The 60,948-nt window shown below is 47.6% G+C and overlaps 1 protein-coding gene across 1 annotated transcript; it reads right to left on the bottom strand.

Moving 5' to 3' along the window:
* Positions 1-340: 340 nt before the first annotated feature.
* C12H8orf74 (chromosome 12 C8orf74 homolog) lies at positions 341-23,145 on the bottom strand. The gene is made up of 4 exons (XM_057785678.1): positions 23,098-23,145; positions 19,996-20,188; positions 2,383-2,798; positions 341-580 (listed from the first exon to the last, which is right to left on the bottom strand). Exons 1-4 carry the CDS (start codon positions 23,143-23,145, stop codon positions 341-343), a joined length of 897 nt encoding a protein of 298 aa, XP_057641661.1.
* Positions 23,146-60,948: the final 37,803 nt, after the last annotated feature.

The following is a 60,948-nucleotide window of genomic DNA, read 5'->3' as shown; positions in this document are numbered from 1 at the left end:
CCAGACCCAGAGCCCTGAGCGCCGGCTCTCCTTTCTTCAGCTCTGTCTCTGGGTGACTGATCTACCTGACCTCGCTCCATCTCTCTCCCGGCATGCTCTGTAAGACCTTACACCACTCGTATGTCCAGGGAAGGAGAAACCCAGGGCATGTTCTGCTCAGGGAACCTCTGTGGTCCCACTGAAAGAAAGGTCTGGCCTAGGCAAGCAGCTACCCTCTCCCATCACACCGTGGTTTCCAAGACAGAGACAGCACGAGAGTGGCTTTGTTTCTTTTAATCACTAGGAGCTTCTGGTCCATGCTGCTTCTCTCATGGGTCCTTGGGCAGTAGTCACCAGCCTCCTACTTCTTAGCTTTGCCTTTCTTTCCTTTATTGGCTTTACTGGCCTTAGGAGAGTCCTCTAGGGTCACTTGGCCAGCAGTGATACAGGGAAGTGGGGGTGGAGGAGCACTGAGGCTCAGTGTCTTCTTCTGCAGCCTCAGGTCCAGGATATCAAAGGCCGCCTGGATCTCGTACTGCAGAAGCTCCTGCAGGCATGCGATCTGGATGTGGATGGCCTCGCTGACCAGACGCTCCAGAGCCTGCAGGACACACACCAGTGAGCGTGCTTGGAGGCCAGCCAAGGCCCATCCTCCCACCGACAGCTGTGGCTCCCCAGAGTGGTGGCCATCCTCTCTGGACGTCACTGCCTACATACACCGCCTCTCTCCCTTTCCCCGTCAAGTCCTGGGTAGCAATTTCCTTGTGTGTGTCATTTGTCCCTACATTGTTCTGGGACCAGAGGCCAGGGCCAAGTCATGCTCCACATGGCCATAGTGAGCTCCTCCCACCTTCCGACTGTCCTTACATCGCACAGTCCTGGTGACTTCATCGGAGGGGACAGGTAGGGCTTTAGAGAATGGGGTTAGCTTTGGACCAGTCCATGACAAGAAGAATATGAGCTCAACTCCCATTTGCCATCCTAGCAGGACACACTGTGACCCCCTTCACATTCCTAATCCTATAGTGTTCTAGAGCTATGACAGAGAAGTTATGCATGATATCTGGGAGTGATGAGGGATAAACATTGGGATATACATTGTTTGTATATACATACTTAAAGTCTGGTATGCAGTTTACTCCAGAATATTTCTTGGGTGTTATTTCAATATAAAATTTATGTTCTTCCCCGGATCTTTAGAGAAGGACTGAACGCTACAAAGATGCTCATTTTCCCTGTGGTGACGGTTGTTGAATGCCTTTCTCGGGCTTACTGCCAGGGATCCCAAGCTTTGCTGGAGAGCCCCATGGAAGATTTAAGGGGAGCTGAGAGGCATGGTGGAACAGGAGCTGGCATTCAGCAGCCCTCTCTTGCCCTAGTCTATGGACTCCACAGTATCCTAGAGCACGGTCCTTAAAGGGCCTGGAGACAAGCTGTCACTGAACTTCCTGGACCCCAATTGAATGTCTGCTATTGTTGTTTTGTGACAGAGTCTCATGTAGTTAAGGGTGGTCTTGAACTCTTGATCCTCCTACCATCACCACAGTAGTAGGATCATAGGTGTACACCACCATGTCTGACTGCCTACTTGAGATGTCTTAATGTACTTAGCATGTCTCGTCCTGTTACTATGTGTAAGGAGCCTTAACCCTGGATGAGTATCATCCAACCTGCTGGGTTATTATTTTGGCAGTTTCTCAAATATCATTTTGAACTTCGGAGGAATACTTTGTTTGGGCCACACATCAGAAGTCAAAATTAACCAAACAGCAACCAGAACCCCTTCAATACAATCTTGCAACTACCTCTCCTGCTGTGTCTCTGCATGTGCTCTTCTCTCTCTCTCTCTCTCTCTCTCTCTCTCTCTCTCTCTCTCCTCTCTTTCTCTCTTTCACACTCACATGTGCATGCACACACACACACTTCCAGTCTTCTCTGAGCTAGCCGCTCACACATTTTCCCTGAGCTGTGTGCACCCTGGGTCTCCATGATGGCTGCTCTGATTGCAGACAAAGGGCACTGGGACATTCCCCAGCAGCTCAAAGATCCATGTTCCCTTTGTGACTCTGTCAGTGGAATCTGTCACCAGTCAATGACACGGAGGGAAGAGCTGTGGCTTCAAGGTCTGCAGGCCTCCACCAACTGTGAACTCTACTTCACAGTACCTTCATGGTGTGAGGCAATGATGTTCTTTAACCTCATTATTGTCATCAGGAAAATGGGGACATGAGTTTCTATTCTGCCGGGATGCTGTTCAAGGATCTGCATGCAAAGTCTGTGGGAGATGCTAGATGCCCATATGACTCTCTGTCCCCACTACCAGGGCAGACAGTGAAGGAGGCCTGTGTGTTAGTCCAGTCTGCTGTGTCTCAGAGATCGTGGGGCTGGCAGACAGAGCCTCACCTCCCTCCTCAAGGTCGGACGGGGCTGCAACTGCGCTGGAGCCTCCTCGACCCCGAAGGCCTTCTGCAGCCTGTGTGCCTGCTTCAGGCTCAGCGTCTCCTTCAGCATTAACATGTTTGAGCGCTTCTGTGCTTCCGCTGTGCTTAGTTCAGCCACCTGCTGCTCATGACTCCACACATCCCGATCTGTGCCATCTGTCAGCGGCAGGGGCTGGGGCGGCGCACACATTTGCACGTGAGCAACTGTCAGGTTGACTTCCTGGTCCTGGCTCAGGACATACTGGTAGAGTCGATAGTGTCGGATGAAGGTGTTGTGGAAGTAGTCACAGAGGGCCAGCAGGTGGGTGACGTTGAACTGCTTCTGATAATCTCGGAGCTTGTTCCCTAGGACTGTCACAGCCTCCGTGATGGAGCAGCCTGGAAGTACAGAGGTACAGGGGACAGGGTATAAATTGAACTGTGACCCCGGGGTTCAACCTCAGAACCTGCATCCTGACTCTGCTTCTCCAGCCACTCATTAGCTCCCAAGAGCTCAGGGGTGCATCTCATTTCCCACTTTATCTTGGTTTCCAGGAAGCCCAGGACCGATCTCCTGAAGTAAGTTGGATTTATGGCATTTTCCCTATAGGACTGTTCCATCCTTCTGTCTTTCAACTCTGTTCCGACTTGCTTCAACTTCAGATTCCTCAGGAAGGGGAAAAGGAAGTACCAAGGGGTTTCTGTTGTTTGTGGGAAAGAAGGTGACTGAAGATGTATCCAGGTAACCTTTATATTGGGGACAAAGTTGGACAAATAGTGTTGACCTCACATAGAAAGTCAGCTATGAGAACAGCACCAAGGATGTCATTGCTCAGAGAGGGACCATTCTCTCCTGTCCCTTCCCATGCCTGAACCCTCTAGGTACCTCAGGGCAATGGATGGAGGCAGACCTCCATCCAGGCTGCCGGGACCTGACACAGGAATTGGTACCCAAAGAGTCAAGGCAGAAGGCTGTGCAGATAGGTGGCAGCAACTATTGGTGGAAAAGTAGGCAGCAAGCAGATGGGAGGGCCCATGGGCTTTGTTTTCAGCACGAGACATTTTGGAGCATCTGAGTAGCAGGCTGGAGGTGAGCAGAAGTGGGTTCTTGGGGTGGGAGCGGGATGGCTGTGAGCAGGAGCAACAGGCCATGATGGAGAGAATGGCGCATTTGGAGGACTGTCTGGGAGCAGGTGCAGATCTGGTTCACCAACCAGAGGTTCTTGGCAGTACCTTGGGAACAGTGATTGTACCAACGCCTAGTGTCCCTTGCAACCCTATTCTTGTCAGAGCTGGGTGTCTGAGTAGGGAAGACTCCTCTAATGCAAGGACAGCTGATGGATAATAGCAGCATCCCCCGGGAACACAATGAAGGGAGAATCTGCACTCTGAGGAGCAGCTTGGCCCCTCATCTGCTACCGGCCTGGGTCCAGAAGCCAACCCAACTCCCTCTTGCTGTGCCCTCTTGGGCTGGTACTTTCCTGAGTGACTCTGCTGTGTCACCTCTGTCCATTATGTTTGGGCTCACAGCTTTAGTTCCTCACAATAGGAAGGGAATGGTGGAGTGGGACAGACAGTGGTGTGTGAGTATTGTCGCCAAGGCTATTACATATGGTGGAGGCTCGGGAAGCAAGCTGAGAATGGACCCAGAGGCAGGTGTCCCCTCAAAGGCTCTCTCCTCATGACCACTTCCACCCAATCTACTCCTCATAGAGGCACCACAGCCTACAAAAGAGGGCCAGACCTGGGACTAAGTACTCAAAATAAAAGCCTGTAGAAGACGCTACATGTTCAAATCCTAACATCATTCAGATTCCCGCCTTGCCATTTTCTTGAGCTCCTTTGACACACACACTTTGTCTTCTTTCCTCTTTCAGTTTAAAAATCTTATTATACTGAGCCACATAAGGCTATTTTCATGCAAGTTCATAATGCACTTTAAATACCCCCCATACTCTATGACCTTCCCCCCTCATCCCTTCCTCTCCATCAGCCCCCTAGTCAGTATTGTTTCCATTTCCTTGTCCTCTACACATGTATGACTTTAACTCTACAATAACCACATGAGACAGAAACAGAACAGATTGAGGACCCAGACAGAAACCCATGCAGCTAGAACAAAAGATTCTAAAAGGATACATTGGAGAAAAGACAACTTCTTCAGCCAACAGTGCTGACAAATCTAGGAATCCACATACAGAATGGGACTAGATTCCTATCTCTTGCACGTTGGTTTATCAAAACTCCCAATGAGTCAGAGAGAAACACTTTTAATGCGACAAAAAGTATCTGAGCTCTGAAGTCCAGCTCTACCAATGGCCCTCATCCTTAACATTAAAATTTCTTTGTCTGGGTTACTTAAGCATCACATACATCCCGGTCAGTGGAAAGGAAGGACTAGGCCCAGTGGGAACCCCTGTCTGTGCCTCTCAGGCCTACACTGTAGAATCCTAGGGAACTTTCTGGAATGCAGATAGCTCCCTCCACACAAAGCCCTGCCCCATCTACATTAGAAGATGAAGACTGGTTCCTAGGGCAGGATTGCTTTTAGCATTTCTTCCTTGTATCAGAGCCATGGGATCCCGGCATGGGCTACCAAGCAGGATGAAGGGCAACCAGCAGGAATACATGCAGAGCCTCCACCCTCTGCATTCACTTCTGGGTGACCTGCCCTCTGCTGGGGTCTTTTCTGCATATGCGTGGGTCTGGGCTGCTCATATTTGTAGGCATGTTGGCAGATTTGCTTCTACTTTTGGAGGGGGTGGTAGTGGTTGAACATGATGTGGGATAGGCAGTCTTGGCCTTGGGAGCAGGTGCGGGCAAAGATGAGGGCACAGGTATGCTACAGATTACCTAAGCAAGAATGGAGGATGCATGGATAAATACCTGCGGTGCATGCGGGGGCCCAGGATGAGAAAGGCGGGGAGTCCAGAGGGGCTGGACAGAGGATGGACGGGTGCTGAAGAAAAGGCAGGAAAGTGTTCCTGTAGCATAGAATGCTTATGTTCCTCCAAGATAACCCCCTCGGGGGTAGGGAAGCAAAACCAAGAAGCAAGAGGTTGAGCAGGCTTCAGATTGAGATGGCAGCCAAGTAGAGGGACCACCAGGAAGACATTGTTTCTGTCCATGAAAGCTGGCCTGCAGGCCTGAGTGAAGCCCTGTGTGTGAACAGTCACAAGGACTCCTCTAAGCTCCTCGCAGTGAACCTACCAGAAAGTTACTTTGTTCTGCATGCAGCCTGACTTGGCCTGGCAGTGCACAGGGTGGGGAACCTGTCCCTCTACGTGGATGGCCATGTCCGCTGCTTTCTCCAAGGCCATCCCATCCTCTGCATCCTCAGCAGCCATACACAACATCTGTGAGGCCCAGTCATGTCCCGATCTTCCTATGATTTGTCATACAGCTTTCTTGACAGGTAGGGAAATACTAGTGCAGCCTTTGCGTGGGTCAGTGGGAAGAATTTGATCCGTCAAATTGGTCAACTGGCTGAATTTGAACTCTACCAGAGATGCTGCCTGGGCTCAGTAGACCTTGTCCCTCGCTGCCGTGAACTGCACACTCTGCTCCCTGCATCCCAGTGACTCAGCACCGAGGGATTAAGCAGGAGAAGTCTCTGGTAGAGGCAGGCAGAGCTGGGCCTGCACATTGCTCTTCAATAACAGGGAGTGGCCTTCATTTGCATTGGCCACTGGGAACTTCCTGAAGTCTGTCCCCAAACCCCTGGAGGCCCACACCTGTGAGGAGGAGCAGCGTGGAGGAGGAGAGGAATGATGGAAGAGGGGTGTGGGGGAGGATCTGCCGATGGCAACACAAGATGCTTGCTTGCTCCAGCACTGGGCAAAAAAGACCTGGAAGGGGAGTGCTGGCATCTCCATAGCAGCACAGGAGATGAGCCCGATCTGAGGGGTGCGGAGGACATGGAAGCGGTGAGGAGGGACTGATCTTTCTGGATGGGCACCCGGTGATTAGGTGTCTCCAACAAGATGGTCTGGTTGCCTTGTTTTGGATCCAAGGCAGAAGAGTCAAGACAGGACACAACCTGACAACATGACTTTCTTAGCACCTGAGCGAGAAGCCAGGCCTGCGGTCTCCATCAAGCTCCCTTCTGTGTTCCCCAGCATCCAGGAACCTCTGTAGTGACTACCAAGGCAGCGTTCACCTCAGGGTTGGAGAATCCTATAGCATCGTGTCACACGCCCCTGTGCCCCTTGGATTCCCAAACCCCTCTCAGCTCAGGGAGGCTCATCCTTATTTATCCACAGGGCACACTGGGTCTCAGAGAGAGGCTGAGAGATTCGCTCAAGGATGCACAGATGGAGAATGGCAGAGTCCGAATACAGCACCGGTCTCTTGCCTCCAAGTGGCTTCAAGCTCTCTTTGAAGATTCTTAGACATAGATGCAGAAAGGACCTCAACTCTCTCAGATTTCTAAAGGCCATTCTGTAGTAGGTACTATATCAGTGATGCATGGTCTGAGCCAAAGACCTTGAAAATAAACCCTTCCAAGGATACCAAGCAGCCCGAATATGCTAATGAGTTCAGCCCTATCATCAACAAGGTGGAGCAAATGCAATGCTTTTCAAATCTCTTAGGGGGTAGATCATCTCTCTAGACCAAAGGTTCTTGTTATTCTAAAAGTGGATAACTGAGGTCCAGAAAAAGGGTGGAACCTGTTCCAGCCAAGGGACCAGGGTCTGGTCCTGGATTTTGTTTCAACTCCTAACTTGGGGAAGAGAGATATTTCTACTTCTTTTCCCTTGATCCTGTGGCTTCTTGTGGTCAGAAGTGTCTCTGAACGTAGCTGGCCACAGTTCCTGAGGAAAGGAAGGTCTAGGCTGGGGCAGGAGACACCGTTCTTCTGTTGCCCTGAGTGTGTGTGCTATGTCTGCCCTGCTGACCAATGGCCAGGGACACACAGCACTTTGAGATGATGGCTGTGAGATTTCTCCACCTTTGCCTGGCACTGTTTCCACGTCACCTGCCTATCCCTGGGTCTCTGGGATGCTGGCTCCTTTTCTCTTTAGAGCAAGATGTCCCCACAGGAAGCCCCCCTTCTGCGGAGGCCAGTGGCACTGCAGACACAGGAGAGTAGGCAGTCTGATTCCAAAACCCCTGGAGAAGGACCGCCAAGATCTTCCCAGACTGCCAGGCTGAAACTTCCCCTCTGCCCTGGGCTTTAAATTGGAGTGACAGCCTTTCACTGATCTCCGCCCCCTTGGCTGGCAATCCCTGTGAGTTCCCCACTGAGCCCAGGCTTTGACACTGGGAGCTGAGCTCAGAGTTTGGCTTCTCCACAGAGTAGCTCAGTGAATCCGTGAGAGCCCAGGCCGAGGACTCACGGAGATATAGTTCACACCTGGTCACAGCATGTTCTCGCTTGTACAGGTGACTCCTTCTAGAAATCAGTGCTTTCATCTGGAAAATGGAGCCAATAAAAATTTTGCCTTGTCAGGTCTGAAGACAGTGACTATCCAGGGCTTCCCATAGGAATAATGTGTTTTTGTGTGTTCACCCTCTCCTTTCTCCTTAGGTCTCTACCAGCACCTCCCTGGGGATAATTTGGAATCTATCTGGCTCTCTAGGGGTGAGGTACCACCTTAGGGCCCTGGGTACTAGATGGTGACCGCCATCCTGTTTCTTGATAGTCACCTACTGTCTGGTGTATGATGTGGGACATGGGTGTCCGAGGATACTAAAATGTGCTCTTGGATGGGTTGGAGGTAGATCAGGTGACCTCCTGTGTCCCTTTTCACTCTAAGAAACTGTGAGGATTTCCACGGAGCTGACAACCCTCAGAGCCATAGTGGGCTACAGTGGGTGCTGGGAGTATACCACAGTTTAGGGAGCTGTGACTCTGCAACCCCATCATTTTAACTGTTCCCCTGCCTGAGATGGAAGCAACCAAATAATCCTCCGACGTCAGGGACCTGACTCTGTACCCAGCCTGCCAATCAGCTACTTTATACAGCACCTTTTCCAGGATGCTAGGGACTCAATTGGCTGAGGAAGGGCAGGAATAAGATGGCAGATGATCACAGTCAATAGATGGAGGACTGACATCCGTCCATAGGTGGTATAGACAGCTGGCAGACACAGGTTACTCTCTTAGTCTGTGCTGAGACAGGAACCCCACTGGAGCCCTCCTGCTGGTGGCTGGGATCAGTCCCCAGGCTCAGGCTGTAACTCAAGGTGACCGAGATAGGAGGGCAGCTTACCTGGCCCTCCTAGGTGCTTCTTCCTGCATGCCAGCTTCCTATCCCACTTGAGGTAGGGGCTTCCCTCAGCTACCTCTCTACCTCTCCAGCCCGCCTACACCCCAGGTGCTCAGGTCCCTGATCAAAATGCAAAGTCACCAAGCCGGGTGTGGATTCTGAGTCAGATAAAGTCCTGGTTTCAAATCCTGAACTCACTTACCCTAGGAGCATTCTTAGGAAAGTTAATCTCCCTGGGTCACAGCATCTCACCTTTGAAACACTTACTCTCGTACCAGACCATAGGGGAGATTATTGATGCCACAGGGAAGGCTAGACTTTTCAGTCACCCTTGGCAAGATCGACAGTCTGGCCAGGGAAGGAGAATGCTTCTGTGGCAGGCTTGTTGACATAGTTAGCTGTGACCTCACTCTGCATGCTGATTGAGTCTACCTCACCCTCACCCACCCCGAACTGCTCTTGTTTTCTTTTATATGGACTCTTGTAGTATAGTACAAGATGGCTTCTGTCTCAATCCCCCAAGTTCTGGGAAGATAGACATATGCCACCACATCTGGCTTCTTCATATTTATGCACTGGACACCTAACCACCCCCAAAGACCTAGCATGGTTTCTTGGGAGGAGGCGATAAGGCCTTTAAAGTAGTTGGGGGGTGGGGTAAATGAAGCCGTGTAGTCTGAGTGGGGTCTTAAGTGAGAAGTAGTGGACATGGACAGAAGGGGACCACGTGAGGACATGGGGGGAGGGTGGTGGCAGCTGGAGGCCAACGAGAGCAGTCTTAGGAACAAGCAGCCTGCCAATAACTCTTCCTGGACTTGCAGCCTCCAGAACGATAAGGAAGCAAGTGTATGTATGTTACCGACTCTTGTTGCCTATGGCACTTTCAGGGGTGGCCCGAAGCATCATATCCACCCAGGGGAAACTCTAAAGTGAGAGTTGCCAGTTTGTCCCAAGAAACTTTCTGTATCTCCACCAACGGCCTTGGAGGAAACTTTGGCAAAGAACCTCGCTCTAACGCCTCCTTCCTGGCCTGGTCTGGGGGTACCTCTTCTCAGTCTGTCACCTGCTCTCTGCTTTGCTGGACTGGGGTGCTGCAGGGGTTGGTGGTGAGGGTACCGAACTTCTCCATGGCCATGAGTACCCTGGGTGGAAGAGCCATGCCGGGTAGCCTGGTGACTCACTGCTTACTCCAGGTCTGGGCTGCTGGGGACAGGCAGGTGGCTGCCTTCCCACCCTGTGGTGGCCTAGTGACATTTCCTGGAGAATCAGGAGTGGCATTGGGTGGAACTACGGATGCCAGGATCATGACACATTCTGCTCTGCTTCTATTAGTTGCTTCTCCGGGCTGCCTTCCTATTAGCGCCGGGATTTTGTGGCCAGGCAATCGGACAGGGGTGTCTTCCAACTTCATGTGTCCATATTGTCATGGCAACAAGATGTGGAAGTAGGGAGCTGGCTGGGAAGAGTCCTCCGGGCAAGCAGAGGCCAAGGGCTGCAGAGTGAAACTGAGGTAGCTCAGGCTGCCTCAACCCCCTTCATCCCTTCCTTCCTGCCCATGGCTTCCTGAGCAACCGCATGTTGGGTTCCCTCTTTTTCTCCCGACTCCCCGATGGCTTGGGTACAGAACATAAAGCCTGCCCTTTCCTGCCATTCTCTCCCAACCAGGATGTGGGAGACTGGAAGAACCCTGCCCTTTGACCCTATGGCTAATGATCTCACCCTAGGCCAGCTGGATGTGAGTTTCCCAGTCTTCCCGGAGGCTGACCCAAGAAAGTGCCAAGTACAGAGCCTGGAATTGAGACCAGAAGATCCTGGGAGCCCTTTTTCCAGGACGAAATCAGCTTATGCTTTTGAATAAAGGGCTGCCATTTCCCTCCCAGTGCTGGGTTCGATTGGGCAAGGAGATAAGCTGAGCTGGCAGCCATCCTGGCAGGGCTCTGAATCACTGTTGTGCAAACACAACCCCTCCTTAAACACTGCCTGCCAATGTCCTCATCTGTCGTGCAAACAAAATACAACCGTCCTTAGCCTAGGTTAGCCACAACAAAGCACCCCAGGGAAGCCACCTGCCAAGAAGAGTGGCAGCCAGCGTGGATATATCAGCCGGAACAGAAACTCTGGTGGTGTTGGCCTGTGGCCCCCACCGACTGCGTCCTATGCCAGTGCCTGTCATAGGTGTGATGTACCTAGGAGGGGCTGGGGCAGGATGCAGGGTAGGTGTGCCCTCATCAGGACAGTGCACAGCTCTGTCACTCATCCAGAGAGGTGCTTGTGTGCATGTGTGCCAGGAGAGGTCACAGCCTAGAGCAGCTGGGTTAGATGGCATGCAGAGATTTCCTGGGCCTCTTTTCTGCTGATCCATAGCCTGAGCTCATCTGCAGATGAAGGGAAGACACACAATGCCTTGTCCTGGCGCCTTATTCTGGACCATTAGCTTTTCACTTAGCCCGATGCACTTGACAGAAGCTCCAGCAGTGTGACTGGCCGAGGGAGTGCAGAGACAAAGCTGGAGTTTACAAACACATCCTCTGTCTACATTGGTGTTCCCTCTGCTGGTGAGACTCCATGAGCTCCTAATAAATGAAGGTGGGTTCGTTTGAAGAAGCTAATGTGCTAACCAACTGCTTCAAGAATAAGTATGTGGAAGAGAGAAAAAAAATGTTTATGCAAGGACATTGCTATTGGACTGCCAGTTCCACCTGATCCAAATTGGAGGGTGCGTAGGGTGATTTCTGTGCCTGAGAAACAACATCAAACCATGGCACTGGAGGGAGGATAATAGGATGGAGAACATTTGTCTGGTTTTCTCAAAACATAGAAAAATTTCAAAAATATTAGCATTGACAATCTCCACCGGGAACAGAAGCCAGGAGCAAATTCAGTCCCTGGAACCAACACAGTTCTGGGACACTGGGGGATCAGGATTGAGCCAGCAACCAGATTCAGAGTCAGTGATGTCCACCAGAACATGTACAGGGGAGTAACCGCTGAGCGAGTGAGCCAAAGCCAGAGACCAGTGAGGGTCTGGTTGTGAATCTGAGACCTTCAAGGGAGTAGGCCTAAACCAGAACCCTGGTGGATCTGGGCATGGGTCTAGGACCTCCCAGGAATTAGGCCTGAGTCGGGACCTCTGCCAGTCTGGGCATGAGAGAACCTGGGACCTTCGAGGAAATAGGCAGGAACCAGAGATCTCAATTGGTCCAGGCATGAGTCTGGGGCCTCAGAGGGAGTAGGCCTGAGCCAGGACCTCTGTGGGTCTGGGCATTGGTCTGGGACATCAAAAGGAATAGGCAGGAACCTGAAACCTCTGCAGGTCCAAGCATGAGTCTGGGACCTCTGAGGGAGTAAGCAGGTCCTCTGTGGGTCCAAGCACACCAGAGCCTGGGACATCCAAGGCAGTAGACCAGAGCTAGAAACCTTTCCAGGTCCAACTCCAACCCAGGGACTTCTGCAGGAGGGGACCTAAACCAGGATTTGCAGAAACAGGGCAAAGCCGGCAACCTAGGCAAAAGTAGGCCTGAGACAGCAAACTCCAAGGGAGCAGAACAAAGCACAGGAGTGTTGAGCTATCTCCAGGAATACAGAGTAACCAATTGGGTAACTAGAACTGTGACACTGACTGTACCACGAGGAACAACCATTTGTGCTTTGGATTCACTGGCATCTAGAAGATTATTCAACAGAATCTCAGATAGCCCCAACCACACCTATTAGAGGAAACGATGAGTAGTAAAGGTAAGAACATACGCAACACCACAAAGAGCAACACAATACCAGTAAAACCTAAAGACCCTACAACAGCAAGACCTGAACAACCAAATATAGATGAAGCAGAAGAAAATGACCTAAAAAATAACTTCAAGAGAATGTTTGAAACTTCTTAATGTTTGAAATTTCTTAATGAGAAATTCCTTTAAAGAAAAAGAGGAAAAGACAAACAAAAATTGAAAGACATCAGCAAATCACTTAAAGAAAACCAAGAAAAAGAAATCAAACATATGAAAGAAACTATTCAGGACTTGAAAACTGAAATAGAGACAATAAAGACACCACAAGTTGAGGGAATTATAGAAACAGAAATCATGAGAAAATGATCAGGAACCACAAATGCAAGCATGAACAGCAGAATAAGCAGAATACAAGAGATGGAAGAGAAAATCTCAAGGGCTGAAGATATGATAGAAGAAATAGACTCATCAGTTAAAGAAAACATTAAATTGAACAAAATCTTAACACAAAATATCCAGGAAATATGGCACACCATGAAAAGGCCAAATCTAAGAATAATAGATATAGAAGAAGGAGAAGTTCAACTCAAAAGTACAGAAAATATATTTAACAAAATTATAGAAGAAAACTTTCCCAACCTAAAGAAAGATATGCCTATGAAGATACAAGAAGCTTACAGAACACCAAATAGACTGGATCCGAATAAAAAGTGCTCTTGTGACATAATAATCAAAACACTAAACATACAAAGTAAAGAAAGAATATTAAGAGCTTCAAAGGAAAAAGGCCAAGTAACATATAAAGGTAGACCTATCAGAATTACACCTGACTTCTCATTGGAGACAATGAAACCCAGAATGTCATGGTCAAGTGTTATGGAGACATTTAGAGACCACAGATGCCAGCCCAGACTACTATCCCCAGCAAAACTGTCAATCACCATAGAAGGACAAAACAAGATATTCCACAACAAATCTAGATTTCACCAATACCTAGCCACAAACCCAGCCCTCCATGAAATACTAGAAGGAAAACTCCAACCCAAGAATTTAGCTACACCAACAAAAACACAGACAATTGATGGTTTCATAGCAGCAAATCTCCAAAAAGGGAAAGATGCACAAACACCACCAACAATGAAAACTAAACTAACAGGCGATAGCAATCACTGGTCATTAGTATTCCTTAATGTAAATGGACTCAACTTACCTATAAAATGGCACAGACTAACAGATTGTATATGAAAACAGAATCCATCTTTCTTCTGCATACAAGAAACACATCTCAATCTCAAAGGCAGACATCATCTCAGAGTAAAGGGTTAGGAAAAAATATACCAATCAAATGGACCTAAGAAACAAGCAGGTATAGATATCCTAATATCTAACAGAATAGACTTCAAATTAAAATCAATCAAAAGAGACAAAGAAGGTCATTTCATATTAGTCACAGAAAAAATCCATCAAGAGGAAATTTCAATACTGAACATCTATGTCCCAAATACAAGGGTACCCTCATATATAAAAGAAACACTTTTAAAGCTTAAATAATACATTAAACCCCATGTGCTAATAGTGGGAGACTTCAACTCACCACTGGGCAGGTCAATCAGACAAAAACTGAACAAAGAAATAAGAAAACTAACAGAAGTTATGACTCAAATGGACTTAACAGACATCTATAGAATATTCAATGCAAACAGAAAAGAATATACCTTCTTCTCAGCACCAAATGGAACCTTCTCAAAAATTGACCACATACTCAGTAACAAAACAAACCTCAACAAATACAAAAAAATTGGAATAACCCAATATACCTTATCAGATCACCATGATTGAAAACTAGAAGTCAACAGCAATACTAATTCCAGAAAACCCACAAACACATGGAAATTAAACAATGCTCACCTGAATCATTGATGGGTCAAAGAAGAAATAAAGGGAGAAATTAAAGACTTTCTAAAATTCAATGAAAATGACCACACAACATACTCAAATTTATGGAATGCAATGAGAGGGGCAAGTGTTAAGAGGCAAGTTTATAGCACTAAACGCCTACATAAAGAAGCTGGAAAAATTTCACACTAGTGAGTTAACAGAACATTTGAAAACTTTAGAACAAAAAGAAGCAAACTTACTTAAGAGAACTAGATGGCAGGAAATAAATTGAGAGTGGATATCAACAAATAGAAACAAAGAAAACAGTACAAAGAATAAATGAGACAAAGAGTTGATTCTTTGAGAAAATCAACAAAACAAACAAACCTTTATCCAAACTAACCAAAAGGCAGAGAGAGAACATCCAAATTAACAAAATCAGAAATGGAAAGGGGGACATAATAAGAGACATGAAGAAATACAGAGAATCATCATGTCATATTTTGAAAACCTGTACTCCACAAAATTGGAAAACCTAAAGGAAATGGACAACTTTCTGGATAAATATTACTTACCAAAATTAAATCAAGACCAGATAAGCAATTAAACAGACCTATAACTGCTGAAGAAATAGAAACAGTCATCAAAAGTCTCCCAACCAATAAAAGACTAGGACCAGATGGTTCCAGCTCAGAATTCTACAAGACTTTAAAAGAAGAACTAATACCAATACTCCTCAAATTATTCCACACAATAGAAACAGAAGGAACATTACCAAACTCTTTTTATAAGGCTACAATTACTCTAACACCCAAACCACAGAAAGACATTATTAAGAAAGAGAATTACAGACCAATCTCACACATGAACATTGATGCAAAAATACTAAACAAAATACTAGCAAATCGAATCCAAGAACACATCAGAACAATTATCCACTGTGATCCCAGAGATGCAGGGATGGTTCAACATACAAAAATCTGTCAATGTAATCCACCATATAAACAAGCTGAAAAATAAAAACCACATGATCATCTCATTAGATGCTGAAAAACCTTTTTTTATTATTAAAATATTTATTTATTATATGTACAATATTCTGTCTCTGTGTGTGTCTGCAGGTCAGAAGAGGGCACCAAACCTCATTACAGATGGTTGTAAGCCACCATGTGGTTGCTGGGAATTGAACTCAGGACCTTTGGAAGAGCAGGCAATGCTCTTAACCACTGAGCCATCTCTCCAGCCCTGAAAAAGCTTTTGACAAAATACAACATCCCTTTATGATAAAGCTCTTGGAGAGAGCAGGGATACATGGAACACACCTAACCATAATAAAGGCAATATACAGCAAGCCAACAGCCAACATCAAACTAAATGGAGAGAAACTCCCAGCAATTCCACTGAAATCAGGAACAAGACAAGGTTGTCCACTCTCTCCATATCTATTCAATATAGTTCTTGAGGTCCTAGCTAGAGCAATAAGACACCAAAAGGAGGTCAAGGGGATACAAATTGGAAAAGAAGAAGTCAAACTCTCACTGTTTGCTGGTGATATGATAGTTTACATAAGTGATCCCAAAAATTCTACCAAGGAACTTCTACAACTCATTAACACATTCAGTAATGTAGCAGGATACAATATTAACTAAAAAAAATCAGTAGCCCTCCTGTACACAAATAATAAAAGGGCTGGGGAAGAAATCAGAGAAACAACACCCTTCACAATAGCCACAAAGAGCATAAAATATCTTGGAGTAACTCTAACCAAACAAGTGGAAGTCTTGTATGACAAGAACTTTAAATCTCTGAGGAAAGAAATTAAAGAAGACACCAGAAAGTGGAAAGATCTCTCATGCTCTTGGGTAGGCAGAATTAACATAGTAAAAATGGCAATCTTACCAAAAGCAATCTACAGATTCAACACAATGCCCATCAAAATCCCAGCAAAATTCTTCATAGACCTCGAAAGAACAGTACTCAACTTCATTTGGAAAAGCAAAAAACTCAGGATAGCCAAAACATTCTTGCACCATGTAAAGAACTTCTTGATGCATCACAATCCTTGACTTCAAACTCTACTACAGAGCTACAGTACTGAAAATAGCCTGGTATTGACATAAGAACAGACAAAAAGACAAATGGAACTGAATAGAAGACCTGGATATCAATCCACACATCTTCAAACACCTGATTTTTGACAAAGAAGCAAAAAATATCAAATGGAAAAAAGAAAACATATTTAACAAGTGGTGCTGGCATAACTGGATATCAACATGTAGAAGAATGAAAATAGACCCATATCTATCACCATGCACAAAACTCAAGTCCAAATGGATCAAAGACCTCAACATAGAGCCAGCCACATTGAACCTTATAGAAGAGAAAGTGGGAAGTACACTTGAACGCATTAGCACAGGAGACTACTTCCTAAATATAACCCCAGCAGCACAGATACTGAGAGAAACAATTAATAAATGGGACATCCTGAAACTGAAAAGCTTCTGTAAAGCAAAAGACACGGTCAACAAGACAAAATGACAGCCTACAGAATGGGAAAAGATCTTCACCAACCCCACATCAGACAGAGGTCTGATCTCCAAAATATACAAAGAACTCAAGAAATTGGTCACCAAAAGAACAAATAATCTAATAAAAAATGGAGTACAGGCCTAAACAGAGAACTCTCAACAGAGGAATCTAAAATGACTGAAAGACACTTAAGGAAATGTTCAACATCCTTAGCAATCAGAGAAATGCAAATTAAAACAACTCTGAGATTCCATCTTATACCTGTAAGAATGGTCAAGATCAAAAACACCGATGACAACTTATGTTGGAGAGGTTGTGGGGAAAAGGGAACACTTCTGCATTGATGATGGGAATGCAAGCTGGTACAACCCCTTTGGATGTCAGTGTGACGATTTCTCAGAAAATTAGGAAACAACCTTCCTAAAGACCCAGTGATAAAACCACTTTTGTGCATACATCCAAATGATGCTCAATCATGCCACAAGGACATGTGCTCAACTAAGTTCATAGCAGCTTTGCTTGTCATAACCAGAACCTGGAAATAAGGTAAATGCCCCTCGACCAAAGAATGGATAAGGAAAATGTGGTACATTTACACGATGGAGTACTACATAGCAGAAAAAAATAACGACAGCTTGAATTTTGCAGGAAAATGGATGGAGCTAGAAAACATTATTTTGAGTGAGGAAACCCAGACACAGAAAGACAATTATCACATGTACTCACTCATAGGTGGTTTTTAAACATAAAGCAAAGAAAACCAGCCTACAAACCACAATCCCAGAGAACTTAGACAACAATGAGGACACTAAGAGAGACTTGCATAGATCTAATCTACATGGGAAGTAGAGAAAGACAAGACCTCCTGAGTAAATTGTGAGCATGGGGACCTTTGGGGAGGGTTGAAGGGAAGAGGGGAGAGGCAGGGAGGGAAGCAGAGAAAGATGTAGAGCTCAATAAAAATCAATAAAAAATATTAGCATTTATAGGAGGAAAGAACAGCTACCCACTAAGATAAAAGACTTCAAAGTGTGGTCAATGACTATCTGAGTCAGGCAGTTTAAATTTTTTTTTTTTTTTTTTTTTTTTTTTTTGGTTTTGGAGCCTGTCCTGGAACTAGCTCTGTAGACCAGGCTGGTCTCGAACTCACAGAGATCCGCCTGCCTCTGCCTCCCAAGTGCTGGGATTAAAGGCGTGCACCACCACCGCCCGGCCCAGTTTAAATATTTTAATATAGCAAATGCTGTTCCTGGCTTGCATTTTTTCTGTTTATTCTTTTAAGTCTTCTACTATTTTAAGTCGCTGACATGACGATTCTTTTTTGTTATTTACGATGCTATCTGCCTCAGCTTTGCTTCGTTTCGGATACTAGAGGTATAAGTGATGTAGAGGGTTCTAATCTGCTTTGTGTCTTGCTTTGAGGATTTGGTCCCTGGAGCGTGATCGTCACAGCGGATGCTGTGTACATGTGGAAATGCTGACACCTCCTCAGCAGATAGAGAGATGTCTTTACTGCAATATGCCTTTGTGAAGGATAAATGTCTCGAGATGTCAGCTCTTTGAAGAGCCAAGTGGACTGTGGTGTGTGTGTGTGTGTACATGTGTTTGTAGTGTGCTGGCCTACACATGCATGTATGGAGGTCAGAGGCTAATGTTCGGTGTCTTTCTTAGTTGTTTATCTTGTTTTTTGAGATAAGGGCTCTCACTGAACTTAGATCTCACCATTTTGCTAGCAAATCCCAGGAATCAATTGTCTCTGCCTCTGCCTCCAGTGCTGGGACATACACCTCATATGGACATTTAGCACACTGCCCTGCCTTTAAGTGATTGCTGAGGACCCCGGCTCAGGTCCTCACATTGGTGCAACAAGCAATCTATCAACTTTTAAGAGTTTCTAACTTTTGCAGTTTCAGCATTTGGATCACAACCCAACAGCGAACCTGGGTGGCTGGCTCAGATGTTACCAGAGGGGAGAGAAAAGGGGGATCAAGATCAGGGCTGATGTTGGGCAAACGGGGGATGAGCAACCTAGTGAAGTCAGAGGCAGTGACGTAAGTCAGTGGGTCATACAGAAGACCCATCGTTCCTAACGGACGGCTGTTCCAGGACACAGGTGAGCTTGTGCTAGTGAACCTTCAGCAGCAGAGTGATGGTAACATAACTCTCTCCTTTACCAGTCTTCCACCTTCAGGCAAGGCCCCAAGTATTGTAAGCATGGCTTCTTGAATGCTTTCCACCTGTGACCCTTTTGTACCCCACCAATTTTATTTTGGGACCGGGTCTCACATGTAGCCCTGGCTGGCCTTGGACTCACTATGTATACTATAGATCAGGCTGGTCATATACTCACAGAGACCCATCTACCTCCCAAGTGCTGAGATGAAGGTGTTTCACCACCATGCCCAACTTCATGCCCTCCAAATGTAATACCACTCTGGATAAGTAGATAAAGAAAATAGGTATGCAAATCAATTTACCAATGATGAGTATTACATTTAAAACATTTTCCAGCAGATGTAGTTTTACTACTGATTAAAGATTAAGGTTGCATATTAATGAGATTATTTACTTGTTTATTTAAATATAAAAATGAAATCTTAGATGAATATTTAATACTTTAGAATATAGAATATCTTTAACATTTTTCAGACTCAACTAATGTTTTGATATTGCAATGCTGAGGAGCCTTGCTTCAAATAAATTCATAGTAAAAAAAATTACAAAAGTATGTCCCTGGCCATTTTAGAAACCAGTGGAAAATTTGCCCTAATCTCAAACCAAAATCATCAAAGGATATCTTTATGAAATTGAAGTCAGTGACTCAAATAGCAATTTTAAAAACCAAACCTTCTACCACAATGCAATCTGAAGATAAACTGATGTGATTCGCGTGGAGGAACGACGGTGGGAAAGACAGTTTTGTGTTTTGTAATTAATCCATCATGTTTCCATAATGACTCTGCAGTGACCAGTCCACAGCAGAGGGGACACCTCCCGAGGAACATAACCCATTATGGGGACAACCTTCCGTCCCACGGTGCAAGGGGGAGTCCATGAAAGACTCTAAGGAGGGGATTGACACACTTAGTTCATGGGCACAGTGTGAAGCGGTGCAGGATTTGCAGCCATAAGGATCAGGGATGGGGACCAGGGCCCGGGGCTGTGCTGCTTCTGGGCACAGTGCCTCTCAAGAGATCACCGGCTACTGGGAGCCCAGTGTGCCTGCTCTTGGTGTCATTCTTTCTTTACCTTTGGTCTCCTTGAGCAGCTCTTCCGTGAACTTGACCACCTGAACCACCTCGACCCATGGGAAGCCTTTGCCCACAGCAAAGATGACGCTGTCGTAGAGGGTGTCCAGCAGGATGCTCCGGCGGGCATCCCTCAGCTCATCAAATGCCTCCCAGTTCAGGAGCCTTCGCAAGTGCTCTCGCCCCTGGGGTTTCTGCAGGGGGTGTTACAGGGAAAGGAGACAATGTCATTACTGTGCATGACACTGTTGTGGGGCCCCAGGAAAATCCTGAGAATTACCAGGAATGTGGGGACCCCAAGGAGGAATCAGGCTTGGTTTCTAGACAACTGTTCCTCCCCTTCCTGGAAACTTGTTCTTTTGGGTCTGCTCTAGTGTGTCGGTACACATGTGTGGGTGTGCCCCTGTGTGTGTTGGTACACGTGTGTAGATGTGGTGCCATGTGTGTCAGTACATGTGAAGGTATGCTCCCATTTGTGTTTGTACACATGTGGGTGGTCTCCTACATGTTGGTACCCATGTGTAGGTGTGCTCTTGTGTGTGTCTGGGTGTGCTCTCATGTGTCTAGGTACATATGTGTGATGTGACCCTGTGTGTATCAGTACAAATGTGTGGGTGTGCTCCTGTGTGTGTAGGCACACATGTGAGGGTATGCTTCCAAGTATGTGGGTATACATGTATAGATGTGCTCCCATATGTGTTTAGGCACACATGTGTGGATGTGCTCCTGTGTGTATAGGTACACGTGTGTGAGTGTGCTCTCATGGTTGTGGTATATTATTCTAACTAGACAAAGATGTGTTACATTTGTTTATGCTACAGAATATTACTTTAACTGTGTAAAAGATATTACATTTGTTTTTGTTTTGTTTTTTTTTTTGTTTGTTTGTTTGGTTGGTTGGTTTAGTTTTTTGAGACAGAGTTTCTCAGTGTAACTTTGGCTGTCCTGGAACTCACTCTGTAGACCAGGCTGGCCTTGAACTCACAGAGATCCACCTGCCTCTGCCTCCTGAGCGCTGAGTGCAGGGATTAAAGGCGTGCACCACCACTGCTAGCCTGTGAAATGTGTTTAGGCTACATTTGTTTAACAATGCAAGGATGTGTGTTTAATTATGTCAAAATGTGTTGCATCTGCTTCACTTTGCCTGCCTAAAGCACCTGTAATGGTCGAATAAAAAGCTGAACAGCCAATAGCTAGGCAGAGAAAGAGAAGGTGGAGTTAGCAGTCAGTGAAAAAATAGGAAGAGAACGCTAGGCTCAAAAAGAAGAACAAGAGAACAAGGAAGATGCCTGGGGCCAGAAGCCACACAGCTGCCAGCCAGTCAGACAGACATAGAAACAACAAGAGAAAGAAAAGGTAAAAGCCCCGATGCAAAAGGTAGATAAAGAGAAACAGGTTAATTTAAGTTAAAAAGAATTAGCCAGAAATGAGCTTAAGCTAGGCTGAGCATTTATAACCAACAGGAAGCCTCACTGTTGTGATTTGAGAGCTGGTTGGTGGCCCAAAAGAAAAAGCCTGGAGTTAGTGGTGGTGGCGCACGCCTTTAATTCCAGTACTCAGGAGGTAGAGGCAGGCAGATCTTTGTGAGCTTGAGGCCAGCCTGGTCTACAGAGCGAGTTCCAGGACAGCCAAGACTACACAGAGAAACCCTGTCTTAACAAAAAACCAAACCAAACAAAAAGCCTAAAAAAACCTCAAAAAGAAATAGGGGGAGGGAGAGAGAGAGACAGAGAGAGAGAGACAGAGAGAGAGAGAGAGACAGAGAGAGAGAGAGAGATCTGGTACACTATGTGTGCGGGTACACATGTGTGGGTGTGCTCCCTTGTCAGTGTTCCTCTGTGTGTTTGTACACATGTGTGAGTGTGTATGTGGAAGCCAGAGGGCAGCCTCAGGAGTCAGTCATCGCTCATAGCCCCTGTGTTTTTGAGACAGGGTCTCTCACTGGCCTGAAACTGGCCAAGTGGTCTGGGCTTGCGGCCTGTCTCTGCCTCCCTATCATTGGCATTATAAAGCTTTGGTACCACCCATCTATGAAGTATATTCTAGGGATCAGACACAGTCAGGTCCTTGAGCTCATGTGGAGAGTCCTTGACCAGTTGAACTGTCTCCCCAACCCTACTTCCTCTTACTAGCACTCCTTTGAGAATTCTAACACTAACCCATGCAGCCCCAGGTTTAGGCACTTCCAACTAGCCTAAAACAAGTTAATTTCTCTTTGAGACTTCAGCTAGCTAACCTGATACATTCATACTAGAGTGCAAATGGCTGGCGGAGAAGAGGTTTAGTGAGGTGATGTTTAGCTGGATGGTTGTCCAGGCTCGCTTGCGGACTGAGAAGACCGACAGAGTAGACTTCTCCCTCAGCGGTACTTCTATAGCCTTTCTAGAACGGGTGTATAGTAGGAGAAGCAAGAGTCACTTCAAGGCTGGGCCGAGGAGGTGCACGCTCTTAATCCCAGCACTTGGGAAGTAGAGACAGGCAGATCTCTGTGAGCTCAAGGCCATCCTGGTCTACAGAAGCAAGTTCCAGGACAGACTCCAAAGCTACACGGAGAAACCCTGTCTCAAAGGGGGAAAAAAAAACACTTCCATAACAATAAGAAATAAGAAGATATAGAGACCTGCTGTACACAGGAGTCTGCTCTGCAGGATGAGGAGGCTCCAGCTAGGGGAATTCCAAGCAGATCAATGGCAGACCTCATGGCCTAGAACCCTGTTCTTAATCCCTGGCAGTTTCTGTTTACCACACGTCTCTATATGATGCAGTCCCTCCCTGCCCCTCCCATCAGCCAGAACCCCTTTGCCCTCCCTCACATGTGGGTTACAGCTCTAGAGGGCTGTTGGAGCCCCTGGCACCAGCTGGCAGGTACTGTCCTCTCCTCCCCTGTCTCTGATGGGCTGGTCCATAGCCTAGACTTCCCAATGAGCCCCAAATAGGCTATGACTCTAGAATTCCAGCCTCAAGCATCCATTGTGCCCTGGGAGGTGGTGTGTGGAGATGTTAGAAGTGCCACCCAAGAAGACAGCGTCTAGGATCCTTGCTGGGACACCTCCCCCTCCCCACTACACCCACTGGAGCAAAGGACTCTAACCCAGATCTTTACCTGAAACTGGAAGACTTCCTTCACTCCCTGGGGTGTTAGGAGTGCCATGGCCCTGGCTTCCCCCAGTTGCTAGGAGACGTCACTGGAACTGACTCAGTTCCCAGAATCCTGGCAAGAAAGTCTGGCTTTGTTATGTCATGGGTCCCAGACTCCTAATTCTTTCATACTGGTCCTTCAGGGGTCCTGTGCCCTAGGTCATCCTCTTGCATCTGTGCAGAGACCTTAACCCCTTTCCCTTTCATCGGTCTCAGTTTTCCATCTGTTCTCCATCATGGACACACACACACACGTGCACACGCACACACACACGCATGCACACTCCACTTTCCTCATCCCACACATCCTGCTAATTGCAGCCTGGGTCTCCCTGTCCTCCTATAGGTCAGGTTTGCTCTCCATACTGACCTTCATGTCCTTACCTCATCCCTTCAGTATCAAACCCAACCTTCCCCCAACACCACCCAGCGACTTCCATAATTCTGTGTTTTCAATATTATGACTTTGCTTTGACGAAACAAAAAGCAGCTAGACAGAGGTGCCCCAAGTGCTGTGCCCAAGCACCACAGCCTGGGAGCAATGATTAATGATTGATATGTGAGGCCCCAGCCCACTGTAGGTGGTGCCATCCCTGGGCAGTTGGTCCTGGGCTGTATAAAAACAAAAACTTAAGAAGGCCACAATGGGCACGCCAGTGAGCAATATTTCTCCATGGTCTCTGGTTTAGTTCCTGCGTCCAGATTCCTGCCTTGGCTTCTCTCAATGATGAGCTGTGATTTATAAGCCAGATTAAACCCTTCGCCCCAAGTTGGTTTGTCAGTGTTTTTTGTTTGTTTGTTTGTTTGTTTTGTTTTTTTAATTTAATTAATTTATTTATTTTTTTGTTTGTTTTTCGAGACAGGGTTTCTCTGTGGTTTTGGAGCCTGTCCTGGAACTAGCTCTGTAGACCAGGCTGGTCTCGAACTCACAGAGATCCGCCTGCCTCTGCCTCCCGAGTGCTGGGATTAAAGGCGTGCACCACCACCGCCCGGCTTGTCAGTGTTTTATCACAGCAATAGAAAACAAACCAAGCCACAGGGCCACAGCACTGGGGGAGGGCATCTTTCCCCACTGCCCCTCAAATGCACCCTGATCCTTTTCCCTGCTGACTCCTAGCCAGGGGAACTTACTGATCACCATGCCCTATGTCTTGCTGTGTTAGTGGCTGAGCTTCTCACTGGAGATCTCTAATCTTTCTTTCATGTTGACTCTGCCCCCCCCCAGCCCCCAAACAGATGAAAACCTGTATTAATTACAAGGATTTGGCTGTGCCATGTTTTACAGTTCTTTAATCAAACCCCAAGCGAGGTGCTGTTAAATGGACTTTAGAAGGTCTTCAACATCTGCAGCCAGGTCAGTGTGAACAGGGGAAGGTCAGGAGAGGGTTTTAGGAACAAACTGCCAAGTCAGAGCATGAACATCGAGACCACTGCATCTCCACAGGCCACCTGACTAAACTCTCATAGATGGGAACACCTAGTATGTCTGGTGCTGGCCTTTGGGGCTAGAGTTCCCAGCAGCTGCGTTCAACCCTCTGTGCTGCAGGCTTGCATTTCTGAGCCTCCAGTTGGGTCAAAGGAGGTCATTGGGAGGTGGGCCAACCAAAGAGGAGGGGCTCTCTTGTTCACAGAATGCAAAGCGATTTGCCAGAACCAGGAAGTGGAGATGCGGAGGCTTCAGGATGTCTCCACTGTCCCCCATGTGAACTACATGGCCCACTTCCTGTAAGGGGCCTGAGAAAGAGACAGTCTGCCAGTTATCTGAAGAGAGTTTTCCAGGACTAGGGGAGACTGGGAGGCCTGCTCCTTGACACAGGAGTCACCCTATCAAGGACAGAGGATAGTGCCTCTGTGGGTCTTTCCCACCTGCACACGTCCTCTCAATGTCAATTCAGCTTGCCAGAGCCTGAAGCCTGTGGAGCGGGTGGAAGCTTTGCTGGCCTCAGGGAAGGACAGAGAGCATCATTCTAGCTGACAGTGTCCAATCGGAGCCTTGCAGCTGGGAGTGGGTAACACTCACCCTCCATGTGTCCTTTCTGAATTCATCTGCTCACTCAAAAATGGCCACTGAGCAGGTAAAAACTATTTGGCCTCATTAGAAGTGAGCTGTGAGTCCCAAGGTGTAGCCACATCCATCTGGGGAAGCATAACTCCAAGCCAGTGCTAGGGAATGGATGGAGAAGATGCTGGGGAGCACAGTCTGAGTGTGCACGTTCACACACCTTGCCTCCTTGTTCCCATGTTAAAGTCCTCCGTACTTCAGAATGTGAGCATGCTTGCACATAGGGTCTTTAAAGATGCAGCAAAGGTAAATGAGATCTTTATGATGGATCCCCATCCAGTGTGGACACCTTGATATTGGACCTTGGGAACTGGAAGTATGTGTCCCTATCATAAGAGGACAACAGACATCAAAAGACCAATGTGCGGTTATAGCCATCTGAAAGTCAAGGAGAGATGCCCCAGAAAGAACCAACCCTGTGAACACTTGACTTAGAATACCCAACCTCCAGAACTGTCTGCTCTTTGAGTCCTTTGGTGTGTAGAACTTCATCCATTAAAGCAGCCTGAGCCGGGGAATATAATGGATGGATGTGGGCTTTTTGTGGGAGGGGTGGGATGAGGTATGTGTGGGACATGGGGCAGGAGCCAGCATTTGGAGCAGTTACTGTGCTGCTCCCACAGAGAAGACAGCATACACCCACATCTTGTTAAATAGGGAGAAGAAGAGAGCGTAGGAAGCAAACCGGATGGAAGATTCAGGAAGTAGGAAAGTGTGAAAGTCAAGTGTGGTGTGTGGCTTGTGCTGAGTCTTCCATTGAATACTGAATCTTCCCTGATGCTGATCAGACCACCCAAGGAGACTGATCTCATCTAGCGTGAATATGGATTTCCCGAGTATGTGTCCCTTCCTTATCCCCCTGCCCGAGATGTATTCAGGCTCATGATTTCACAGGTGTCAGCAGATGATCACTTGGCTCTGTTGATTCTGGGCCAGTGCTGAAGCAAAACATCATGGTGACAAACACAGGATGTAACAACACTGCTTACCTTACAGTAGTAGCCAGGGAAGGACAGTGGAGATGAAGGGCTTACAAGGACAAGACACATCCTTTACAGACATGGTGCCCATTGGCCTACTTCCTCTTCCTAGCCCTGCTTCCTAAGCTGTCAATTCTCTGTATTTGTATACACTATTTGTCCTGTGCTGCAGACTCTCAGTTTGCAGGCTCACTTGGCCTCGGTGATTTTGTTTCTCTCTCTGTGTGGTGGCTTTGTGACTGTCCTATGCCTGTTCAGGTTCTGGTCAGAACCGAGTCTCACAACCAGGACTCGTAATGAGCTCTGTTCTGTGAAGATGCTGAGGTTATCCCTGATCCTATCACCTAACCGTGCAGCTGGCCCCTCCCTCTCTACTTATGAGGCCCATAGTGTCACCTTAACCAGTCTCTGGCCTCAGCAGTGTTGATAGGGGGAGCCACCCTGTCCATTGTTGGCTGCTGAGAGGCATTCCAGGCCTCTGCTACTAGCTGTTAGCAGCAGACTTCCCGCCAACGAGGGTGATCAAAGCATCTCCTGTCCTTGTGTTATGTCCCCTAGAGTCAGGTTCCTGCCTGCCTGTTAATAGCTGCTGTTCTAAAGCCACAGTGCCCATGACGGTCCATCTTCACTGTCAACTGGACTGGATTTAGAATCACCTAGGAGACACACTTGTGCCTATGTCTGTGAATGCGTTTCCAGAGAAGATGAACAGTTGAGGGATGACTCACCCTGAGCATGGGTGTCACCACCCCATGGGTCAAGGATGGAGTAAAAAGTCCAACAGGAGAAAGGGAGCTAAGCTCTGTCATTCATACCTCTCTGTTCCTGACTTGATGCAACATGGCTTCTTCCTGCCACTGAGGCATCTCCAAATGATGGGCTGTATCCCCTTGAGCTGTGAGCCAAAATCAACCCTTCCTTAAGTTGCTTTTGTTAGAGATTTTGTCAAAGCAGAGAGAAAAGTCACAAATTCTGCATTGTACAGCTTTTGTTTGTGAGGAGGGTGGATGAGCCCAGCCAGCCCACATCACCTCGGCTACCAATCTTGTGCTGTCTCTTCCTCTGAGGTAATAGACATGTCAATCTTCCTATGCATGCATGTGGACCAGCCTACTTCTGTCTTTTTGGTTTTTCTTTCTTCTCTGTGTAGATGGACAGGGAGCAAAAGGTGCACATTTATACATAAATATCCTGTTCCAAATAGCTGGGATTGTCCTTTACCTTCTGTCCCCCAAAAGTGACATCATTCCTGTCATATGCCCCTCTAGCTATAGGACTTTAGTAGCCCCTGCTATCAATTTTGCTCGGTTGACAGGTTATCCTCTGGGGAGCAAAAATTATTATGAAACTCAGACCAACGTTTTGCTTTAATTGGCTTCTTTTTTAAACTCTGAAACTTGATGCCAGCCCTTTGAAAATTCTTGGCATCTTCAGCCATGGTTCCTAGGGCAGTTGGGCTATGGCGAGTGTTATAGAGTCATGAGTCTCCTGTGGATGGCTACAGTGTTACAGGTCAGTGACCTTTTTAGAGATGAAATAACTTGAATCTGTTCTCTGTATGCTAAAGTCTAGTTGACTACCCAACTCATTGACTTATAGTCCCCCGCAGTAGGACAATCGGATGTCCTGATTGTTTGAGGGTGGTCCTGTTGTCCCCAACCTAACCGAGAGTGCCCCCATTTTCTCTTCAAAGTACCTTAGTTTTGATAATAAAAATGTGGTCACCCAAGTAAAGGCTCCATGTCCACTCTCCTTATTTCATTAAATATAGATGTTTAACAAATGATACCTTCCCTTTACTAACCTAAGACTTAACTAACCCGAAGCCCAGTGAACACTCCCTGGCCCTTGTGCAGATCCTTAGGGGAATGGCATCTCTTACACACTGGTGACCTTGCACAGTTTGCAGAGATGCAGTAGATACACACGAAACAAACGGATGTGCACCGAGAGCCCATCATATTGACCATGTTCTGGAAGAATCAGTATTTTAGCCTGTGAGATCTGATAGCGTTTGCCATAATGACTTGATCCAGCCCAGCTGGCACATTATGACATGAGTGACCCCATCCCTGTGGCTCACACCCATGCCCATTTGATCTCTGGGATGACCAGATGTACCTGTCCCCTAGAAGGAAGCCCTCCTTGATTTTACTGCAGAGTTGACCAGGCTGGCAGCTCAGCTCTTGTCTCCTGAAGGCAACATCACCAGGAATTCTCACAGTGGCTCTTTCTCCTCCCCTTATGTTTCCCCTGAGCAGAATGCTGGGGTGCAGGTCACAATTCACCCCCTTCCTCCTGGCAACCATGGACCTAAACTGGGACATTTTGGTAATGCAGATTGTTCTGTCTTCAGAAAGAATGGATTTGATTATTCCAGGCGCCTATCATTCCCCTTGGTTGTGGTCAACAAAAACCAATATGGCTGACTCAGTCCGACGTGAGTGCCGGGAACCCTGAGAAGGAAACTGGATGTCAGCTGGTGGAGGGAAATATAGGTGAGAGCTCTTCCAATACCCGAGAAAAGCAACTCAAGGAAGGAGGGATTTATTTGGACTTGCTAGTTTGAGGATACTATCTGTCATAGCAGGAAGTAAGAAGGGAAAGGAGCCTGAGGCAGCTGATGACATTGTGTCCACAGTCAGGAAGCAGAGAGCCTTCGGTACTCAGCTTGCCTTCTCCTCTTCATTCAGTCCAGAGCCTCAGCCTGAGGAACAGTGCCACCCACACTTAGGATGGAATTTCCCACCTTAATAAACTCTATCTAGAAACTCCCTCACAAACATGCCCAGGGATTGTTTCCAAGGTGATTCTACATCCCATCAAGTAAATGCTCAAGGTTACCCATCACACCATCCCATATCTTGTCTCCTGTTTCTTTGCCAGCTCTTCTTGGGCTAGTGGCCCACATCTCCCCTTTCTCTTTTCACTTAAGTGCTTCTGCTTGTTGTCACCAAAGCTGAAGCCAAATGGAGACCCTTGGTGCTCGAAGGCTCCCCATGAACACACAGCTCTATTGTTCTGTCCCCAAAGCCTTCCCAAAGACCGAGGGCCAGAAGTCATTTGTGTAAGTGCACAGAGCTAATTATTCTCTCTGCAGATGGTGAGCCTCTGTAATCTTCTTGGGTTTGTCATAATCCAGCCCTTCTAAAAGCCGCTGAGGTGGTGAGTCTCCATGTGAGAGGGCCAATGATTGAGCAGAGAGAGTTCCAGAAGTTACAGAAGACTCGTCTGAGGCATATCCAGAGGGTCCATCAAAAGACCCACAGCAGTTACTGGGAAAGGGGCCGCATCCACCTCAGCCTGACCTCCATTGGCTGTTCCCTGGGCTCAGAGAGCTGAGCCATGCCCAAGTGTTCCTCCGGTGAGTGGGTAGTTAGACACCAGGGGTGGGGGATAGAAAGACGGATGCTGGGAAGTCCTAGAAAATAGGGAGATGTTCTTGCTGCCGATGCTGGCGGTGATGCAAGGCTCGGCTGCCTCCCTGCAGCCTATTGAGCTGGGAGCAGATCATGTTGAAACATGGTGCTGTCATAGCGGCCGAGTTTCAGGTTCCTGCCGGTTGATTTATGGGTGTCCGTGCTGTAGCCTGTCCGGTCCTTCCACCTGGACCTTTGGGGGAAACAATGCAGTTGCTGTAGCCAGCAAGAAAGAAATTTCTTCTCAGGACATTTGGGGTCCCACAATGGAAGGAAAAGGGCCAGCTGGTTCTTGCAGGGGTGAGGCTATCTGGGGAGGAGGGGCTGGCTCCCAGGAAAGGGTCCAGTTTGCTTCTCAGAAGACCCAGACCTCAAGCAGAAAGTGACAAGAACAGGGTTGGGGTAGGGGTTAGGGGGATGCACTGGAGCTAGGGCTCAGCAGTAGAGAGCTTGCCTGGCATGTGCAGTGCCCTAGGTTCCATCCCAAGCATGGCAAAAAAGAAAAAAAAAGGAAAAGAACAAATAGAGCCTAGAGAACCCCGGGTATGACCATATGGAATCTCCTAGACTAGCCTCAGGGTAATCATCCATGTTCATTTCTACAAGAAGTAACCAAAATGCAGAGGGATTGAATAACTGGAAGGACCCCAGAGTCAAACTGATTAAATTCTTCATAGGCAGAGAGTCCTTGGAAGGGTGGGGACAGTGCCACTCCTCTGCCCCAGGTTCAGTGATGGGGAAGTCAAGGTTGGGGTAGTAGTAGTCAAGGCCTGTGACTGAGGGTTTATGCTGAGTGTAGCTCCAGCATGGTCCTCACTGCTCCTGTAGCTCTGCTTTAAGTTTCTCATGGAACCACACCCTGCATCTCTCTCGCTGAGTACTGAAAGCTCCCTCCGTGGAGGGGAAGTCCCCACCCTCCCCATCTGCTACCTAGTGACAAGGAGAGAAGAGAGAGGTGAGAGGCAGAAGCCACTGCCTCATCATGACACAACCACGGGCGAACCCCTGGGGGGAGATGGCAGCTCAGCCCTCCGGAAGGTGTATCCTCAGAAATGCACACATGCAGACAATGGCGACTCCGCCCCCACTGCCCGCAGGAGTACCATTGAATCTTATTTACCCTCTTAGTGATGGAGACTTCGGGAAAATCCTCTTACAAATCAGAGTGACCTCAGACAAGCCTTTGTCTTAACTCACAAGACAAGAGAAGAGCTGTTTGCCATTCTCATGTATGTATATGATAGAGAGAGAGAGAGAGAGAGACAGAGACAGAGACAGAGAGAAAGAGAGAGAGAGAAGTGTGCACATGTGTGTGTGTGTGTGTGTGTGTGTGTGTGTGTGTGTGTGAGATAGCGAGAGAGCAAGCAAGCAAGAGGGGGGAGGGAATGGCAGAGAGAGACACACACAGAGAGGTGTGCACGTGTGTATGTGCATCCAGGTGATCATACAGGCCTGGGCGTGCATGTTTGTGCACGTGTTGGTGTGCTCCTATGTGAGTATGTTTAAGAGGAAAAGCTGCTATGGTGGGGGGCCCCTGGCCTGTCTGTCACAGGTGGGACCCTGTTTTGGCTGGCCGTGTCATGCTCTGTGGTTCTCTGGGCTTTGGTCTTCAGGGTGGACCGAAGGAGACCACCATACCTTCAATCTCCATGGCCCAGTCCTTAGAACCTTTCCCTGAAAAACCCACTTTCCAATCCTTTAATCATCGTGACTGCTTTCCTCTGAACTTCTTCCAAGAGACCTGTGTCACTCCATAAGTATGTCACATAAATTAGTCAGTAAATCAGTCTGTCAGCGGGAGTTCTTAAGCAAGCACCCTGCGGCTTTGCTGGAGATGCTTTGGCTGTTACAGCTCAACCATTCTGTAACCAAAAGGACTTTCACCTTGCCTCAGACCTGGGGTTCATTTGGCCAGCCATGGCCTAGGGCCTTGGGGACTTGTGGGGAGGACATGTATCCTTTTTTTTTTTTTTTTTTTTTTTTTTTTTTTTTTTTTTTTATGGCACCATTCCTGAAAAATCAGGGCCTTCACCCAACATCTCTGAGAGCGTGGCATGTAGACATCAGTTGGGCACCAGCTGTGTTCAGAACTTGGCTCGGCACTGCGAGGGCAGGGACAATGAGTGGGAAGTCCCTGGCCACCAGAGTGAAAGGCAGGTGTGTCAAGAGGTAACCAAAAGGCTGCAGAAGCAATAAGGGTAATGAGCCCTGGTCAGGAGCCAGCCAAGGCCAAGGTGGCAGACAGGACATCGGCGTTGCTCTGTGGGATCCTTTGATTTTCCAGATCAGGAGGAAAGCAAATTTGTATTTTACTCAACAGCTGCAGGGGCCTTGAGTAAGCCAGTTCATCTTTCAGAGGCCTAGATTCTCTAAGACATTAGGGGGATAAGGGTCCCACTAGGAAGCTGAGGGAGGGGCACTTATCTGGGTGTCTGACACAGAGTAGCTGACTATAGTCATCTCCCCCCATTACCTCCACCCCTGTCTCTCCACCCTGACATTGTGACCCAGTTTTTGGGTGCTCTGCACCTCCTACGGGTGACACTGGTCTTGACTACCACACTGTGAACTTGAGGTGCTCTGCTCCATGAGTGAGAGGCGTGGTCTAAATTGGCCCTGTCTCCTGCAGGCTCCTGAATGAACTCTTGCTCTCTAGCTTGTGTCTGTGATTTGAAGATCCTGGTGCCTTTACTAGGCAGGGTCTCATTGATGGAAGTAGGTCACTAGGGACAAGCCTTTGAAAGTTATAGTGTGGCCCACCTCCGGTGCCTTCTCTGCTTCCGGGGCCACTGCCGTGGGCGCTGTCCCCCAGCCTTCACCCCTACCACCATGGGCAGGTCTACTCCCGTGGTCATGCTTTCTTCGCCATGGCCACGATGAACAAAAGTCTCTCCGAAATGTGAGACAAATACATCCTTCCTCCTTTAAGTCCCTTCTGGCAGGAGTTTGTGTTGCAATAGCGCATAAACAACAATGTGAATCACCTGCCTGGCCTCCACAGGACTGTCCTCGCTCTTAGATCAAAGACACTTCCTTTTACCTTAAAATCAGCTTCCTTTAGCATGGTCCCCTGCTTCAGGTGAACGGTTCAGGCTCAGCAGTGTGATTGGACTTTTTTTTTTCTTTGTGACTGGACACAATGTTTGTTTGGGTTTAATACCTGTTTGCTGTCCTGGGAAGTACTCCATCCTGGTCATGACCTGCAGCTAACCTGGTGAGGAAATTCTAGACTAGTTAGGAGAAAACAGTTGGGTGCAAAGCCAGGCTTCTCAAACTTGTTCATGTCGCGATCAGCTGGGGGTTGGAGTCAAAGTACCTCACTGGGCTACACACCCGACCTCACCCAAGAGCGGGGGTTCTCAACCTATGGGTCACAATTCTTTTGTATCAAACGACCTTTTCATACGGGTCACCTAAGAAGATCAGAAAACACAGATATTAACATTGCAGTTCATAACAGTAGCACAATAACAGTTATGAAGTAGCAATGGAAATAATTTTATCATTGGGGGGGCTCACCACAACATGGGAACTGTATTAGACAAAGGGTCATAGCATTAAGAAGGTTGAGAGACACTACCCTAGAGCCTCTGACCCAGGAAGTCTGGGCTATATGTTAATTTGTATCTCTAATAAGCCCCTCCCCCTTGGGGGGGAGGTACTGAAACTGTAGGTTAAGGGCTGAGAAGCCCAGATGTCCCTGCTCTGGGTAGATTGGCACTTACTCAGCTAGGTGAGCTGAGCCTTCCTCGCACACAAACTTCCATCCTTTAGACAGTTCTCTGCAGGTAATAAACTACATGCATTTCTAAAGCACTCTGTAAACTATGAAATGTCAAATAACCATTAACAGCTTGATGTCTCCTTCAGTTTCACCTTACTTACAAAACGAGGATGCTGGGTTATTTTTATAAAGATTAAGCGAAGTGATCACCATAAAAGCACATTGTGAAACACAAAGAGCTACCAACCTGGTTCTTTTAACATCCCTAATCCTCCATTTCCTCACCCATATTGTGACAGGATGCCAGTGAGCCAGCCCATGTGTCAACCTCAGTCACAGGACACCTAGTTACCGTGGATGTGGGCAATGCAAGAGTGCAGCTTCTACGGATACTCTGGGCCATGGTGACTCTTTCGGTCAAAGCTGCATTGGATCCCACAGTTAGCAGTTAGGGTGCTCCCTCCTTGGCTGCACGATAAGGAGCTCCATGCTAGAAGTGGGTTTAAGGACATGGGACTTCTTGACTCATCTAACGAAAATTCCAGAGACATGATTCATTAACTCAGTAGTCGATAAAGACTCTGAAATCTTGACTTTCTCCTCGTGATTACATTGTGGTTGCAGTTACACCAAGCATCACACACATGCACACACATAGGACAACATCCAAAAGCAAGACGAGTGCCCTACTAGCATCCTTGAATGGATGAGAAACCTTTTTCAGAATCTTCTCATTGGCTAGGGTTCTGCCATATACCCTGAAATAGGGGAATGGAGCAAACACAGTTAGCTTGAACTATTGTATATCCAGTCCCCAGGGGAAGAGATACCCATGAACTACGGGATGCTCCAAAAGACTTCAGTGGAAACAAGAAGCAGTGCAGAAAGGACCAAATGGAAGGGGTCACCTGTCTATCCACCCTCTAGTCCTCCTCAGTGTCTCTCTGGCTGGTGACCATTCTGCGCATCTCAAGCTCTTCTTGGCTCAGGAAGCATGGCCAGAGAAGGACTTGCCAGGCTCTCATCAGCTGCTTTCCATGAGGATGCTGAGCGCCCTGGCAGCCAGGGCCAGCAAATCACAGTCAAGCAGTAGTCTTGGAGGGGCAAGCCAGGTCCCTGTGGGTTAGGGCAGGTCGGTAGGTCACAGCCTACTGACCTTACCGGCTATGGTGTTCCTCTGGTGAGATCCGGGCCCTGGGAAAGTGCATGAGCATTGCTGCGTCACTACAGAAAGTATACCTGCTTCCTCTTAGGTCCATCACTTCCTGGGTAGCTATAGTTGGTTCGCCATGTAGGTGAGGCTGGCTGCTGAGTCCAAGGTTTACCTGTCTGTACCGCCACAGGACTGGGATTATAATTACACATTATCCTACTCAGTCTTTTAAATTTTTGTTTATTTTTATATTTTAAACAAAGGTTCCGGTGTAGTAAGGAAGCTGCTTGTTGGTTCCTGGCCACTCAGCCCCAAAATAATCACTCAGAAACTATATTAATTAAATCACTGCTTGGCCCATTAGTTCTAGCATCTTATTGGCTAACACTTACATATAAATTTAACCCATTTTTATAAATTTGTATATTGCTACATGGCTGTGGCTTACCAAGTAAAGTTCCCAGCGTTTGTCTATGGCAGCTCTGTGGCTTCTCTCTGACTCCACCTCCTTTCTCCCAGCATTCCATTTAGTTTTCCCCACCGAGCTAAGTTCTGCTCTGCTATAGGTCCAAAGCAGTTTCTTTATTCATTAATGGTAATCACAGCATACAGAAGGAAATCCCACATCATTCCAGGGACTGAACTCATGTCGTTACACTTACAAGGCCCACACTTTACACACTAAGCCGTCTTTGCAGCCCACGAAAGGCTGGATTTTGCTGGCATTTTGAGAGGGCCAGGCATGTGGTTGCTTTCATTCTTCTTCCCTCAGAGCCTTGTGCATCCACCAGGAATGGGTCAGGTTTCCTGAAGAAGAGAACTCACCAGCAAGCTTTTTGTCCCTGTCTGGGCTCAGGAAGAATCAGGCAGCAATGCAAGGAGGCAGGGACAGGGAGTAGAGATGGCATTTCCCATGGTGTCGGACCTTTAGGCCGGAGGCTGTGTTTTCCTGGTACCAATCCCTTTGGGCTTCCGAGAAGATGCATGGGAAAGCTGTGAGGTTAGAGTATTGGAGCAGCTGAAGGAAGGGGTGTACAGAAGTAGAAGTAGATACCGGAAGGGTGGGGCACTGTGTCCTAGCCCCTGGGTCTGTGCTAGTGGTATTGCTTAGTAAAGGTGTCTTATCCAGCTGAATTCCCAACTGTAATCTCACAGCAAGCAGTGGGGTGTGAGACCTCTGAGATCAAGCCTATCTCTTCATTCTCTGCTCATTTAAGGCAAACTTGTGGAGGCCATTCTGTAGGGACAGAGAACCCAGGCACATGCCCAGATCTGACTTAGGGTTCTTTGTGATGCTAGTTTTAAAATCCCAGAACCATGCATCAGACCAGTGCTGGCCTGGGATCCACATCAGAAGATTCCAGAGCTGTGAGCATCAAGTGGGCATTGGAACTGCCTGTAATACTTTAGGCTGGGGGTGGTGATGAACTCAGAAGGCAGAGCCAGGTGACTCTCTACGGGTGTGAAACTAGTCTGGTCTACACAGTAAGTTCCAGACTAGCCAGGGATACACAGCAAGATCCCTGTCTCAGTAAAGTAAAAGGGCCTGTGAACCTCCACTGAAAAACAATAGCAGCGATCAAAAGCAGAAAATACAATGGTTTGAGAGGATGTGGAGAAGCTGGAAGGCTTAATCACTGTGGCTAGGACTGTAAAATGGTACGGCCACTGGCCACTGCTATATATGCACCCCCAGCGATTGAAATGGGGATCCTGGACAGATGCCAGTACACCATATTCACAGCAAACTGACCATCAAGGGACCAATGGAATGCAAAATATGATCCGTCCATTCCATAGAACATCAGACATAAAAGAGGTCTTGACACATATTACAATGTGGATGAATACTAAGACATGAAAGGAGCTGATTGCAAAGGTATAGGGAGCTGACTGCCCAAGTATGGGGAGTCCAGAGAGTGATCAAACTCGCAGAGAAGAGGCAAGTGCAGACTGTGTGTCAGCCGGCTTTTTGCTGCTGTGGCCCAAATACCTAACAAGACAGCTTAATGAGGGGGGAGGATTTGTTTTGATTTAAGGTGCTGGGGGTTCAGTTCTGGGTCACTTAGCCTTGTCAGCTTGAGCCGAACATCATAGAGGCAGGAATCAGGAGAGGAGAGAGAGAGAGAGAGAGAGAGAGAGAGAGAGAGAGAGAGAGAGAGAGAGAGAGAGAGAGAGAGAGAGAGAGGATTCATGGGGACTGAGTTCCAGGCTGGGGGAGTGAGAAAGTCCTAGAGTTGAAAGTGTTTGTCTCGTGGCCACATGGCTGGACTTGATGCCACTGGGATACACACTTTTAAATCTTTCTCTGGTTTATTCAGTGTCGTCTGTGGACACACATGTGCCACAGCACACCTGTGGAGGTCGGAGGACAGCTTTCGTGAAGTCACTTGTCCCCTTCCATCTTAGTGTGGATTTTAGGATTGAACTCAGGTTGCCAGGCTTTTGAGGCAAGCCCCTTTGCCTGCTGAGCTGTCTCGCTGGTCCATGGAATGCGAACTTTAAAACACCGCAGGTGGGGAAGTTTTTAGGTGTCCTTTACCACCACTCAAAAGACACACACACATATCACACACATATAAATGGCATGCTTTAAAAAACACTTTTAAAGGCAAACACACAGGCACATGCACATGGAATACAACAAGAGTCACAAAGCTCTTAGCTGTCACAGGTAGGTTCTGTGCAGCCAACTGAGGAGGAGGTTAGAGGGCCATGGCTTCTTAAGTGCCCTTGCACCAATCCCTGTAAAGGGAGAGCAATGGTAGGCTAGACAGAGGGGAGGAGCTGGCCATCATGGAGAGTCCATGGACACTGAACTAATTTTGCAGGGCTTTCTGCAGGGAGAACAGCTCCATTCTGCTGTTCTTTGCAGCTCCTGGGCATTGCCCGTGGATGGGAACAATCTTTGGTGTTTATAGCCTTGCAAGAGGAGATCTAGGGTCAGGCTCCTCAGTTGGTATTATCTCCCAGGCTAAGGCTGTTCCTTGAGAAGATTGTGGTGATTTGAATAAGAATAGCTCTCCTAAACTCAGATATCTGAATGCTTAGTAGTTAGGGAGTGGCACCTTTTGAGAAGGACAAGGAGGTATGGCCTTGTTAGAGGAAGTAAATCATTGGGGGTGGACTTTGAGGTTTCAAAAGTCCTTGCAGGCTCGGTATCTCTTATTTCTCTGCTTGTGGGTTTGGATGTAGAGCTCTCAGCTCCTTCTCCAGCACTGTGCCTGCCTGCCACCATGCTCTCTGCAGTATTGGTAATGGACTAAGCCTCTGAAACAGTAAGCAAGCCCCCAGTTAAATGTTTTCTTTTATAAGCGTTGCCTTGGTCATGGTGTCTCTTCACAGCAACTGAAGAGTGACAAAGACAAAGATGGAAAACCTATACCCAATGACATCTAGCAGGCTTCTGTGTGCCACTACTTTCCTTCATTTCACCATCTGAATAAGCGTAACTATTCCTGTTCCATACAGAAGCCACTTGTCTAAATCCCTAGGGCCAGCAATGGGCAAGCCAGTTTAGAGTCACCCTGCCTGTCTGTGAGTCCAGGTGCTTTCCTCATGGACCACTTTAGATGTGACAAGAGGAACCCGTCTTTCCTACCGTGGCACTTCTTAGTGTCTTCCCTGTCCGTTAGGGGTCTCTGTCTGGACCGGTGCCTCCAGGGCTGGACATCTTCTTCACGGAAGGGAAGAAGCGCATACAAATGCCCAAGTAACAAAGAGTTGTATTCAAAGCCAAAGTGGAAGTACAGGTTAGATATACTGCAAGAGAGCAGCGGGCCCAGAGCCAGCATGCAGCCCGAGAAGCCACGGCCACTGCCCAGGGCTTCCTTTCTTGGGCCCAGGAAGAGGAGTTAAGTTGCTAGGGGCAGAGTGTGGGTGTTTTTCTGTTTTAATTGACGGGCTTGGGGCTTGGGTTATGTAAGCTTTTATTGACTGTGCCTATCCTTTCCCACAATGCATCTGATTGTAATCATATGCACGCCCAATCATGCATAGGCATAAGGGCAAATAGGGAATTCCTCCCAAAAAGTTTACTCAGAAGATACCCTGCTGCACATGCACCCAAAACCAGTCTATAGGGGGTTGTCTCACTGTCCCTCCTTTTGGGATGTGTTTGGCCATGAAAGAGGGATCTAGAAGCCAGAGTGTCTTGATGGCTGTGCAGAGAGGGGTGTGTGCAGTTTGACGTAGGTGGCATCCTACACTGCTAAGTGTGCTGCTAACAGAGGGGTATGAGTAAAATAGCTCAAGGCCAAGTGAGGTCCTGGGTTGCTGAGCTCTGTAGGGCTTGCCTAGCTCTGTAGGGCTTGCCTGTCTCAGGACTCCAGGGTAAACCAGAGCAATGAGCCAGGCCGTGGTGGTACAGGCCTAGGCAGAGGCAGGCAGATCTCTACAAGTTCAAGGTCAGCCTGGTCTAGAGAGTGAGTTCCAGGACAGCCAGGGCTATATAGAGAAGAAAAAAAAATCCGTAGTGATGGTTACATGCTCCTTGGATGGAACTCGGGCCCATCAAGATAAAAGGTGTGACAGGAAACAGAGCACACTTCTCCCAAAGCAGAATTGGGATGCGTGCTCTCAGCACCTGAAAGGCCTTCTCACATCCCAAGCCACTCCCTGGCTACCTGCCCCCGTTGACAGATGTTGGAAGGTTCTGTTCCCTTCTACCTCCCAGTCTCGCTCCACCCACCCGAGGCCACTCTGCCAGCATGATGCAGGCCTCACCCAGTTTTATTGCTCTGTCCTTATGAATCAGTTTCTCATACGTTTTGGTTGCTTCCATCGTCTGAATTTCCACGGATCTATCAATGCCTTTCCTTGGATGTAGCTTAGATGGCTTACTACACACCACTACCTGCCCAAGTGAGGTGAGCCAGCAAAGCCCCGGGCATGTTTCTAGTTCTCATATCAGGTTGCTGGCTGGACCAGGTCCTTCTCTCAGAGGCTTCTTTCATCATGCAGGCAGGCATGGCCTCATTCCAACTCTTCCTAGGATCTCTGGTACCTGATGAAAGAGAAGGAAAAGAAGACAGTGTCATCTTTCTCCTTCCCTCTTCCTGTCTTCCTCTTCCCCCTCCTCCTTCCTCCTCCCATTCTCTTTCTCCTCCTTCCTTCCCTCTTTCTCCTCCCTCCTTCTCTCTCCTCCCTCTTTTCCTCTTCCTCCTCCCTCCTTCCCTCTTCCTCCTCTTTCCTTCCCTCTTCCTTTCTTCCTCCTCTCTTCTTTCTCCTTCATCTTCCCCTCTCCCCTTCCTCCTCTCTTCTTCCTCTCCTTCTTTTCCTTTACCCCCTTCTTCCCTTTCTTCTCTTCCTCTTACCTGTATCCTCCTCTTCTCCCTCATTTTCATCATCCTCTTAAACATGAATTCTCTGCTTCTTTTCTGTGACACTGGTCCCAAATCTTCAAGTCACTCATGGACTGGCCTGGCCGTCCAGGAAAGCAGGTGCATTAAAGATGGGTCAGCAGGAGAGAACCCTACAGGCCAGCACCAGTGTGCACCAGGCCTTCCAAAGAAGTGGAACCCAAAATTTGTCCTGGCTTGTGTAATTCATCACCTTTGTGCATGTAAGAAAAGGCAAAACATTTCTCTGGCCTCCAGAGAGTTGTTTTTCAATTTGAAAATAGATAGTTTTGCCGTGGTCGGCTCCGCCTCCTGAAAGCCCCTGTTTGCTGCTTCTCTTTCATTGGAAGCAGCTACTGCAGGGATCCTGAACGCACAAATGCAGGTGCAACCCAAATGCAGGTGGGCAGCTCAATGGCACATTTCCCTCCTGAAGAGGCACCATTTTATATTTTAAACTCAGTTATCTAAATAGGGAAGATGACTTCGTCCGTATAGTGCTTGCCCTGCAAACAAGGACCTGAATCTGATCCCCCAAATTCATGGGAAAACACCAGGGGTGGTGGCATGCACATGTAACCTCAGTGCCAGGGAGGCAGAGCCAGGAGGATACCTGAGGGTCATTAGCCAGCCAGTAGGTTAATCTGAGTCCCAAGTCCCATTGAGAGATCTTGTCTCAAAATTTAAAGGGACAGTATTTCTGAGGAACAACACTTGAGGTTGTTCTCTGGCCTTGACATGCACACACACGTGTGTGCACACGTATCCCCTTCCTGTGTGCCTGCCTGGATACACATATACAAACGATAAACTATTATTTACCAAAACACCACTAAAAGGCCCCAGGGAGACAGTTCTGTAAGGAAAGCACCTAACATCTCATTTGCTTATCTCCCCCCAGAAACATTTCCTAAGAAGTTTCTGGAACCTTTTCTTCTCCTAATCTTATCTGGTGCGGATGCTGGATACTATTCTCTCTCATTTTCCTCCACTTCTGACTTCCCAGCCAGTTTTGATCTGCCTGAGCTGTGGGCATCTAGTGTGAATAAATACGGGCTTTCTTTGCTCTTTTAGTCCTTCAAGTCCACTCCTTGACTCTTTTTTTTTTTTTTTTTTTTTTTTAATGTGTAGACCAGGCTGGCCTCAAACTCATGATCCTCCTGCTGTGGCCTCCTTCAGCAGTCCTACCGGTGTGTGCCACCACATCTTGGCTCCACTCTTTAACTTTTAAGCACAACTAACCACCAGTCCCTCTGTGGGATCTGGGGATGCTTGGGACCTAGCAGGAAAACTTGAGCAGAGAGAACGGATGCACCAATTGGACTGGTTTTAAGCATGTCTTGTAAAATCAGCTCTCAGTGAGTCAGGAGAAGTTTGTTATCTCTAAGGCCACTGCCATTGGAATTCCTCTGTCCTTTATTGTCATGACTAGATTCCCTTGTGGTGACAACATTATTTAGGGATGCCAGCCATTGTATGTATTTTCCAGGTATCTGGAAGGAGCCGGGGGAGGAGGGAGAAGCAGCCATTGAAGAGATTTCCTAGAAACCCTTCCCAAAGACTTCACTTAAGGTTCCTCAGCTCACGCCACCTGGGAAGAAATGGTGAAGTGTTTTATTAACTGAAAATACTCAAGGGAGCATCGTGTGCAGGATTTTGGTGAATTTATAAAAAGGAGAGAATGGATAATTTTTATCTCCATCATCTTTGGAGTTTTTGTTAAAACTCTGCTCTTAAAGAATTATGCCTCCTGTTTTACATACTTGCTGATTTTTATGCAGGTGTGAAAAATAACCCAAATGAGTCGCTCATGTTTTCACCCCGGTTCCCACCAGACATCTCAGCACACTGCTTGGGATATCACAGGACATTGACCTTGATCCAGTGAAGACAGAGACACTGATGTCACAGGACACCCCAGGCATCCATAGGTGCCCTGCAGCAGCCAGCCACGCCATACCCATGTCCCCCCCTATGAGGCTGCCTTAGTTTCGAGCAAGCACAAGAGTTTCCTTCTTGTCTGTGGTTTTGCCATTTCCAGATTTTATGTAAGAGGAGTCAGGGTGTGCTGTGTCCTTGATGATTTATGTTCCAAGCGTGGACATCCTGTCACTACTGCCAGTGCCATTCTCTGAGAGACACCTGGCTGTTTCCTGGTGACGTGGTGGTACCAGCCTATAATCCTGGCACCCAGGAAGATCACTGTGAGTCTGAGCTGCATAGAAAATTCCAGGTCAGCTTGGGCTGCAGAATGAGATCTTGTCTTAACAACAACAATAACAACCACAAAATGTATTGACTTACATATGTGTATATGTTTACATGTATGATTGTGTATGTCGGTGCACATCCCATGGTGTACATGTGGAAGTCAGAGGTTAGTTTGTAGACTTGGTTCTATCAACCACCTTTACATGCATTTCATAGCCCTAACTCCAGCTGCTCGGTTTCCACGGCAAACACCTTTACCTGTTGAGCCAGCTCCTGGCTCTCCTCCCAGTCTGCCTCTAAAGCTGTTATGAACATCTGTGCACAGGCTGTCAGGGGAGTTGAAGTTTTACTTCTCTGGGATAAGCATTCACGAAGCAGTCAGCCCAGGCTTAGTCTGTGTTATCTTATGGCAAATGAAAATAAATAAGACAATTAATAACCTGTAAGGAATTGTCATAGTAAAAGGCATAGTAAACATTGCCGTGCCTCTCCTTACATCTTTCAGTATGAATCTTTTTTTAAAATTTCACTTTCATTGGGGGAGGGGCAATGTGTGGGAGGAGGGGAGGGAAATGGGAAACGGGGAGCAGTTGGAAATTTTAATTAAAAAAGAATTAAAAAAAAAGAAAAAAAAAGAATAGTAAAGTAATATAAAATTTAAAAAAAAAATTTCACTTTATGTATATGAGTACCTTATCTACATGCATAAATTTGTACCAGCACCATTTGTTTGCCTGGTACCCACAGAGGCCAGAACAGGGCACCAAATCCCCAGGAACTAGAGTTACAGATGGTTATGAGTCACCGTGTAGGTGCTAAGAATCGAACCTGGGTCCTCTGGAAGAGCAACCACTGCCCTTAACCACTGAGCCATCTCTCCAGCCTCCAGTCTGTGTGTCTTTGTTTTGTTGTTTCCTGCAATGTCGAACAGCCTTGACTCCCCAGTGGCTCAGTCCACACAGGTTAATATCTCAGTGATACAGAGTCGCTGTCCTTCCAGACAACCCTCAGGGGCAACTGTCCTGTGGGAGGACACTTGGGTCTAAGTGGCCTTAGCCTGGTGGTTCTGCTGTCCTGAGGAACAACCCTCTACGCTGTCTTCTGACCCGTGCATGAACATACAAACATAAGCAACATACGTAATTCACCGATGAGAAGTGCTCACGTGGCCCCACTCCACCACAGGCCACACGACTCTCAAGTCTCCCTTTCACAAGAGAGTGTGGAAGGAAGGACGAGTGTGACCTGGCGTGAAAATGGTCACGTCCATGCATCTGCTCCTACTTGTGGAAATGCACCTTAGTTTATAATATGGTATCATAATACTGTACTGTCCTGATACAGTTGCCTTCCTCTCACAAGTTCCTCCCAATTCGAATTATAGAATAATTCATCATCATCATCATAATTCTTGTATATTTGGAAGCTTCTGAGGCCTCACTGTCAGAACAGCACTGTAGCTAAGACAAGAGACCCCAAGTAAATTTCTTTGCATCACATGCTCTGCTTCGGGGGCAGCATAAGGGCCTGCTAGTCCACCCTCAGATCTTCTAGCCAGCGTCCAAACTTCCTTTCCTGTTATGGTGTCCTTAGGAAGTAGATTCATTCTGTGATTGTGCGCATGCACGCTCATAGATGCATGTATCTGTACGTGCATAGGTGTGGGTTTGGGTGAAGATCAGAGGTCAACAGTTGCTCTCCCCCTTATATTTTGAGACAGTGTCTCTCACTCAATGGGGAACTTGTCAATTCAGCGAGGCTGGCTGGCCAAAGAAGCCCAGGGATCTGACCATCTCTGCTTCCCCAGTGCTGGGCTTACAAGAGCTTGCCACCACATCTGGTATTTTCGCTGAGTTCTAGGGATTTAACTCAAATCTGCATGCTTGCACAGCAAGTAGTTTATCAACTGATCCATCTCCCCTAGCTCCTTATTTCTTGTTTCATTAAGTAGAATATTATAGAAAAAAATGTAGTAAGAATCCTGACCACAGGGAACACTATGAAACACTGATCAGGTAGCATCTGCCTGCACCAGGCCCTAGAAGAAGGAGAGGGCCCCAAGAGTTTTACTGATGACACCCCTGTCCCTGTGCCAGACGGAAACACCTTTCATTCCATTCCACATGTTAAACCCATTCCTCTTTCATATTTGTGGTGTGGGGACCTTGTAATCTAAGTATGCTTTAGTCAAGATTTCCATGAAGTCATGAAATAGACTCATGGTAAGATGATCCAATGACAGGGTTCATTAATAATAATGTTAACCATCCACAAGAGGACAAGAGAAAAGTTAATGGGGTCAGGAGAGAGGTGCATCCCCAGAATTCCTGTTATGTGACGTCTGAACGTCCTCTGTCTTCCTCTCTTTTTCTCTGGCCCTTTCTATTCCCTCCCTTGGATACAAGGACTGTTCCATGATGACAGTGCTGTGTATACAAGGGCTAGGGGGTACAGGGGCCCCAGCAGGAGCGGCACAGTTCCTGTCAGGGAGTGCAGCATGATCTCCAGCAGACCCAGAACTTAGGCTCATCTGATGAGCAGCTATAGGTGTAAGTATATCCTTCTGTTGGGAAGCTCCCTGCTGGCACTCAGTTCCGGGCCCAGTGACTTCACTCAACACTTAAAAAAAATATTTTATGTATATGGGTTTTTTCCTGCATGTATATCTGTATACCATGTGCATGCAGTTGTATGCAGTGAAAGATCATCAGACCCATTGGATCTAGCATGGCAGGTGCTTGTGAGCCAACTTGTGAATGGTAAGAACTGAACTCATAGCCCCTGGAACAGCAGAGTAGCCAGTGCTCTTAACTCTTGAGCCATCTCTCCAGCCCCCCGAACCCGCACTCTGAGTAGAAATTTTAATCTAATTTTATGAGAAGGAGAAAAAACAAGGAATAGGGAGTCGAGAAGATGGCTCAGGTGTCCAAGTGTTTGCTATGTAAGCATCCAAACCCGATTTTGGATTCCTAGCAACCATTAAAAACAAACAAGAAAAAAAAAGAAAGAAAAAAAAACAAAGGCTGAGTGTGGCAAGGATGCAACTGTAACCACAGCTCTGGAGAGATGGAGACAGGAGGATCCCTGGGGCTCCCTGGAGAGCTCGTCTATCTGAATCAGACAGCTCTAAGTTCAGTGGAAGACCTATCTCAGAAAAAAAGATAGAGAACAACCCAGGAAGACAGCCTCTGGCCACTGCACACACATGGACATAATTGTAGGCACACCCTACACACACATACACACACACACACACATACACACACACACACCAGCCAAGGTAATGAGTTATTGCAAGTCTTTAATATTTTTCTTGCATCAGAACTGATTCTCTTGTTCCTGTCCCCAGCTGCCTAGGGAAACTGCTTCCTAATGTTCCATCAGTAAAACTGGCTCAGGGCCTGGATGGGACTCACAAGTGCCTGCGAACACACGGCACGGAATTAACTGTGCTCTTGCTGGCATGGGTGGGCGAGCTCAGCTAATACCACGCATTCACACACATCAGTGACGTGAACCATACCTGCAGCTAACAACACATCCAGCCTGGCAACGCGTAAACAACATGGGTATTTCCTATTGCTGTTTCATGCCCTGGCATGAGGCAGGCTTCTTCCACCTGGGGCTGCCTCTGGGAACTCCGAGATCCTGTGGCGAGTGCCACTGCCTGCTCTGGTGGCAAAGGGGACCCAGCTGGGGTCTGCCTGCAGGAGGAAGAGGCCTTCTCAAGGTCCAGCTCCTTATCAGAAGGATGCAGTCTTGAGAATCCCCCCACCTCCACCCGGAGTCCCTGCTTCCTTTTGGATCTCAGAGCATCTTTGATCTGGAGCCGAGGGCAGTTTTCCTCTCTCTCTTCCTACTTCCTCCCTCCCTTTCCCCTCCTCCATCAATTTAAGGAAATTAACTCCTATGTAGGAGATAAGTTGTCACAGGTAGTAACTGCATTAACCTTTTCTTGGCAGGAAAGATCAACTGAGCTATAACTGACAAGAATGTAGAGCCCATTTCCAGCAGGCCAAGTGGCTGTAAATGGAGGCATCTTAAAAAATAGTTTATATGTCTGGACATAATTTATATAATGCTATGTACATATATAAATAGATGGGGAAGAGGGAGGAGAGGAGGAGGGAAGAAGAAGAAGAAGAAGAAGAAGAAGAAGAAGAAGAAGAAGAAGAAGAAGAAGAAGAAGAAGAAGAAGAAGAAGAAGAGGAGGAGGAGGAGGAGGAGGAGGAGGAGGAGGAGGAGGAGGAGGAGGAGGAGGAGGAGGAGGAGGAGGAGGAGGAGAGAGACTCATGTAACCCAGGTTATCCCTGACCTCGTGATCCTTCTTCCTCAGGCTTCTAAGTACTGGGATTATAGTCATGTGCCACCACACCCCCGTTTATGTATGTGCTTTGTGTGTGGATGGGTGTGCATGCATGTGTGTGGGGGCCAGAGGTTGGTACTGAGTGTCCTGCTTCTTCTCTACCTTATTTCCTGTGACGAAGTCACTGAACTTGGAGCCCACCACTTCAGCAAGACTAGGTAGCAGTCAGGCTCCAAGGATCCTCCAGTCTCTGCTTCCCCAGACCTAGGATTCCAAGCCGGCTTTTTGCATAGGTGCTGGCGCTCTGAACTCAGGTCCTCATGCTTGCGTGGCAAGTACTTTACCAGCTGAGCCATCATCCCATCCATACCCCATGGCCAGCTTTGATTAGGGTCTCTTTTCTCCCATCTGAAAAACAGCTTGTCAAAAAAGAGCTTACAGGAGCCCGTAGGGCTTATGCACCATCATACAGTGGACATCACTAAACCTAGTGATCTGTTGGTTGACTTGTTGCATAGTCAGTAGGTAGATGCTGAAGACAATCTGATTCCTTCCTTCCTATGAGAAGCTGAGATAGGAGTGCCCTGTCCCTGTGGGGCTGTGTGGCTGAGCCTGGAGGGCTGATGAGTGTAAAGTTCCGCTGGAAGAGAAAAGCCTTGAGGACAGCCAGGGCTGGGCTCCCCCTTACCTCCCTAATCCTGGCCTCTCTGCTCTCTGAGCTTCCCATCATTTTCCTCTAAGGACCCCACGTAAACAAGTTGCTTAGATGGTCAGCTGGAAAATGGGTGATGATGCTTTGCATCTTACAGACAGCATCCCCTGCAGGACACATATCCTGCCCTCAGATCACTGAAGTCTAAGGCTGGCATTCTGTGGTGTGTCAAGGGACTATGTGGACAGGCTGACTCCTGTCCAGCATCAGGCTGGCTCAAGACTAAACTCATCCTACCTAAGAGTCTTTTCTGTTGCTGAATTGCTGACTGCCTGCAGCTGGATCATCAGCTGTGGCTTTGGGAATGGGCTTGTTTATAACGCAGAGACAAAGGGAGGAAACCCAGAGCCGTGGAAACAACAGGCTTTCCTGTGGCCAGGCCTTTTATCCAGGGGGCACTGTGAAGCTGAATCCCTGAGCCATAGCCTCCAACCCTGAGATAGGACGGAGGGGAGTAGGGAAGAAGGAGGGGTAAGCATTATGCTTGTGCAGGAACAGCCCTGCCATTCCCCAGAGCATGCAGGACATGTGTCTGTTTGTCCATTTTACAAAGGACATGTCCATACCCAGAGAAGTGACTTCTTGCCCCTTCCTGCTGAAGGGCAGTGCTGAGGGCAGCTTGAATGCCAGGTTTAAATCTGTTTCTCCTGCTTCTCCTCAAGTGGACACTTTCAGGATGGCAGGGGTGCAGGCTGCCTGCTCCACATAGTCAAGGCGGTGGTCCTAGAGCGCTCAGGATCCTGGAATAGACTCACAGCAGAGAAAACACAGACCCAAGGAGTTGAAGCAACTTGCAGGAAACAGCACTTTCTGTGTCTTGCTCAAGGCAAGCGATCAAGATGGAGTTTGTAGATAAATGAGGGGGAAAGTGAAACAAGTTGGCTGAACCATTACCCACGGCTCCAGGTCTGTCTGCACCTTGGCTGCGATTAGGTAGGTTGGAGTCAAACCGATGCTGTAGCAGGTTAGCACTGACTCCAACAGACTCCAGCTGGTGCTACCTGGAATCCAGGCTGGCAGCCTTTGGGTAGAGATGAAGCAACCAGTATGAGGGTCACCCCATCCACGTAGCTTTTATTCATCAGAGCTGTGACCTGACCAGGGATCTTCAGTATCTGCTGAACCCTGCTGGGGCTGCATCTGACTCCAAGCACCTACTGCCCATATTCTTGGAGTAACTAATGTTTATTTCACTATCGTTCCAAACCCATAGAAAAGTTGTCCACATAGTATGGAGAGGCTCCAAGTCCTTCCCCATTCCCAAGACATCTATCACTCCTGTCCTCTGCTTCCTTGGCCTCAACAGCATAGAGCCTAAGGAAAGAACAGCAAAGGGTGGGGAGGAACGAAGTTCCTGATGTTGCTAACATCAGAGCTTTTCATTTCTCAAATCATGGGCACCTGCAGAGCAGGGCAACAAAGAACCTCGCTTCCTTTGAGAAGTTCCCTGGCCTTCTTTCTTTGGTACCCAGAGGTTGGCGGGCACTCGAGTGGTATTTGTGGTCAGGCATGATGGCTCATGCCTGCAGTCCCAGCACCTGAAATGCAAGAGGATCTGGAGTTTGAAGCCAACTTGGGCTCTGCGGTGAGACCAGGTCCCAAAGCCAAAACAAACAAAAACGGTCAACAGAAGTAGAGCACGTAAACGCGCCAGGCATTAGTGTACAGCTATGGGGTTGCCGTGGTCGACCCTTCAGAGCACCCACAAAAACAGAAAGGAACGGGTGACTAGGAGTAGCAGGATGCCACAGTGGGGAGAAGAAGATCTGAGCTCAGCCTGGAGCACCGTGCTTAGGATTTGGCTTGAGGATGTCCCCCAAGACTTCATGTGCTAAAGTATAATCCCCCTTGTGAGGGCTAAGAGGGTAAAAAATGTCATCCAACTGTGGTGTGTAGAGGAGGGACTTTGGGAGGTGACTAGGAGGAGGTAAAGTTGCCAGGTATGATTTTCATGATTGAATCTGGATGACTTTGAGCCAAGAGTGAAAGAGACCAGAGGGGACACACAGCTCCCTGCTTCTCACTGTGTGTTGGAAACTTGGTCCCCAGCAGGATGACTTTTAATAGACGGGGCCTTGTCAAATTAGGTCACCGGAAGCATTACTGCTGGAAGGGATCAATGTAGTTCTCACAGAATCATGGTGAATTTCCTCAAGAATGCACTGTTCATTGCTGGTGAGGCTAGTCTTCTGTGGACGCCTCTGGTTTCCATGCGACCGCTTCCTTTCTCATGTGCTCCTGCCATGATGCCAATCCATTTACTGTGGAAGGACACAGCTGAGCACTGAAGGTTGCTCCCCTACGACTGAACCAATGCGCACAATTGATCTTGGACTTCCCTGCTCCAAATAGTTGTGTTAAATAGATATTTTTTTCTGTAAGTGCCCAGTTGTTCTATTATAACAACAGAACCCAAACTAGTGAAAGTTATTAAATATCCATTTACCCCCATGTCTTTTCAGCTAGATTTTTGGCTTCTGTGCATTGTCCATCTAGCCCTTTTACCTTCTTGCTTCCGGTGGTTAGACAACAGGAAGCACCAGTAGGGTTGTAAAAGAGAGGTGAGAAGGTGTTCTTGTTCCCTCATTTAAAGCCCAGCCACAGCTTTGACCTTGGCTGCATTTGTCTACTCCAAGTTCCTTGGATTATTCAGCTCTGGGACTCCAGGTCCAATGGTGCCATTTCTTCTCCATCAGACAGGTAGGTAGAGAGAACTTCCCACGGGCACCATCTCGTAGGTGGACTCAGATCACTGAGTGCTCTGTCAGTGTGTCTTCCCTAAGTGATCTTCAGTTAGTTCACCCTTGATGTTGACTCTCACTGTCAGAGTGACCCCTGAAGCTTTGGGTCACCCGGCACTGGTGTGACTTGCAGTAACCACTCCATTCCCAGCCCAAGATATGGCCAGTAGAAAATGATCTGACTGATGGCCCAATTAATCTCACAGATCTCAAATACTATCAGAGCCATTTGGGCTCCTCGCATGCACCCCAGAGACTGGGCATCAAGTCAAGCATAGGCCGAAAATATGACAGCCCTTGTACCCAGTGACTGTTTGGCCTCTTGTCCATTCATTCGCTCAACAAGTACTTCCCAAGCGTCTACAATGTGCCGCCCGCTGTACTATGTAGTGGGGACTCCCAGAGTGAGGCCTGGGCCTCCCTCACCCTTGACTATTTGTTGGCCTAGAAGGAGACACAAAACAGATGTGCCCAGAGCTGTCCAGGATCAGCTGGCATGGGAATGAGAGAGGCAGAAATGAGTCACTGCGGGTGTCAAGGGGACAAGGCAGGACTGCAAGTCCTCTGCCTTGTATTTATTTGGAGGTCTCTGTCTAAACCCATTAACTGAATTGACTAGTTCCTGGCCACTGGTTGGTTAGTTAGTCAGGACTAGAAGAGAGTCGGTGGCTCTCAGTGCCCTGAAGAATGCGAGGTTCCTCCTGTCTTACCTCATTCCCTGGAAAGCACTGTGTCACCCACTCTCGTACTGGGATATGGGCTGAGCCTTGAAGGTTGGACAATTGCCCAGCAAATATCAGGTTCAGAGACTATCTCTCTAGCGTCTTCTGTATCCATATAGGACAGAAAACTGCTTTTAGGCATTTCTGGGGGAAAAGGAGCTTGAAGCAGAATGTACTAGAATAAACTGTCTCTCTCCTGCTGAAGTGTCATAGAGTGTTACCCTCTTCAAACTAACCCTACGTGGGGACAGTGGGCATTGATTTCCCAGTGTCTGTTGACCATGGTGGCTACAGGTTGCTTCGGGTCACTCAGTAGACAGGCAATGGGACTCTGAGAAGTGGACTCTCCCAGGCCTCACCCTGGCCTCCTCCTGGGCTCTGCCCCACCTCTGTCTCTTTCCTTCCTCACCGGGACTTGGCCTCTGGTGGCCTCAAGGGCGACCTCGACCATGGTGAGAAGCGTGATGGCAAAATGACAAAAACATTCTTGAGGAAATGAGGCTCTCTGCTCCGAGGCCACAGCGGTGTCAGAGAGTCACTCACTCTGCTGCCATGGAACCGTTCCAAGCACTCCGGGCTGGTCCCCCTTCCTGTTTGGACTTCAAATTATTGTTCCCAGGGTGCAGAACCTTTTGGGGTCCATGGTCCTTGGTTTTCACCCACCAGGAATGGCTGCCTCCAAGCAGGCCACACTGCAGAAGCAGGCCAGGGAAGAAACTACGTTAGCATCTGAGAGCTGGCTCTGGTCGAGCCTCTGCCACTTAGGACCAGGGTACAGGGGGAAACAGGGCATATTGCCAAGCCACTGGTTCCTTCTCTGTGAGGGGTTTTCCCAGTCTCCTTGCCTCATAGGAACAGTAGACGAGGCTGAAATAACACGCCCAAGTGTGCGCAGACCCGCACCTGGGTCTTGCTCCCCAGTCCCATTTTGCAAGACCTTGCCTTACCCCGAAGTTGTCATGGTGCCCAACAGTGGTGGCTGCTTTTAGACAACCCACCTCCCCCAGATCCTGTAATACCATCACCCTCAGGTATCAAGTTGCTTTACTCAAGCAAGTTCCTTTCAGTGATATGGCTGCAGCCTCAGCTTTACCCTACTGCATAGATGCGAACCTTCCCAAATTCTGAAGGAGGGCGCGAACTTTCCCAAGCTCTGACGGAGGGCTGGCCTTCCTTTTAGAGCCTCGGCTGCACCTAGGTTAACGTCATGATGGTGTAGCATGGGATTGCCACCCAACTATGCCCACTGGGTGACCCTGGTGAGCTCCAGCACTGTCTGAAAAGTACAAATACGAAAGCTCGTGTTGCCCCAGTGCCTGGGTCTTTGCCCAAACCCAAAGGCCCAGTGTTTGCAGTTAGAGTCTAGGAGTTCACAGCTTCAACAGCCTTGGGGGACCTCCTGTGACATGGAGGCTGGGGCCCCTCAGCAGCTGCATCGCCCCTTCCTTCAGAACCTTCGAGAGCTCAGTGTTCTGCAACACTTAGATTACCACAACAATCTCTTAGATACGAATGGCTTCTCCTACTGCAGGCCTGGTAGTCAAGGCTCTTTTGTCCCAATTATTTTTTAATAGTTATAGATATGTTATATTCTCTCTCTCTCTCTCTCTCTCTCTCTCTCTCTCTCTCTGTGTGTGTGTGTATCTGTGTGTGTGTGAGTGCGTGCATGCGTGTACATGTGTGTTACATACTTCTATGTGTGTTGGTACAGTGTCTGTGTGAGCCCATGCATGTGTGTGGAGAATAACAGAGAACCTTAAGAGTCTTTCCTCAGTCCCCATCCATCTTTCTGTTTTTGTTTTTGTTTTTATTTTATTTATTTATTTTGAGACAGTGTGTCACACTTGCCTGGAATTCACCAAGTAGGCTAGGTAGCCAGCAAGCCCCAGGGATCCACCTGACTCCATCTTTCCAGTGCTGGGGTTACAAGTTCACACCGTTATACATTATACCTGGCATTCTTTCTTTCCTTCTCTCCCCCTCCCCCCTACCTTCCTTTGTTTCTTTTTTGCACAAGTTCTGGGGATTGAACCCAGGCCTTCACGCTTGCAAGGCCAAGTACTTAACTAAGCCATCCCCCTAGCTTCCTGACTGCTATCAGTGGTCAGTTTTGTCCCTTACCACAGGGCCACCCTCCCCCTCAAATCCACCCATGCTGTCTTCTCTAACTTCCCTGCTTCCTACTATTAATGTCTTCACCTTGATGCTGTTGGCTTCATCTTGTAACTGTACTAACTCATAGACCCTTGGCTTGCTTTCTCATCTTGGAGGGCCATAGACAGTTGGTGGTGATGTTGGTGGTGTGTGTGTGTGCACGCGTGCACACGCCCGCTGCGTTCACACACCCCCCAGAGCTTCCACAGTTCCCTCAGCCGGCAGCTGCAGGAGATCTTCCTTCTTTAGCTGTTCCTACACACATGCCCACAATCAGGCGCAAGAACCGTTTCCACTGTCCCCGCTTTTCTGCTGGCTGCACGCCCCTCCCCTCAGTCCTCCCCACTGAACAGACACCCCCTCTCCCAGTCCTGCATCAATTGCTGCACATACACATTGGTCAGGCATTTCAGTACGCAAAGTCCAGGGCTCAGACTCCTACCGGTTCCACTTCCTGCCTTTGACGACCCCAGGCCAGACTGTGCTTCTCACTTGTCATTTCAGCCCCTTAAGTGGAGGCCATGCCTGTAGCCAGTCTTCCCCTGCAGATAAACTGTCTAGAGAATGTTAGCAAGTGGGACCGGGTGGAGGGCAGGAAGATGTTCCGACGCTGGGTTTTGTTTTGCTTTTCTGCAGTTTCCAGGGATCTCCTTCCTGTGCCAGTACCAGGCTTTTTCCTGCCCGAGGTGTCTTTTTCCTTAGTTGTCATGGATGTTGACTTTCTTTATCAACAGTTGGGGGCCTTTTCCTAGTAGCTGCAGGATTAAAAAAAGTTTAAACACTTTCCTGGCTAAATCATACACCATCAGGTCCCCTGACCAGCCCTGAGGTTTGTCTCCTCTGTCCCTCTGCTCCGTGCTTCCCCCGTTCCTAATCTGGGCTCTGGATCTTAGCTGGGATCTGTAGGAGGGCATCAGAGGCTCAGGATGCTGAAATCATCTGCAGAAAAGAAAGGGAAGTCTTGTTTTTTACACTTTCCCTCATCATTGTGATAGGAGGTGAGAATGAACTAGAACTAGCAACTTCTGGATGTCTCAGAATTCCCATATTCAGGGAGACTTCGTGTGCAGGCCTTTAGAGCAGCACCAGTTTATGGTTGAGGTTGGAGAAGCCGTAGAAGCATGGAGAAGCCAACCAGCTGCTAGCCAGTTCCTGGCAGAGCCAAGCTGAGTCAGGATGCAGGAGGTCCCTCAAGTGTCAAAAGGTGAGGACTCGGGTACAGGAGTTTTCCCTTCCTCTCAGCTGTGCCTCATTTCTGTTTGGCCAACATCTGACACACAGGAATTAATCCATGTTTGGTGATGTGCTGCTCCTGTTTGTGAGCGCCTCCTTCACAGTTACCATGTGCCCTTTTCCCTACAGTTCTTAGCATCTGTGTGTAAACCATCAGCTGTTCAAGGTCACCAGCTTGTCGCCTCCCTCCTGCCCATCCCCTTTAGGTCTGGCTGTGATGTCATTGTCCTTTTCCATGCCTGCTGACTTCTCTCTCCGTGTTTACTCTCTTCCTGAATTTACTTATCTTACTTGTTCACTGGCCTCCAGCCTCTCCCCTGACGGAGCCCACTTCCAGGTCTCTGGCCAGCTAAACTGTTTCCTCCCCCAGGCCCCCAGGGCCCACCCAACCCAATTCCTCCATTGGTCTGTCACCTTTTTGAGTATTTCCTGTGGTTTCTATTTTTTCTCCCTTAATCTGTTTTTTCTCCGATCCACCTCTCCACCCCAAAGCTGGACGCCTCCGCTTTCTGTCCACTTCCCTTGAAATCCCCGCACCCTTCCGCCCTCTCCATCCTTCCTGACTCCACCCCTCCAGACAGACTCAGTGTCCTCAGGTCCTGGGATTCCCTGGGATACTCCATCATCGGTGGTCAAGCCATACAGACCCTGTGCTCAGGAGCATTTGTTCAGACTTCCAGCAAGATTCTGATTCCCAGGTGGCCCTGACTCCATGGGCAGGGGAAGAGGCACTTTCATGTGCTTGGAAAACCAAGGAAGCATTCCTTGCAATCAATGGATCCCATCATTGCCTGATGGGGGGGGGGGGGGCTGCCCCTTTTCTGCATGTACTCTGCACCAGTTCTACCCATGTGACCCCCTAATTGGGAGGACAAAGGTGCTGGGAAACACACCATTGTATCACCCACCTTTCCTGTACCTTCATGTGAGCGTAAATGTCAAGGGAGCTATCTTCTCTGTGCTGTGGATGATTCTGCAATTGTGGGCTCCTTGTTCATGCTGCTAGAACAGGTACCCAAAGGTCCAGGGCATCCTGCCTGGGTCAGCCTCAGTTCGAATGGTGAAGAAAGGCAAGATGCCTCAAGGTGTTGTAATAGGAGCAGCGGGGTTGCGTCCCCGGCACATGGCCGCCCGCATGGCTTACATATGCCCCGAAATAATTACATGGAAACTGTATTCTTTTAATCACTGCCTGGCCCATTAGCTCCAGCCTCTTATTGGCTAGCTCTTACATATTGATCTAACCCATTTCTAATATTCTGTGTAGCACCATGAGCTGGCTTACCAGGAAAGATCTTAACCTGCGTCTGTCTGGAGTGGGAGAATCATGGCGACTCCTGACTCGGCTTCTTTCTCCCAGCATTCTCTTCTGTTTACTCCACCCACCTAAGGTTTGGCCTATCAAATGGGCTAAGGCAGTTTTCTTTATTAGTTAACCAATGAAAGCAACAGATAAAATACAAGAACCACCCCCATCATTTCCCCTTTTTCTGTTTAAACAAAAAAGAAAGGTTTTCACTTTAACATAGTAAGATTACATATAGCAAAACAGTTATCAAGCAAGAATTACAGTTACAATATTTATATCTATTTTATCTCTTATCATAACTAAGGAAAACTATAACTATCTATCCATTTTTTAACTCCATCAAAGACTCCAGAAGGATATAATATTACCTGAGTAAACAAGAAATCCAAAACTTTAGAAATGACAGAAACATTTTGCTGCCTAGACAGTCACCCAAAGTTTTTTTGTACCGTTGGGGCATCCATCTTTGGCCTACAGGCCCATAGTTTTCAGTAGACATTTTTATGAAGCAGGAAATTTCAAAGACAGTTCAGTCACTTTTTGCTGTGTCCTGTAGAATGTCTTGCAGACTCTTTCATGAGTCAGGAACCCCGAAAGACCATCTCACCTTTAGGCAAGTTTAGCAGTCCTCTCTCTGCGGGTTCTTTGTGTCCAGTTTATGCATCAGTCCATGCAAGAGCAGTTTCTTGTCCAAATGGCTATCAAACTCCATAAGGAGCCTCTTCGGTGCCCATCTTCCTCTTGAAGTAGATTGGTGCTGCCAGGAGCAGATGTGTCTCATTATCATGAAAAGCCCTAAGTTATTAAAACATTAAATGCCATATTCTGCAGTCTTTGAAAGATATGAAGAATGCCTATCTAGCTGAAATATATCTATGCACATCTAGAAAATCTAACTAACATGACTAAAAGCTTGACAATTATCAATGATTATCCATTAACAACCTATATACATTACATTTTTAAATGAACTATACAATCATAATACCTTAATCAAGATTAGAAATATGCATATACATATAACAAAATTGACCTTCAAATCCACATCAATGCAAATTATTTATATCTATATCATATCCCCCTTTAAATGTAAAAGAACATTTATAAACCATATTTGGGAATATGGGCGCAGTTTTTTCTCTCCAAACTGCTTTCTGCTGAATGGGGGCGCTGTATTTAGAACTTTTATGGTGTAACCTGTGTCAGGGTCATCTCAGTCGGCAGTTGAATGAAGTAATTTTTTGAAGGTGTTCACAGCAACCTTTCAGGAGGGCGTGGTCTATCATACCATATTGGGATAGACGCAATCCACAGAGTCTTATCCTCTGTGAAAACAAAAGAAGACCCTCTCCAAAGCATCATATCCTTAGACCCATATTCTGAAATCATAATACCCTTATATCCATTCTGGTTTAGCTTGGCAGCCCATATAATGAAATGTCTCTCTGCACTTAGCTCCTTTACAGTCAAAAATTTTAAAGAAAACACAATAATATAAAGAATCCAGACTCTCTGTGAATTTTCCATTTTTACGTGGCTTATTTTTCTTTATTTCTTTTAATCTACAACTATCTGTACTCTGTCTCTTTAAAGACTTTACCCTTTTTTTAAGACATTAACTTTATTGTTTATATATATATATTATTTCTCTCTATCAAGCCTACGTACATTTATCTAACAGTGTCTGAATCAGTTTTATTGTGAATCTGTAACTTTTTTATTATTTAGGAGCATTTTTTAAAATGTTAAGCATTTTTTAAAAACTTAAGTTGTACCATGTACAGGTAATACGGTACCGCCTGTGTTCTGTCCAGTCTAAACCTTAACTGTGCTGTTATTATGGTAATTACGGTAGTTCCTGTCTGAGACCAGCACATTTTAGCATGGCGGAGCTGAGCCGCTCCTGTTTTAGAGTCATTTGGTGTCCCTGAGTCACACACAGTTTTAGGCACACAGTAGTCCACATTGTCATCAAGCAAGCCGTAGCACTTTACTTTAAATGTTTTATTTAAAAGCTCTGTCTCCTGTAGGAGCCAGACAGAAATCGCAATGGCGGCACAGCCCAGAAAGCCGGCATTTTAAAACAGCCAGTTTTTTTTTGTTGCTGAGTCAGGACAATTTTTTTGTGGCAGGCAACCCACAAACAGCAAAAAGCTGTCTTAAATTCTCTCTCTCTCCTTTTTAAGCCCTCTCAGGTTTTACGTGGAGTTCATTAGCACGTTGGGCGCCACTCTGTTGTAATATGAACGGCAGGGCTGCATCCCCGGCACCCGGCTGCCCGCATGGCTAGCTTATGCCCCGAAATAATTACACGGAAACTGTATTCTTTTAATCACTGCCTGGCCCATTAGCTCCAGCCTCTTATTGGCTAGCTCTTACATATTGATCTAACCCATTTCTAATATTCTGTGTAGTACCATGAGCTGGCTTACCAGGAAAGATCTTAACCTGCGTCTGTCTGGAGTGGGAAAATCATGGCGACTCCCCACTCGGCTTCTTTCTCCCAGCATTCTGTCTGTTTACTCCACCCACCTAAGGGCTGGCCTATAAATGGGCCTAGGCAGTTTCTTTATTATTTAACCAATGACCTTCCTCCATCATCAAGGCTTCCTCTGGAGGGAGGATAAAGACCAAGAAAAGAGGGAGCTAAGAGGGGAAATTAAGATGCACCCTGCTCTTCATTGGGCAGTGCCTGGTCTTTTGCATCATCTCTGAAGAGCTGCCTGTAGGAGAGGGGACTTAACCTGTGGTGCATGAGTTACTTGGGTGATCTAACAGAGGCCTTAGCCCACCTTGCAGCCCAGGTTCTTTCCTAGCTCAGCTCTAGCTTCTGTGTCCAATGAAGTGTGGGTGCCCTCTGCTGCTGTTGCCGCCGCCGCTGCTGCTGCTGGTGCTACTCTTTGGCTAGCTTACGCCATGCAATGCTTAGATCCCATGACCTACACCCCAGTCCATACCCACCAAAGGCTCTTGTTACTGAAGAGTCCATATTCGAGGACCATCTGAGTCCTCCATGTTCACAATCACTTGTAGCTTTCTCCCAGTCATTCATTCATTCACCAAGGATATCACAACACCTGCCATCTTGGCTGTCCACTAGGTTATGGGAACACAGAGACTAAAAGCTATACCCATTCATCATAGTGTATCTACTGAACACACGGGAGTGTACAGGCCTTGTAGGTAGGTGCCACGGCTTTTTAGTCTTTGCGTTCCTACAACCCAATATGCAGGCTAGAACAGCAGATGTTCAGTAAACTTTGGTGAATATGAGTGAGCAAACGGCCAGGTGACACCAGAGGCACTTCAAGAGGAAGGGCTCAAAAGACATGTCACACTTCTTCAAAGAAGGGGCTCTTCCTTGTTTTGACTCCCATCCCTGTGTCTACAAGTTCCGCTTGTTGGTGACTCCCACAGAACCAAGGGTTCACCTTCCTGGACTCTGTTGACAAAGCTAGAGACCGGTGCCACCTCTTCCTGTAATGTCTTCCATGGCGTCCCCTTTGCAGATCCCAGCCGGTCAGCCCTGTTGCTCCAGCTCCTTCTCCTGGGAGTGAGATGCCTTCTAAAGTGTGTGTGTGGGGGGCACACATGTGTGTCATGTGTGTGCCCATTAAAGTATGCTTGCATGGGCCCGAGGGTATGAATGGAACCCTGGGTCCATGTGTATGGATGGTGTGAGGGTGTGTGTGCTGATAGATGTGAGAGCGAAGGTATATGCAGTGACCTGCACAACGCTGTCACACTCCAGGGCATGGCATTCACTGGGAGAAGAGTCAGGAACCGCCAGCTCTGCCTTGCCACTTAGGATCGTGCGGTCTTGAAGTCTATTTGGTGATCAGAAATCCCAATTCAGAGAGCAGTTATAGCCTAAAGAATGCCAGAACCCTGGGGCTGTCTGGTCCTTGGCTTGTGGTGCTGCACTTCTGCCTGGAGCCTGGGGGAGCCAAGGAGGTCTTTGCCTTAGATTTCCGGCTTTCCTTGGGTGTTCTGCTAAACTATTGTCCCATTGGACCCCTGTGCACAAGCAGAGTTGCAGAGGTAGAAGCTCTATCTGCTGGGGGTGCTAGAGGACATGGTGGTATCTACCAGACAATACCAATGCTTGAGACATGATGATACTGTGGGACATGGTGATACGGAGGAACACAGTGGTGCTGGAGACATGATGATATCAATCAGGGACACGATTATGCTAAAGTTTACAGAGACATTGTGGGACACAGTGATGCTGGAGAATATGCCGACTGGAGGATATGATAATATTTGGGATAAAGTGAATCTGTGGGGCACAGTGACATTGTGGGGCATGATAGACATGATGATTCCAGTAGACAGGGTGATTCCAGGGACATGCTGATGTGGGAGACACGATGATGCCTGTATCCACGGTGGTGCTGAGGGCAGTATGGTGCTCCCTTCCTCTCTGGGTTCCTCAGCAAAGGCCGTCCTTGTTAATGAGCATGAGGAGAGACAGACAGCCCCCATGGGCAGGCACTGGGAAGCAACTGTTCTTAGAGCTGTAGTAACATAGGCTGGAGGCCTAAGGGGAGCAGCTTGCAGGGATTAGCTGGCAGGAGGAGGTCTCGGGAGCTAATTATACATCTGTCCAGAGATGAGAGGATTACCAGGGTCCTTTGTGCCCTATGCTTTTGAAAATGAGAGGAGGGTGCTCTTCTGTCCAGTAGGGGCTACATGTAGAGCGGTGCCAGGGAGAAGGGAGTTGTGGCCCTGGTAGCCTCCTGTACGCACATTAGGGATGTTCATTGTGGCTCTGAGCATTCCTGAGTCCCGAAAATCCTCCTCTAACCCTATCAGCTCAGATCCAACCCCAGCAGGAAGCTCTACGAGGGTCAGGATTATCAGTGAATCTTTATTTCTCAGACACCAGGCTGGGGGCCTCCAAGAGCATGAGTTCTGCTTCCAGGTGGAGTAAGCTGGTAAAGGCATGACCTGGAGGGTGGGAGCTGCGGGGGATGCCACGCTAGCAATGGGGGTTGGAGAGGTCTCAACAGAGAGGACAGCCACAGTGGGGTGCAGAAGGCCAGGGCCAGCTCACAGGAGAACCTTAGAGTCCTTCTGTGAGAAGAGGCCAGGCTCACAGAGGTGACAGGGGATACATGGGGGAAGCCTTTGAATAGAAGTGAAGATGTTTTGTGGTTCATTTACACAATGGAGTACTATACAGCAGAAAAAATAAAGACATTTTGAAATTTGCAGGAAAATGGATAGAGCTAGAAAACATTATTTTGAGTGAAATAACCCAGACACAGAAAGACAATTATCACATGTAATCACTCATAGGTGTTTTTAAAACATAAAGCAAAAAAAAAAAAAAACCTACAAACCACAATTCCCGAGAACTTAGACAACAATGAGGACACTAAGAGAGACTTATATAGATCTAATCTACATGGGAAGTAGAAAAAGTCAAAATCTCCTGAGTAAATTGGGAGCATGGGGACCTTGGGGGGGGGGCTAAAGGGGGGAGGGGGAGGGGAGAGGCAGGGAGGGGAGCAGAGAAAAATGTAGAGCTCAATAAAAATCAATAAAAAAAAAAGAAAAAAAAGAAGTGAAGTTTTTTTCTACAGATCTGGGGAGCCAGGAAGATTTGGGGACACAAGAAGAAGCTGGGTTTTAGAGCAACCTGGCTGCCATGGGCAGAGAAAAAGTGGTGACAGAAGAGGCAGAAAAAAGGGGTTTGTAGGTGTCCTGTGGGAGGCACCAGGGCGGCACACCACAGGGTAGTGG

This window comes from Chionomys nivalis, chromosome 12 (assembly GCF_950005125.1).
Source record: "Chionomys nivalis chromosome 12, mChiNiv1.1, whole genome shotgun sequence".
Classification (NCBI taxonomy): domain Eukaryota; kingdom Metazoa; phylum Chordata; class Mammalia; order Rodentia; family Cricetidae; genus Chionomys; species Chionomys nivalis.
The sequence above is the reverse complement of the archived record's forward strand: the minus strand, read 5'-3'. Positions and strand labels throughout refer to the sequence as shown.

Coding starts and splice junctions, on each gene's coding strand:
- C12H8orf74 (XM_057785678.1), bottom strand. CDS start 23,145: ATGGCACTCCTAACACCCCAGGGAGTGAAGGAAGTCTTCCAGTTTCAG. Junction 20,189..23,097: donor AGGAAGTCTTCCAGTTTCAG/GTAAAGATCTGG, acceptor CACCCCCTGCAG/AAACCCCAGGGGCGAGAGCA. Junction 581..2,382: donor GTCCGACCTTGAGGAGGGAG/GTGAGGCTCTGT, acceptor TGTGTCCTGCAG/GCTCTGGAGCGTCTGGTCAG.